The sequence below is a fragment of the Dermacentor variabilis genome, chromosome 8 (assembly GCF_050947875.1).
Source record: "Dermacentor variabilis isolate Ectoservices chromosome 8, ASM5094787v1, whole genome shotgun sequence".
Classification (NCBI taxonomy): domain Eukaryota; kingdom Metazoa; phylum Arthropoda; class Arachnida; order Ixodida; family Ixodidae; genus Dermacentor; species Dermacentor variabilis.
Window position 1 is genome coordinate 86,534,315 of NC_134575.1, and position 72,089 is coordinate 86,606,403.

Consider the following 72,089-nt stretch of genomic DNA (forward strand, 5'->3'; position numbering starts at 1 on the left):
CGTTTTCGGTTGTTACAGACCACCACGCACTCCGCAGGCTGTCTTCCCTCCGGGACCCCGATAGAACGGCTTGGTCGTTGGACTTAATGGCTCCAGGAATTTTTATTTATTGTCACTTACAAGACTGGGCGCCCCCACAAGGACGGTGACTGCCTCTCTCGTCACCCCGTGGATCTCCCTGATCCAGCTGCGCATGATCCGGTGATTTGCGTGATGGCTCTTACTGACGTGACCGACATGCGCGCTGAACAACCACGCGACGAATACTTGCAGTGCATCATCGCGGGAGTGCAATCTGGCTGCACTGACGGTACGTGCCGCATGTTCGTGCTGCACAACGGCATCCTCTACCGTCGTAATATGACCCCTGATGGCCCTGAGTTGCTCCTTGTCCTTCCTCGTCATCTGCGATCCGTCGCTCTCGAACAATTTCACGATCCACCGATGGCGGGACACCTTGGAGTTTTGCGCACTTACGACCGCGTACGACGCCGGTTTTTCTGGCCGGGTCTCTACCGCTCCGTGCGACGCTATGTCGCAACTTCTGAAATGTGCCAGCACCAGAAGAAACCTCCCCTGCCACTTGTCGGACGACTCCAGCCAATTGATGTTCCCTGTGAACCGTTCTTTCGCGTAGGCCTTGACCTGGTTGGCCCTTTTCCGACGACGATTAGGAGGAGTAAGTGGATCGTCAACGCTGCTGATTACGCAACACGCTACGCGATAAGAAAGGCACTGCTGACTAGTTGTGCAACCGACGTCGCCGATTTTCTCCTTCTTGATGTTATTCTCCACCATGGTGCGCCTCGACGTTACCTTTAGACCGCGGGCACTCATTCTTGTCTGAAGTTGTCGACAACCTCATCGGCTCTTGTGACACTGAGCAGGAGCGGTCCACGGCCTACCTCCCGCAAACGAACGGTCTTACGTAACGTCTCAACCGAACAATCACAGAGAAGCTGTCGATGTACGTCTCCAATGATCACCGCGACTGGGACGCCACGCAGGCCTACGTGACGTTCGCGTACAACTCGTCCCGACATGACACCACTGGATATTCACCATTTTATCTTTTCTATGGTCGCGACCACACATTGCCCTTTGACACCATCCTCTTTTCTGTGCCACATGTTACAAATGAGTACGCTAATGAAGTCATCGATCGCGCTCACATGGCGCGTCAAGTCGCCCGATCTCGTTTATTAGCCTTGCAGCATATACAAAAATAGCGTTATGAACGGTGCCATCGCGATGTTAAGTTCGCACCAGGTGCTTGGGTGCTCCTTTGGTCACCATATTGGCTTGGCTTCTCCCAGAAGCTTCTCTCTCGCTACACAGGGCCTTATAAAGTCCTACTTTAAGTTACCGACGTAAATTACGAGATTTCTCCGCTACACTTTAATGCATCCTCAAGTCCGACGCATGATGACGTCGTGTACGTTTCGTGGCTGAAGCCATACTTCGCTCGCCATTCTTCGCCTACCATGCGCCATGACGGCGCTTTACCAGCCGGGGGTCCTGTTACGGAAGGATCAAAGAAGACAGAGGATGAGGAAGATTGCTAGACGCTGGCTGCTGCGTTTTGTTCGCGGTCAGCCATCTTGTCTACGCTGAATCATCAAGTATATATATTCTAGATACAGTCTTTATATATTGCTAACATCCCCGTAAGAATATTTTTAGAGCGTGGCCAACCGTACTGCTTTAGAATTCCCTACTAATTGAAAAGAAAACCGCCTTCCCGACATTGGTTTTTCGATTTATTCAATCCAAGGAGTGTTAAAACCATCAGCTCTTTTCAATAATAAAGACAACATGTTCTTAACAGTTTTGCTCATCCTGATGTGAGGGCTAGCCATGGCTGCTTTTTGACTTTCTTTCTGTTGCCACATGTGACCACGTGCGACAAGGCCAATGCTAATTGAGGTAGGTAACCTGGGTTCTATGGCCATAAACATGTTGCATATTCACGGTAAGTATCGGAACCATCCACCGTAGTTCCGATGTTCTGAATATATTCTGATGTTGTTGATGGAATATATTCTGGTGGTCAAGTTATTAGTGCAAGGGGCAACCACTGTAATTGTATAATCTAGAGATACCTCTGATGGAAGGCGGAGCCTTGATGTGGTCACCTGTTATCGAACAACAAACGTCGCTGGATCAAGCGCTTTCACGAACGAACTTCAGATTGAACCCAGCTTCTCAGAACGGACATTAAAGCGACACCCCTTGTTCTGTGTCTCTTATCTCGGGGCGATGCGGATGTTGGGAGAGACGAAGCCGGGAGACGCAGGCGAGCACAGCAAAAAGATATTAATTTACCGAAACTCGAAATAGAAAAGTCAAAACTCAATTGCCAAGAAATAAAACTCCACACTTGCATAGCCAAAACAATGTACTTATCCTCGCCTACACGCGTCATTAGCGCATTTGCACGAACGTCCGACAACCCTGGCCTATGGCTGCACGCTAGCAAATTGGAATGCTCTTACAAAGTTCCGTTTAGGCACGTCGGCTCTTGATCCCGGTCGATGCTCTTGCCGACTTGCAAGCTTTTTTGTCGTGGCATCGACCGGCCAGCTTCTCCGTCTCGGATGTCGGCGCCCCGAACTATGTTGGCGACCTCGCACTCCGGCCTTCCTGGTTAAACCTACCGCCCGGCTCCGCCGCTACTTCACCAAGTGCCGACGAGAAGCCTCGGGGACTACCGTTCGTGCTGGTCTACCGAAAAAGGGGGATTCAATCCCTGGAGTGCCCGGCAGTGCCGTGGAAGGCTGCAGCAGGTCTAGGGAGCCTTGCTCGAACGTCGCCGAGGTCGACGACCAGATCCTGGATAGCCAGCGTCACGGGCCAGTCCGAACCTCCATGGCTCCCATCGCCACTGCGAAGTCGGCGTTCCAACCTTCTTGGCCCAGAGCCACGTCGATAATCCCAGCTTCGCGCCGCTTATCCCCCGATCACACCTCGGGTCACGCGCCTCGAGGGCTCGTGCCGTTCGGACTTATCGGCGCACATCGTCCTCTTCTTTTCTTTTTGTGCCACATGCCTCTTACACATGACATTCTACCATAGTTCATTCCTAGAATTAATATTTTTACGTGAAGTGCTCCAATCGTCACACCACCCTGTCAGTGCCTAACAAGCGGATAGGCTACAATGAAAATGTGGTCCTCACTTGACCCTTTAGCAATACCGGTAGCGAATTTGGCACATTGGCTTACATTCGCCTGTTCTACGCAGATTCTTCGATGGACCTTGTGTCTACGGCGATAGTCTGTGTGCAGCTACCTACCCTTTTTGTCTTTGGTGCTGCATCGTTCCCGTGTTATCTACACGTGCGGATTGTTCAGCCTGGCTGCTATCTGCGGCTGATAGCGTCGACGATTTCTACCACTGGGTGCCACTGCCGCCCCAATTCCTCGCTATAAAAGCCAACGACGTCGAAGGCAACGACACCTTGGCTGCAGCGGTAGCGAACCTGGCACATTGGCTTACATTTCCCTGTTCTACGCAGGTTAGTCCACGCCTTGTAACAATCGCTCTTTAGTTCATTTCATGTTGTCTACTATACCACTGCTGCCACTCGAATCTTTTTTCCTGGGTTTCCATATCCTGTTGCCATTGCGACTGTAGGCACCTGTTGCTCATGCAATGAAGCTGTTAGCTCAGATGAAATGTCTGTGTCATTTGGCGAATGTCAGGAGTTCTTCCACATTGGGACATGTGCTGGCTTATCGGATAAGCAATATAAGAAAAAATCTGAATCGGCTAAACAAAAGTGGACTTGCTCTGCATATAGAGTTGCAGGAAAGGATAGTGAAGGCTCAAGCGGGAAGTCGTCAGCTGATGAGCTTACTGATATAAGGTCACTTTTAGCGAACATAAGTCAAAAGTTGGATGAGTTGTTGCCGCTCAAAGAGACTCTGCCAAGCATTCAGCGGACGGTACAACTAATGTCTGATAAGTATGACGAGATGTTGGCACGATTGGCCGCGCAAGAAAACGACACGAAAGAAATCCGGTACAGGCTTGAACACCTTGAACAGAGCTCTCACGCTAGTGGCGATGCGACAAAGAAGTTAGAGGCGGATCTATGTGAGCTGGAATGGAGAAACCGCAGGTTAAACCTAGAAATTCACAGTGTTAGTGCTGCTGACAATGAAAATTTGCTTGAGAAAGTGAATTCTCTTGCCACATTGAATGAGGTTCCTGTACTTACTATAACAGATTTCACTGCCATTCACCGCCTTCTATGCAAAGGCGGCCACATTCCTGGTATAATTGTGAGGTATCTCAGGCAACCTGTTCGAGACCAGTGGCTGGACAGCCGCTCAAAGCTGGGGGAAAGAAATCCAAGGTGTTCTTTCAGAAAAACATGACCAGTTACAACCGGCAACTGCTTCGAGAGGCCAAAGACTGGAAGAAAGTGAACGGGTACAAACTCGCGCGGCACAGGAGTGGAAATATCTTGCTGCGAAAGACCGCGGGCGACTCTGTGATCGTAGTGCGTCACAGATCAGACTTTCCTTCCTGAGCCCGCTCTCTCGAGAGCATACTGAAGTTCATCTTTCCCACTTAAATATGGCTACTGATAGTCCCTTCTTTCTGCACGAGGTAGATAATCTTGTCTCAAATCAACATGCTGGTTCATTGAAGTATCTCCACCTTAATGTTCGTTCGCGGTATAACATAGAAACAGATATAGATGACTTTATCAATGGTTATAATTTTTGGTTGATGCTGTAATGCTCAGTGAAACTTGGTGCAGAGATGGTCGTGACGTGCCTAAGTTTAGACATTATCATTAGTTTTGTGTGAACCGAACACACCGCCGCGGCGGCGGTGTTTTTCTGTTGTTGAAAGAGCGTGTAAGTTGTGAATTGCTTCCCGACTTTTGTGTTTGTTGCGAAGATTTTGAAATGGTAACAGTTCGTGCGAATGGCACTACATATGTTCTGTTTGCCACAGGCCTCCCAATGGAAATATTCTTCAGTTCCTTTCTTTTTATGAACAGCTGCTTTCTTTTCCTTCAGAAAATAGCAATTACTTGGTGTAGGCTGGTGATTTTAATATCCACATGCTGACCACTTCTGCACCAGAAAAGACTGCGTGAAATATTTTAGCTTCAAATGGTTATGAAAATTTGATCCGTACGCCAACAAGGATTACATCCGAAAGTGAAACATTGTTGGACTTGCTCATTACAAATGCTGACACTGAAAATGCTACTGCCGGGGTGATGTCACACGATCTTAGTGATCACCTTGAAGAATTTCTTTTTTTAAGAAAACGCAACTTTAGAAAGAACAGGAAGCATGAGTATATACTTTGTCAAAGTATTACTCAAACACGTCTAGATAGCTTCACAGACGAACTTCTACGGTGCAACCTTAAAGAAATCTTAGAAATAGATAACGTTTAAATCGCGTATGGCCTGCTTATTGATGAAGTCTCGAATATATAAGAACCATTTTCCCGAAAAAAGCTCAGGCTCGTTAAAAAATTACGGAAGCCGTGGATAACCCCCGCATTGCTAAAACGAATTCATTATAAAAATGTGCTCTATCATAAGTTTGTCAAGACTAAGGATGCAAGTACATTAAAGGAATACATGTAGTATAGAAACAAGCTAAATAAGGAACTAAAATTGCATAGGAAGTCCTATTTTCATGCCGAATTCGAGGGTTGTTTGAACAAACCTTATATCTTATGGAAAAAGTTAAATGATGTCTTAAATGGTCGAAAATCATCTCCGCGAATACAAACTCTATTACTTGGTGGAAACGAAGTATCGGGAAGTGCCCTTGCAAATGTTTTTAATGATTACCTTGTAAACTTTTCCGGTGGTAATGCGTCGTCTGATATTAGTGAACATATTTCACACAGGTATTTATCTTCACTCTTTCTTCACCTCTTTACTGAGCACGAGGTGACATCAGTTTTCCTTTCACTAAAGAATAGCTCAAGTTGCGATGCAGAAGGCATGCAGGTTCGCCCTATCAAGTATGTGCTTGATATCATTTCCCCGTACATTACCTATATTTTCAATTTGTCTTTGTCAAGCGCTATGTTTCCTAAACGGATGCATATAGCCAGAGTGTCGGTATTGTTCAAGAAAGGCGACGTTAATGATACTAAAAATTACAGACCCATTTCTACATTACCTGTTTTTTCGAAGGGTCTAGAAAAACTAATACTAATGCATGTTTCGAAGTTTTTTGACTAGCACAGCCGAATTTCTCCATCCCAGTTTGGATTTAGAAAACCACGGTATACATAATTAGCACAACTCCATCAAAAAGAATTTATTTTATCGCAATTTGAAATTAAGAGCATGGTCCTGGGTATATATATTGATTTTACTAAAGCATTCGATTGTATACTTCACTCGCTCCTACTTGATAAGCTTGAAACCTACGGTATTCGAGGAAGCCTTATAAAATCCTAGCTTGATAATCACTATCAATATGTTGAAATAAACAATAGCTGCTCAAGTTTGAAACATATCACCAGAGGCGTTCCTCAGGGTAGTATTCTTGGCCCGTTCCAGTTTATTGTATATATAAATGGCTTAGTAAATATCTATGAAGATGCGAAATACGTAATGTACGCAGACGACGCCAGCATATTTTTTCATCACCTGACTCTAGTAGCCATGAGAATAAAGCTAACACTGCTCTGAAAATTCTTCATGTATGGTCAAAACAAAACTGTCTACAAATCAATATAAATAAAACAAAAGCAATAATCTTTAAGCCCAAATCTAAGTAAGTAATCAGTTCCATCAACCTTGTTTATGACGATGTAAACATAGAAATTGTAGATAGTTTTAAAATGCTTGGATTTATTTCCACACAAAATATGCTTTGGCACATGCACATAGAACCGATATTATCTCGTGTAGTTGCCATGATGGTGCGGCTGAGACCTCTTTTACCTTACAGAATAAAGGTCCTCGTTTATAACACCCTATTTTTTTTCTACACTTTATTACTGTCGGCTCGTGCGGGGTACCACAGCACGTACGAAGCTAGAAAAGATACATACAATTCAAAAAAATTTTTTGTGAGTACCATTTAACTTGCCTTACAATACCCACCACATCAGGCTTATTTCCGAAAGCAAATATAATGCCCGTGTTTAACCCTTATAATTACAAGTTAACTCATGCTTTCAAACGGGAGGTAAAAGAGAATTTAAAGTTTCTTCATGAGTTATCTACTCTCACCAGGAACACACATTCTTACATCACAAGGTGTACGGCACAGTGGAAGGTAGTCACTCCGCGAACCACATATTCTACACAAAAGATATCATACACACTACCAACAATTTTAAATTTGTTTCTGAAATCAAGTCTTGCTATTTATATAACTTATGTACGAGCTCTACGTGAACATTTCGTAACGCAATCTTTCTTAAATAATTGAAGAGCGTTTTTCAGGAAATTTGTGTTTTTGCGTTTATTTTTTTGCGAATGTTTCGCATGTAGTCAATCGCTATGTATACACATATATCTCCTGTTCAATCGCTGTTTGCCTTGTAAAGGACGCTGCGGCCTCTAGTCAAGTCGCTTGCCTCAGAACCGACTTTTACCCGCAGTCTCCTCCGTCTCTGTTAGAAATAAAGAAGTTATTATTATTAGAATATAATATCCTGGGTAATAAAAATGCGTCTGTGTTTGATTACAAGTGGCGACCACTGGCGTGAGTTTTCTTTTCTTCACTACGCGGTTGAGGTTTTGCTGATGTTGATCACGTAGCATGGCCACGACTAAGATGCCGCAGGACCATGAGAATGATGCGGTATTTTCTATCCTCCAACGACAACTAGAAGCGGGACAGAACGAACCCAGTGTCCATCTGTTAACTGCTTGATAGCGCAGTAAATTGAAATAAATTAAGAATAGGCGTAGCAGCAGTACTCAATTTCGGTACTCACCGAGAAAACGCTGAAGCGTGATCAGTATTACAGAAAGGAGTCCGCCGATTACCAGTAAACCAAACGCTAGCAGGAATAGCGAGTGCCGGTAATCATGGTCGCGTTCATTGTGAATACGAGGAGAACGCGATATTGGGTGAGGGGGGGGTGAACAGCTGTGCTCCTGTTCACCGAGATCGAGTCAATGCTTGATGTAGATGGTGATCAAGACAGGCACGCGACGAAGGCGCCGCTAGTTTCATCTTGAACCTTTTTTACTAATTGCGCTAGTTAGTCATTCTTTCGGTATTTCCATGGCAAAATTAAAGCACCCGTTATCTTTGAGAATGTTCAACTTGCGTGTTGATTGCAGTCAATTACATCTGAGTGTCCTTTTTAAATATTTATCTGGTTTAGGGAATGTGGTTGTAAAATTTGCAAACGTCCCTTGGTTTCTCATACGGCTCAGCGCGAATGGACGAGGCCAGGCAAGAATGTGACCGCCGCAATTTCTTTTACCACTAGTACGAAATATTTACACACTCAGGCGATCGAAAACAGAAACAAAACTGTCAACATCACAAAAAATAAAATATATACAGATAAGCTATGGCAAGACCAAATTATATATGACCCCGAATAAGAAAAGGAAGTTAATTTAAAATGACGCAGAAATAAGAAAAGCTATTTCTCTATTTGGAGACCGCACATAATTTTCGAGCGCTTTGCCACGCTGATGATAGGTGAAACTTTAATTAATCGAATGAAAAAAATTATTATGTGGCACCTATGTGGGCCACTGAATGTACACAAGGGGCCATCTCTCAGCGGCCACAAACCTAGTGTTATGTGCGCGAGAAAACAAGGTAATTGATTAGGAACGTGGTGGCTGCTTTTTTTTAAAGTTTCGAATAGAGCGCTCGTGCCCACTATCACGCACTTCTGCTCTACCTGGTAGCATGAATATATGTAATATATTTTTATGTGACTCTAAGCTTCCATTTATACTCATACAACATTATTAATGATAAATTTGGAAGGTGAGTCAACCTTCAGTTGAAATCGCCGAGATACAAAGTCTTCCTTAACAAGATCGTAGACTCACGTAATGTGCACGTGAACGTTGCCATTTGAATAATTTCAAGCTACTTTGCAACGGGTAGTCATTCTAAGTGTCGTTTCCAGCTTCGGTGTGTTACTACTTTCACAGCTTGGATCGGAGGATAATATGTTTGGCTGCATCATCTACGGAATGGGCCCACTGTTTTGGACTGCATCATCATCCGAATCGGCTTCTATGTTTACATTACGCAGTTGAGCAAAAGCCCACGCCGCACACGCGGCAGCACAAGGTTGCGGCTACTGCACCAACCTAGTGTTCTTGTCGCGTATCCGGGCCCGCCTTGCTTCTGTGCGTTTGGCGTTTGGATGGAGATCCTCGGCTGCTGTTCTCACAACATGCGGGTTTATGTTTCCGCGATGGGAGGAATGCGCTGCAGGAACTGCCCTACGGCAGGTAGATTTCTAGGCAATCTTCCTCGGCTACTACGTGGGCGAAAACACCGACACCAATTGGGTCTGCAGAGTCGGCACAGGCTGTTACAATTTGTTCCAGCAGAGCTGCCTCCCTTGAGGACCATATATGGTTGGATTAGTCGCATTGGCATTGCATTGCTAAGCACGCGGTCACGGATCAAATGCCGGCCGCGGCAGCGCAATATAATAGGGGCAAAATGCAAAACGCTCTTGAACTATGTAGCGGGTGCCTGTTTAAGAAAGTCTCAGTTAAACAGCTATACGGAGGATAGTAGTTTTATGGGCAGTATAAACTTGAAAGCATTCTCTTCCTTACTAAATCAACAAATTGCGCATAGGCAAATAGGAACGTATCGACGTCGATGAACGCGGACACTGGCTGTTGAAATGCTGGCGTGAGGAAGTGTGGCAGCTGCTGCGAGCGTAGTGACCTTAATGCTGTCTATTAATTAAGCGCCAACTAGGCAGCGAGAACACAGCACGTACAACCGTATGAGCTCTCTGCAGATCACTATCAAGATACGGCGCGCGCGAGTGCGTGCGGCCACACAATGTTACTGGCAGAGTACGGTCCTCAGCCTTACCTCCCGCGCTGCCTCCCGTTTTGCTCCCTTTCGCCCGCGAGAAAAATCCGCGATCGTCCGTTCCCCTTGGGACTGGGCGCAAAATACGCATATGCTGCCGGTGCACAACGTGGCTTGCTCCCTTGCTCCCTCCCTCGCTCCAATCCGCTCATTGCCTTTCGCGCAAAGCAAGACGGCGTGTTTGTTGTGCCAATTCGCCTGTGCTTGTCTTCTTTGAAGGCCATTGGGGCCAATTTCGGTCCCTCTTATGAACCAGTAATGTATCAGTAGGTGTTGGCCACACTACGTGACAAATAACGACCCTGAAATCTATCTGAGGCTGCGCGGTGTCTACTCGCTTGGTTCACTGGATATTGTTCCGAAAAAACAGGCGCTTATGAGACATGGCGCAAAGGAAGACGAAGACGTGCATCTGGGCTTGGCGTGAGCTGGATAGCATCTTAGTACCAATACTTCTGCAGAATTTTTGGCAGTAGTACTGGCCCTTCGTCAATTGAGTCCAGCAATAGAATATGCAGTCATTCTTGCTGATTCTTTGTCCTTGTGTACTTCACTCACATCACCTAATGAATCTCGGGTTCTGCAAGTGTTTAACTGTCTAGTACTTCAACGCCTAATAAATATCCATTTAGTCTGGGTACCTGGGCATAGAGGCCTAGTTCTGAATGAAACGGCTGGTTCATTGGCGAAAGTGTGGCTCGGTGCCCCTGCCATTGAAATTCATCAGCCTTTATCATAGCCACAAGATTTTCTAGGGAAATTATGCGAGAATGCTCTGAGCCACTTAAACAAATTCCTTGAATTTTAAACACATATAGCACCACTGGAAAGCCACTCCTTGCCATGTAGAAAAATTGAACTAACTATTAGTAGGCTTCGTTGTCACATACCTTCCTTAAACATTTATTTATACGCGGTTGGTCTGGCACCCTCACCTTTTTCTCTCCGTAGGCAAGGTGAAACCATAGAAAATTTTTACTTTCTTGACGACGATTTATTAGCTGAACAAAATGAACCCAAGAGTCACCATCCGACTTCTTAGATTAGATTTGACTGTTCCAAATGTCCTTTCTCTGGATGCCTCTACACTTGGGCATAGCGACGGGCAGGTTAGCGCTGCCATGATGTTTTTTTTTTCAGGATCAATGAGATTTAAACTTGTCGCCCAAACACTCGCGCATGCCCACTATAGCGGATTATAAATAAAAAAAATGTCTAGCCTCCTTTTCTTTCACCAATATTGAACTTAAATTATTTTTACTTTATGCTGATGGTGTAATTTTTTGTTTGATAAAACAATTGAGGCTCCACAATTTCCATCTTTCAATTAGAATAACCAATTATAATATTTTAACCTATTTTATACTTGACTATAGCTTAACCGATTCTTGGCCCATCCCCCAGAGTGCCTACGTTACGATACATCACCAGAATCTACATTTACAGTAGCCTGATCTCCGGCAGCGCTGCTCTTGTTAGTACAGTTTAAATAGCCTCCCTTGTCTGTGTCTTTCCGCGCGTAACATTAGGGAGGATGTCTGCGACAATCTTGCCCCATTTTTCTTTTTGCGGTACACGCTTTCAGCGACTGCTACAACAACCTGTTTCAGACAACCTTAGTGCCTTATATTACGATTTTCGAGTCACTCCCATTTAATTGCATCTTTTTTTCCCTGAATCTCGGACATAATTCGAGGTACTTTCGACTTAATTTCAACGGTGCAATGTTGTAGCCGACCGACATGGCAGCACAAAAAACGCGGGCGCGCCATGAGATCGGACGGAAAAGTCCCGTGACGAAAAGCATGGAGTCGCTCGAAAATTGAATCTGTTTAGTTAGACGCGGAAGAAAGTGACACTGCGAGCTTTTCTTCACAAGCATGAGTGGCTTGTGCAGTGGGACGATTTACCGCGACATGAAATCATTCAAGCTTCGTCTTACACATCGTGATAGAGCGTTTACGTTTGATGTAGCAGAGGGACGAGCTCGCCTATGTTCTAGTCGTGTGGTTGTTACAGTCAAGGACGCAGTAGCAAAACTGTGAGGGGTGGAACTGCCTCTTCATAGGGGAACCTTTGCCCACAAAAGTAAGTGACACTTTAAACAGATTGATAGCGGCCAACACAGTCGGCGATTGTCGAGGATCTGATCTGCCATTTAAGTGTGCGGACTTCTATACATGAGTCATCGCTGGTGCCAGCTTGTCTTCCGGAAAGTGCAGCACAGTTCGCGTCGTGCATACAATGAGATTACACACGATTCGGTGACAACAGACAACGCATAGAACCCTCTATAACATTCCAGTAAGTTCCAATTATGCAGGTGCGTCTTGCGCGCAGCGACTACTTTCAGCTGTTAGTGGGTGAAATGCACTGCCCCAGAAAACGATAAACGAGTACACGCGTCAATATTGCCTTGAGTGAGCTTTTTTAATTTTGATAACTTTGTCGAAATAAGAGCGATTTTACAAAAAGTTCAGAAATACGAGTACCAAAAGATGGAACGGTCCCCAAATTTGCCATGTCGCCAACTGTCCACAAAGCAAAAAAAAATATAAGCACTGAATTTTTGATAATTACTCATTCGAAGCTGACGTTATTAGTAGAAAAGTATGTCCGCCTTGCCCGATCTACATTTGCTAAAATGCCACGTTCACTTATTTTATATATTTTAAAAATATATGTATGCTTTAAAAGAACTATCCATTGAGAAAGACAAAGAACCTAAATCATATTACCCTTGCAATATCTAACATACCAAATGATTTACTTTGTAGAGTCACATCAGCACCGTTATTGTATATCACCATACTTTTGAGCACAGGTTTCAGGAAAGGGTGCAGTTTTCGCCGTTATGCGAAGCTGCAAACCGATAGCTGGTGAACCAGAATGCGCCTTAAGCACTTGACTATTCCGTGCTGTATACCATGTTTCAATATTTGAAGATGACCTCGAGAAACACTTTTTATCGCCATTTAAGAGACATGCTCCTTGAGGAACTGTAAAGTAGATGGCCAAGAATATTATGATGGCCACGTAATCCAGCAATATTTGGGGGTTGTTGACAAGACCGCACTATCTGAGTCAGTATCACTTTCACCTACACACGTTTTACAGCGCTGGGACATGTGCGTTGGCGTTATAGAAATCTTCACCTTTACGCCACTTGGTACACTTCTGACACATCAGCTTCTTAGCAGACGGTACGTTCAGTCAACGCAGAAAAGCGTTCTTTATGGTCTCTGTTAGTTGTGTGTTAGTTGTTACCTTGTCCGTGACGCGTTAGTCTCGAACGAACCCGCAGTCAGGGTAACCGTGTATCCGGGTAGTAAATATTTACCAAAGAATCGAAACTCAGCCGAGATTATAGTTTGAGCTTGCAATTGAATGTACAGCTTACTTTTCATTACGTTCTCTTAAACGTAGATAAGCCAACTCGTAGAAAGTCTGTTACGGGGATGTTGGGAGTATAGAAAGACTGTATTTACAATATATAAACAAGCAAAGTAAGTGTAGTTAAAGTTCTCTGATCAGCAACAACACGCAGCCGCCAGCGTCTCGCTATCTTCTTCTTCTTTTCACTTCTTTCATCCTTCCGTAACAATACTATCGAATCTGTAATGAGAATGTTGATACTCGAAAAACTTGATGATTGTATAGGTTTACTGGGCTATAAATGCATGTTTCTGTCTCGTCTGTCTTCCTTGCCCCTATCCGACATGGTGGCTTAGTAGCTGTGTTGTTGCGCTGCTAATAACGGGGTCGCGCAATCAAATGCCGGCCGGCCTTGGCGGCCTCATTTCGACGGGGGCGAAATGCAAGAACGCCCGTGTCCCCGTGCAATGGAGGTGCGTTCAAGATCCCATGGTGGAAATAATTAGTCCGTAGGCCCCACTACTGTGGGCTTCATGCGCAAATGGAGATTTTTGCACGTAACTCCCCAGAATGAAATTTAAATCAATTCCCTGCCACTGCAAATGTCCAAATTTGGTCTTTGGAACATGGATTATAATGATAACCTCTTCAAAAGCCTGACCGGGGAAGACACCTAAATATACTGGAATAGTTCCGACTTCCTAGCCATATCTTGGTTATTGTCGTATATTTTTAGACAAGGAACCTGCTTCCAATAAAGAAAGATCCTAGAAGTAACCTATATTTTGTGTGAAAAGTGTGTTGGTGCACTGTGCCTAATTTAAAAATTACAGGGTCTCTTAAGATCTCTCTTAAGAGATGAACGGCGAAAGCCTACTCTTCCTCCTCTCATCATTCGTGTCTTTCTCTTCTTTCTTTTAGTCATTAGTGCTCGCTGCTAAGCATTTTTGGACCTTTGTATTCAATTGTGGCCATTACAAGCCGTCGTTAGACATGTTGCTCTTATCATGGTCATTAGTATTCATTACAAGTAATTTCCGTCATTACTAGTCATTACTGGTCATTACTAAACATTTTTAGTTATTTGTAATGAGTTGTAATTGTTCCAAGTTGTCGTTAGACATTTTGGCCCTTTCGTCGTCATTATTAGTCATTACAAATAATTTCAGTCATTATTAGTCCTTACTGCTCACTACAATGTATGTGAGTCATTTGTAATTAATTGAGGTAATTAAAAGCCGTCGTTAGACATGTTGGCCATATCATAATCATCAGTAGTCGTTACAACTCATTTCAGTCATTATTAGTAATTACTGCTCATTAATAAGCATTTTCTGTCATTTCTAATGAATTGTTGTAGCTACAATTCGTTCGTATACTTATTGGTCCTTTCGTAATCATTACTACTGATTACATGTCATTTCAGTCATCATTAGTCATTACTGTTCATTACTAAGCATTCTCAGTTTTTGTAATTAATTGTAGTTGTTAGAAGTTGCCAGAAGACATATTGGTTATTTCATAGTCATTACTAGTCATCACAAGTCATTTCAGACATCACTTCATCGTGATGTCTGACATCACGACATCAGACATTACTTCATCATTTCAGACATTTCTAGTCATTTCTCGTTAATTGCGGTCATTACAAGCCGTCATTAGACGCATTGGTCATCTCTGAGTCAGTAGCCATTACAAGTCATTTGTAATCATTATTAGTCATTATAATGTAGTTATTATTAACCTCTACCAATCTCTACTATAACGTAATATGCCATGCCACGTGACGAACCATCAAACACCACCAAGGTTTTCCTTGTCACCGCTCTTTACCGTCATCTCTCCGATCTAGCCCGGAATGTGCAATAAATCAACCTAACGCTTGTTTGCCAGCCGTGGCGGGATAGTGGCATCAGACTTCTCTTGCTGACGTGATTGTAGGTACGATTCCTGGCTGGGGTGTCCGGATTGAGGTTGGTCGAAACGCGGTTGTGCCGTAGTGTGACTGCCGTATGAAGCATCAGCAAGCGGAATAAAAATTTCGTAGCCCTGTCTCACGGTGCCTTTTATCGCCCGCATGGTACTTTTAGAGGTTCTACCCATGACCGCCATATCGATTCCGGGAGAACTTATAACCAATGCGTTCGGTAAATATGCGAATATTTCTTTTGTAGACGTATTGTGGTTTTTCTAATCAATATTTAAGCTTATTCCGACATCCTTACAATTATTCAGCATGTAGATAAGTCTTAAGACGTAATCTTTCCCTAAGTTAGCCCAATCGGCCATAGCAAGTCATGAGAACCCACCAAACGTCGAGATCAGCTGCCGAGCGCTACAGCAGCTCGGGCATGTCCACAGTAAAACTGCATCAAATATATTCCTAAATTCTTGTTCTCGTTCATTCCAATTTCGTTTCGCGAACTATCAAGGACATAGCGGGACAGATGTAATAACCATGTTAAGCTTATCCTGATTCCTTAAGTTTGTGGCTCTTTTGGTGATGTGATAAATAAAAGAGCATCCTAATATAACCACGGGAAATCTATTTCGCTGTCGGTGCGGTAGTTGCCGCAAGTGTATTTGACCGCCTGCGCCGAATCGAAGCTACATGGGACGTGGTCTGCGTCGCAATCTGCTTCGAAGACTGTCCTGGTGTTTTCTCGCACCCTAGTTGCCTCGAGATATGTCCATGTTAGCAAGACGTTGCGAGAAACGCAATTTGCATGGTGTTGCACTTCGAGATGGCAATGTACCTTCAAGGAGGAAGCCGTGACGTCGGCGCCTTTGTCGATGCCATGGCAGGACCAGCCGAAGTGACTGATAGCACGAGAGGAAAGCAAGGAGCTCGCTTCCGAGCCTCGCATTTGGCTTTGTTTTGTTCGCAACAAAGCTTTTGGCATTGGACGCAACCTAGTTCTTGATGTTTTTTTTTATTTTGCCTTTTTTCTTACTACATGATGCGAAAAAGCTCAGATCAAGGGGCACATCTTGTGAAAAGTGTGTGAACGCCTTTCACCAATTTTTTAGAAGGCCAGACAGAAGATCTACAGCACTGACGCACAATGAAAAAAATACAATGATACTTATAATATTGTCTTGGTACAGTGCTTCAATATATAATACGGTGGACACAATAGTGCAGATCCGCCGTTAAACGAAAACTGCAAGGACCAGGGCACAGGACCCCTTTGACCATATTCGACGTACAGCCCCACATCCTACTTTTATTTTTTGGCCTGGCGGGACTAAGCCTAAGCAAGAAATAATTTTTGGGTGGCAGGCTGACACATGATTTAGACATCACCAGGCTGCTAACGCGAGAGCACATGTGTGCTCTTTGCTGCGCACTGATGGCCGCATCGCTTAATGGTGAAAATGATTTCAGCAACTATTTTTCAATAAAACCAAGTTCCGGGAAAAAAACCTAAACCATTAATTTTCAATTTCTTTTTGTTGTAAACAGAAAACGCGAAAGCAAAACTAATTTATGCACGTTTACAACTGGGCCGGATATGGCTTGTCTAATGCCTTATGGAGCACTCCTCTCATGTCAGACTCGGTGGAAATGAAACCACAGCGTTCAGTACGCAAGGAGCGTCGAGCTAAATACAAGGAAAAACGAAGAAGTGAAGTGAGGACATTTTAGTAGACAACAAAAAAAGAGAGAGATTCAATTATCGCTGGTCCTCACACATGCGTGATATGCACCGCTTTGCTTTGCCTTCAGTGGTAATGATGACACAAAAGATACGTTACCGGGCACAGCTTTTTAAGAAAGAGTTCCAAGATGTCGATACTAGCGCTGAGCTAACTTTGTGACGTGCCTGGATATTGATATATTGTACATGGTAACTCTTGCAACAATGTCCGTGAAAAAGCGCGTCTGCTTGTGGTCGCGGTAGTGACAAACTCGACCGACTACTTGAATGTAAGGAGCGTTTTGATTGGAACCAACATAAAGTACTTACTCATTGAGTCAAACACGATATGATCAAGTTTATTTTATTAGCTAGTTTTCTTTTGAACTTGTCACGAATCTCTTTTGTTATTTTTACGTCAATTTCTATTTTTCCCCTTTTTATCTGGGGAAAATGAGGGCCACCAATTGGGACTTAGCACTTGCGGGCGAAACAAGGTCACAGGCCCAATAATAATTCCCGCTTTCCTTTGAAACCAGCCACAGACACCTGAGTTGCAGTAATTATGTTGTATGAATTATCCATATATTTTATGCAAGTCACTTCGCATAGCATTGCCAAACAAGCGCATAATAGATTGCTTTCGACTAGGATGTTGGCTACATGTTAAAGCGCCAGAAAGAGGATCCTTACAAATAGGCCACCCCATGTATTCTATAGACACAGCACTTACTAATAACCTGTTTTATTGCATATTCAACTGCAAGATATTAAGAAATAACCAGGCCGTAAAACATAAAAGCACGAACTTGACGCATGCCGTTGCGGTCGGCAGTCTACCACACATTCGATAACTAGCGCGTTTCACTGCAGTGCACAAATACAGAACGCACGCTAACACATGAATCAGATTTTCGCATATACCAACATGATGACATGACGAATTGGTGCTTTTAAATTTTCTGCGGAAACTGAGTCTCTCATAGATATTGCAGTTGATATGCAGTAAAACTCCTTCTTACTACTACTCTCTCTCTATCGCTCTTTGTCGTCTGCACGACAAAGTCTTTCAATCTGTTCAATTTTCTTCGAAAAAGGTTCATGCGTGTGCCTTGACTGTGAAACAAAAGACAATAAGCGAGCATAGGAATAAATGCTGTAATTCAGTCATCACGAAAAGCGTATGGCGGCAGTGTGCTAGCGCACTTTCGGGCAGCCGGTTGGAGGAACATATTCGGTTACTATCAACTTTCCCGCCCGATGGCATGCAACGTTTATGCATCAACCTGCTGGTAGTCTGTGTACTCCGCAGGTAGCGGTGTGAATGGCACAAAACGGCGACCATCAACGATGATATGGCCCTTTACTCCAGAGCTGTGGTGACCATCCGTGTCGTATCTTCGACGATACCGCCTACCGTGCCAACGAGCGGTCGTCTTCGTTCTGTCACTGTGGGCTTTACTGATCGTACCAGCTCTGTGAGTGTACACTACCACCGTAGGCGCTACGCTCGTATTCATGAACTCTTCCTCCCTAGGCGCCAGCGTAGGTTCGCTCGCGGTCGTAGTAGGCGGCAAGTAGCGGGCCTCCTCGACTGTGATGCGCACTTCTCCCGTTGATAGCTGTAGCTTTTGAGCACTGGCGTCGTCGGCGAAGATGAATGCCAGCATGGACACCGTGAAAGCGACCATGACAAGGGCGCTAACGGTGTATGCGGCGATGTTCCGTGAGCTTGAACTGTATGGCATGGATGCCGGCAAGGGTAGTGGCTCAAGGAACGACGGTGACTCTGCGTGGGAACCGGGAGACACCACCTCGGAGCCGAAGCGTTCTTTCCCCTTACCTCCAACCGTGACTGGCAAAGCGGTCTCCGGTGATGCGGTCTCGGGCGAAGGTACCTCAGCCACGTCCGTAGAACCAGCCGTTGACGATGGGGCGATGTCTTCGTCGGCTCCTGGTGGGCCGCGCTGTTCGTCGGCCGGCTCGTGCAGCTCGCTGGGTTGGATCAGTGGATCTGACCAGGAAACACGACGCTCCATTTCAGACCGTACCTTGCTTCTTCTTCTTCATTGTTACTGGGTGATGATAATGACATCAAAGACAGCGGCGAGCCCAGAAAGAAGGGAGCGGCGCAAGCAATATTATTAGGTTCCTGACAAACCTCAATCATCATCACCATCATCATCATCATCATAATCAGCCTGGTTACGCCCACTGCAGGGCAGAGGCCTCTCCCACACTTCTCCAACAACCCCGGTCATGTACTAATTGTGGCCATGCCTTGCCTGCAAACTTCTTAATCTCATCCGCCCACCTAACTTTCTGCCGCCCCTGCTACGCTTCCCTTCCCTTGGGATCCAGTCCGTAACCCTTAATGACCATCCATCTTCCCTCCTCATTACATCTCCTGCCCAGGCAAATTTCTTTTTCTTGATTTCAACTAAGATGTCATTACCTTGCGTTTGTTCCCTCACCCAATCTGCTCTTTTCTTATCCCTTAACGTTACACCTGTCATTCTTCTTTCCATAGCTCGTTGCCTCGTCCTGAATTTGAGTAGACCCCTTTTCGTAAGCCTCCAGGTTTCTGCCCCGTATGTGAGTACTGGTAAGACACAGCTATTATATACTTTTCTCTTGAGGGATAATGGCAACCTGCTGTTCATGATCTGAGAATGCCTGCCAAACGCACCCCAGCTCATTCTTATTGTTCTGATTATTTCCGTCTCATGATCCGGATCCGCCGTCACTACCTGCCCTAAGTAGATGTATTCCCTTACGACTTCCAGTGCCTCGCAGCCCATTGTAAATTGCTGTTCTCTTAAGAGACTGTTAAGCATTACTTTAGTTTTCTGCAGATTAATATTTAGACCCACTCTTCTGCTTTGCCTCTCCAGGTCAGTGAGCATGCATTGCAATTGGTCCCCTGAGTTACTAAGCAAGGCAATATCATCAGCGAATCGCAAGTTACTAAGGTATTCTCCATTAATATTTATCCCCAATTCTTCCCAATCCAGGTCTCTGAATACCTCCTGTAAACATGCTGTGAATAGCATTGGATATATCGTATCTCCCTGCCTGACGCTTTTCTTTATTGGGATTTTGTTGCTTTCTTTATGGAGGACTGCGGTGGCTGTGGAGCCGCTATAGGCATCTTTCAGTATTTTTACATACGGCTCGTCTACACCCTGATTCCGTAATGCCTCCATGACTGCTGGGGTTTCGACAGAATCAAACGCTTTCTCGTAATCAATGAAAGCTATATATAAGGGTGGGTTATATTCCGCACATTTCTCTATCACCTGATTGATAGTGTGAATATGATCTATTGTTGAGTAGCCTTTACGCAATCCTGCCTCGTTCTTTGCTTGACAGAAGTCTAAGGTGTTGCTGATTCTGTTTGCGATTACCTTAGTAAATAGTTTGTAGGCAACTGACAGTAAGCTAATCGGTCTAAAAATATAAAGTCATTGGCATCCCGTTTGTTATGGATTAGGATTATGTTAGCGTTCTTCCAAGATTCCGGTACGCTCGAGGTCATGAAGCATTGCGTATACAGGGTGGCCAGTTTCTCTAGAACAATCTGTCCCCCATCCTTCAACAAATCTGCTGTTAGCTGATCGTCCCCAGCTGCCTTCCCCCTTTGCATTGCTCCCAAGGCTTTCTTTACTTCTTCCGGCGTTACCTTTTGGATTTCGAATTCCTCTAGACTATTTTCCTTTCCATTATCGTCGTGGGTGCCACTGGTACTGTACAAATCTCTATAGAATTCCTCAGCCACTTGAACTATCTCATGCATATTAGTAATGATATTGCCGGCTTTGTCTCTTAACCCCCACATCTGATTCTTGCCAATTTCTGTTTTTTTCTTTACTGTTTTTAGGCTTCCTCCGTTCCTTAGAGCATGTTAAATTCTATCCATATTATACTTCCTTATGTCAGCTGTCTTACGCTTGTTGATTAACTTCGAAAGTTCAGCCAGTTCTATTCTAGCTGCAGGGTTAGATGCTTTCATACATTGGCGCTTCTTGATCAGATCGTTCGTCTCCTGCGATAGTTTGCTGGTATCCTGCCTAACGGAGTTACCACCGGCATCCATTGCACACTCCTTAATTATGCCCACAAGATTGTCGTTCATTGCTTGAACACTAAGGCCCTCTTCCTGAGTTAAAGCCGAATACCTATTCTGTAGCTTGATCTGGAATTCGTCTATTTTCCCTCTTACCGCTAACTAATTAATCGGCTCCTTATGTACCAGTTTCTTCCGTTCCCTCCCCAGGTCTAGGCTAATTCGAGTTCTTACCATCCTGTGGCCACTGCAGCGCAACTTGCCGAGCACGTCCACATCTTGTATGATGCCAGTGTTAGCGCAGAGTATGAAGTCTATTTCATTTCTAGTCTCGCCGTTCGGGCTCCTCCACGTCCACTTTCGTCTATCCCGCTTGCGGAAGAAGGTATTCAATATCCTCATATTATTCGGTTCCGCAAACTCTACTAATAACTCTCCCCTGTTATTCCTAGTGCCTATGCCATATTCCCCCACTGCCTTGTCTCCAGCCTGCTTGTTGCCTACCTTGGCATTAAAGTCGCCCATTAGTATAGTGTATTTAGTTTTCACTCTACCCATCGCCGATTCCACGTCTTCATAGAAGCTTTCGACTTCCTGGTCATCATGACTGGATGTAGGGGCGTAGACCTGTACAATCTTCATTTTTTTTGTACCTCTTATTAAGTTTCACAACAAGACCTGCCACCCTCTCGTTAATGCTATAGGATTCCTGTATGTTACCAGCTATATTCTTATTAATCAGGAATCCGACTCCTACTTCTCACCGCTAAGCCCCGGCAGCACAGGACGTGCCCGCTTTTTAGCACTGTATAGGCTCCTTTTGGCCTCCTAACTTCACTGAGCCCTATTATATCCCATTTACTGCCCTCTAATTCCTCCAAAAGCACTGCTAGACTCGGCTCACTAGATAACGTTCTAGCGTTAAACGTTCCCAGGTTAATATTCTAATGGCGGCCTGTCCGGAGCCAGTGATTCTTAGCACCCTCTGCTGCGTCGCAGGTCTGACCGCCGCCGTGGTCAGTTTCTTTGCAGCTGCTGGGAACTGAGGGCCGGTGTTTGATTGTTGTGTTCATATAGGAGGTTGTGGCCATGTACTGCACCAGGGTGGCCAATCCTGCTCTGGTGAGGGAATGCGTTACCGGTTCTGGTCACCGGGATCAGGCCACAGTCCAGGCCTGTTTGTGCAATTTTATCAACAAGCGGATTTTTTTTGATCCGGTTGCAAATTGTCGGCACCGGGATTCGAACCATGGACCTCTTGCACGCGAGGCGGGTGTTCTACCTATACGCCTCAATAGTGCAGCGTCAACGACATGACTCTCCAGGCGGGCGAGATGAATATGCAATATGGCTCACACTAAGAGAGAATTTCTAATATGGCAGTGGAATTTCGGGGCGCACAATAACAAACGTGGCGCCATCCAGCAATACCTTAGGTCACTTCAGTCTAAACCGGATATTATCGCACTTCAAGAGACAGTATATGGACATGTCACACTAGATACAGGGCCATAGCCTGTCAAACGTTTGGTAGGCGCCTGTACGTGCTTATAGATAAACAGCTTACACACATGCGACATGACTTAGACATCACGGGCAAAAACCTAGAGTGCCTCATGGTTGAAGTTGTAGTACCAACTTCTCACAAAAATCAAAGGAACAATACATACAGGAATCCGAAACACCAGAAACAACACTTCAAGAGAATATTCGAAAAGGCTACTAATGTAGCTGTACGTAGACCCCCGATTAAATTAGGATACTTCACTGCAGCCAACGAGCTATGGGGCTACGTTAAGACGAATATCAAGGGCAGGAATATGTGGAACCACGCGGATGAGCTAGACCTGGTCTTAACACACGAATAAGACACATCCTACAAGGGTCGGCAATTCTGTATGCGGAGACACCACACCTGACCTTATGTTCATTAAGAACACAGAGCATGTTTCATGGACTAACACAAACATGAATTTTGGCAAGCGGATTGGGGCTCCCAATTCGAACTATCACTGAAAAATTGCACAAGTTAGGAATACACAACAAGACCCTGAAGATCGCGGAGGCTCAATAAATATCACAAATAGCGAGACTATCCACAACCAGCACGGGAAGATCAATCCTGGACTAGCTCACGATCAACCCAATTACAGATCCAGCACAGTACACTAAAGTTCATCAAGAATTCGCAGACTACAGAATTGTTGCACCGCTACGCAGGAATATGCACCCAAAACACAACATCAACAGGAGAGTTGCACGAGCCAGGGCGTTAATCAAGAAAATCGATAAAGGGATCAGAGGACCTTGCTTTGTTGATTCGCCTGCCTAGAAGGAACTAACTTAGTTCACGGTGGTGGTAGTGGATCATCAGGGCAAATGCACCAACTGCGCCACGGTCTACACTAGCAAACTTTAAGTCGCTGACCAAGTTGCCATTGCATTGGCACTGACAGGCGATAGATTCAAAGAAATATATAGTGACTCGAAAATACCTATTAGAGTTTTCATTAGAGGAAGAGTGCCGCACAGGCTGCGAAAATAATTAATATAAGGCAAACAAATATTACACGTTACATTTATTGGTTCCCGGGGCACCTTGGTTCACTTGATGACATTCCTGTCAATACAAATGAATCAGCCAACAGCATCGCCGCAAACTTACAGACCAGCCGCATTTACATTTGGTTTTGATTCTGCTGGATTAGAGAACCTACAGAGACAGAGAGATACGCTCATTACATACAATGAAATTACAAAACATTACTACATGGGAAGGAGGGAGTTTCCACCCCGTCACTATAGGCTAAAAGGAGCACAAGAAGTCACACTTAGGCAGTTACAAACATGGTCTTATTATTCACCTGCACAAATAAACGAATGGTGTGACATTGAAGACATCAATATTATATGAAGAGCATGCGAAAAGGAGATATACACGCTCTAACATATATGCTCTGGGAGTGTGGGTCGCTCGGCCCTGGCATTTCCCGGAATAGGTTTTTAGGAATGATCAGATCCCCCGATCATATCCTTCAAGTCGTGGCTGTCCAGTTTGCCCGTGATAGGGCTAGGAGGCTTGACCTCCCGGTTCCAACATGGGACTAGCCAGGCAGGTGGCAACACCTTGTACAGGACCAGAATAAAGTTTTTTTTCCTCCTCCTCCTCCTCCTCCAACGACCCAACCTTTCATTTGAATTGGCTTTCTTAGAAGTTTACTTGTTCGGATCATTACATCGCACAAAACGTCACCAGTGAAGTGAAGGCGAGTCATATATTCGGACAAGCAAGATTCGAAAGCGAAATGAAGATATTAGGAAAATTTATCTTTCAGTTTCTTCTTCTGTCCTGCTTTAGGGCGTTTCCCCGCCTTCTTCCGTTCCTTACAGACTAGCATGGATGGATGGATGGACGGACGGACAGACGGACGGATGGACGGACAGATAGATAGATAGATAGATAGATAGATAGATAGATAGATAGATAGATAGATAGATAGATAGATAGATAGATAGATAGATAGATAGATAGATAGATAGATAGATAGATAGATAGATAGATAGATAGATAGATACGGACAGACAGACAGACAAAGTCACAGCACAACTCGTCCCACGGTGACTATGGATGGTAATGAGAATATCCTACGAGTAATGTAGCGCGAGACCATATTCTTGAAGTCATAATTATTTAACATGTGCAGCTGTATTCCTGAGACTTTTGTTGCTTCGTCTATTCCCCACCTACTCCGATACCGTCCTACATTTTTAGGCAATTCGCTTACCAAGGCCGCCCATGAGCATGGAGGCATGAAAACGATTTTATGACTCCGACACCGTGAGATGCAATGATGAAGAAATTATATCGATGTAACAAAGACCACACGACAACAATGAGATATCGATTCCTAAATTATGACGATGGTATAACGATAACAACATGACGAGGACGACCTGAGAACAATGAGATGCCGACGACAGCTACCACGATGATGGCGTGATGACGATGGTGTGACGATAACCCAATGATGTAGCGAGAATGACGACGACCAAGGCAGCATGACAACGACGGTATGACAACGGATGCACGATAGCGTCCGTGCGACGATGAAGCAATAATTACCATGGTATGAAAACGCAGCCACAATTACAGTTAAATGATGGCAGCCTGATTTAGATAAAATGACCAACAAGGAATGATGTCGATGTATCAACTAATGTGGTGTGGCGACAACGGCATCACGCTAATAAGCAGACAATATTGAAGTGATCATGTTGCTGAGTTGACAGCATGACGGCGATGGAATGACGACAATTGTATGACGACGACGGCATGGAGAGAGTGGGATGCCTAACTTTTAATGACGACGACGGCACAAGCATTCTGTCATCCTGACGATGTTATGACGACGAATGCATGACAACGACTGTATGACGACGATGACATGACAGCAGCATGGGGGCAATCGGATGACGACAAGTCCAGGATGACAATAGATTGACGCTGAGTATATCACGAAATTTGTATGACGACGATGGCATGATGACGACGGCATGACGAGGACGCATTACGATGATGGTAGGACAATGAAGGCATGATAGCGACTGTATGACGACGACCGCATGACAAGATAGGCACAATCAGTTATGAATGACGATAACATGATTACAACACAATAAAGAAAGGTTTACGTTAACGGAATGGCCAAAGTGGTATGACGACGATACAATGACGTCAATGGAATGGCGATTTGAATGACACTAATAAAATGACAGCCTATAGAAGATCTGAAGTAGTTTGGCAAGGCGCGGAAGACCAGGACTCGAGATGAAGAACACAAACGACAGGACCGGCGCCTAGACGAAACGACCTTAACCATGTGATGAAGACGACACGACATTAGCCATGTGATGACGACGGCGTGATGATGACGTCGCGACGAGAGTCGGATGACAAAGCTGGATAGACGACGACGAAATTGTCCAGCGACGCTCGTCCGTGCGCCAATAACGTCAAACTATATACGCGCCTTTAGAGACGCACGAGGCAAAGCAATCCTACGGCATCGAGACGATACCGAGCTTAGGGAGTGGGAGGCCGAATAAAACCAACGCCGCTACCTGTGGGTCACAACCGTGACGAAGACCAGATGCACGAATGACAAGCTTCACTTACCCCCCTCCCAATTTCGATAGGGGAAGGGTTGGTATCTTTATTCAATTACCTTTATTATTTACACAAACAAATGAAACCAAGTTGTGCTGCTGTAGAAAAACTACTGGAGTACATGTTCCTCACAGTGAACTTTAGTGTAATTCTCGAGCCATATGTGCGACTATGTGTACACGTGTATTTGTATACATATTCTTCACTGCGTTCGGCTCAAGAGATTTGTCACCTCAGTGCGCACATATGGGAGACATTGGCAAGTGATCACCGTAAGCAAAGTGGTACGATTCCAGTGTATGTCGCGTACAGCCAAAACAATGGAAGCGTTAGATAACCTCTACAAACATTTGATAAGATTATATTTCAGAAATGCGGAGCGTCGCTACATAGCTCGAATGTGAATCGCATTACCATAGTCCGTTATAGTTGGATAAGTTCTGCCTTATATTTTTTAATCTTATATCTCTACGTTTGATATTAACAAATGGAAATAACCCGAGAAGTGATAAAAAACAGCTATTTCAGCATACGCTTTTCGCAGTGAACTGTAGTATAACTTTCGAGCCATATAGAAGGATGGTCTACGTAAAAGATTATCTGCGATGTCTGTTTGTTAGAGCCCTATTTCAGTGCTCCTTCAACAGAAGTGGACCTATGATTATTATTATTATTCTTTGTTTCTCATTCAGTGTTGTTATTTGCTCTACATTTATGTGCACATCCTCTTTACGAGACCATTAACATCATTTCAATGCTGGCTTTATTGCGATGGTGATGCACATATTTGTCCACGACCGTACTCTGTATGCAACGTATGGCATGAATATAGTCATTAGATCGTTTCACTTTCCTTTTAAGACTATAAAGCTGGCATCTATTCGAATCTGGCAAAGCACGCAGGACACAAGTGCTTCGGGAGAACTGGCCGAATCATGTGCCTGTATTTTTGAAAGACACACCCCAAATATCTCATGCGTCTGTTCAAACATTTCGGTCTACTTTGTTTTGGCTTTCTGTTGAATGCGTGGATGCAATAAACGCACTAACCCATTAAATAAAATAAATGCCACTAGCACATGTCTTCCTGCGCTCAAGTCAAGGCAGTAGTGAACGTTTGGTCTGACTGCTAGACCTATAATAGAAATGCAAATCTGACAGAAGTTTAGTCTCTATTTTCATCTCGTACTGAGGCACGATTCACAATAAATAGGGGAACGGGAAGTATTGTTCTGCGTGATTGGTAGATGCACTTTTCTATAAATACGTTTATTTGCCCATTAAAGTGTACAGTGCTATAGAACTTTCAAAGGTCAGTCACTCTTAGAGGATCTGACAAATACCACATGCAACCATACCGTGAGCCAGTCAGCTGATATACGGTAAAAACATTATGTAGCACTCATCCGCACGAAACTTTGGCAGACAATGATTTATCAACTCGTATAATCTCGGCATCAGTAGAACTGAGATAGCAGCTTCGAGTTGTTCGTTAATGTGGAAAAGGCATGAATGGCCGAATACCTTATTTCTCTCAGCCCCAAATAATTATGATGCCGATGGTGACCTCGAAAACTGTGGCACATACCCGCGATGTTGGTTCGTCTATAGATCGGGCAGGCCTAGGTAGAATTCGAGGGGTCTTCGATAAATGTAGATGTATGGATTTTAAAGGATGAAATAGTGAGCAGTTAGAACAGGACCAGCAGTGTGAGAAGAGATTCCGTAAAAGGGGATCAATTACGAGAACGGCTACACATGACATTCCAGTATCGACATTATCGCAGGTTTTTACGGGTGCTGCCATTTTGTTTATAGTAGGGGAGGGCGGGGAGAGAGATGTGTGTTGTATGTAAAGAGCAGGAGCATTTTTTTTTCAGCCTTGCAAAAGCACATTTCAAACGGTACCTATCCGTGCAAACTTTAGCAGCTCTTTGTCGTAAGCGTTGGGAAGATCAAGGTATTGTTAGTGGCACGTGCATTCAAATGGTCTTACTTCTGGATATCAAAATGCTGTTCCTTAGCATGCTTTTAATTTGTTTGGTCTACTGATAATACCTGCGAATTCAGGCACCCTATTCCTGGCCCATCCCCCATTGTGGGTACGTGTCAGGTTATGAAGGCATATCATCATCTTCATCCAACACGTGCTCACGCTCCGTGGAAGAAGAGAAAGACGCCAGTGCCAGCTGACCGACGTTCCAAAGGTGCCGGTAAGTATATTGCTTCTATGTTTCTCCAAATGTTCAGTCACTTATGCAGCACGCCAGCAATTTATAGTTAGTTCACACTCTTCCGTTTCTATGAAACTCGATCGCTGACGCCAGCTATCTTTATTGCGGAATACCGACGACACCGCCTTTTCCGACTTAGGGTTGGAAAAGACCATAAATCCAACTTTCCTGTGCCTAACAGCGATCTGTAAACACGATATGCTACCCTAATGCAGGCAAGTCTTGGAGACAGCGTATTGACACGAGTACTTAATCTTTTTCGGGTGACCGCTTTTCACCGGCTAACAAATGTTGTCGCTCAGAGCGGGACGTGCCCGCATGTATCGCAAGTTTCTCAAATATTATCGATGCAGATGTCACGTACCAGTGACGGTAACTAATGCAGCTGTGTAACTATGAAGGAGAAAATTGACTTTCATTGGGCGAACTTGTGTCCAAAAAGCAAGTAAACTGAAAGCACGGTTGTGGTGGCGAACATGGTCGGTGATCGTCGAAATCTTATATACCAGTCGAGCGCGTCTGCTTCTATAACTCAGTCATCGAAGGTTGCAGAGAAATCGCTGGCGCTGGCGTATCCTCCAGAAAGTGGTACCCAAGTCGCGTCGCACATGCAATCAGATTACACAAGCTTCGGTGAAAGCACACAGCAGAAAGAACCATCGCCAACGTTCGAGAAACTTCCGATACGTGTGGGCGCGTCCCGCACTTAGCAATAACATTTGTTACACGGAGAATAGCGGTTACCCGAAAAAGATAAACAGGTACACGTGTCAATAATAATAAACATGGCCAATCCAGAAGAATATGCAATCAAATTTAGGCTGATCCCGTACAGTGCCCGATCCACCATCGCGTATGGGTCAAGTTGGTCTTGTCATGGAGGTATCCTCGTCCTCCGGTGCAGGGACGTATTAGCTCTCTTACAACATACTTTGCAGAACAGTAACGTTGGCCCTCATGTGAGCCCAAGTGAGACAAAACTTCTGCTATGGGGCTAGAACATGAACAGTTAGTTGCCTGCAATTCCAGGTAAAAGAAATAACAGTCCTGCCCAAACCCGAAACATTTAACGCGATAGGGCGATTTACCCCGCATCCAGCCACGTTCCTCCACTAAGCCTTCCACCTCGACTCGAGAAAGCCGGTGGCAGTTTCGTGATTTGACAGTAGTTGTCCTCACTCTTCATTGACGATCCAGGGTAATCCTTGAGGAGAGTGGAGTGTTTTGCACTCGAGAGGCAGCAAGGCTCTCAACTCGATTGAGCGGACGACGCGCGTTAAGTGAAGGAACGTTTGATAATACGCAGGTTAGCGTGACGCTGTAGCTCTTAGCACATTTCTTCTAACACCTGGATGCAAGGCACCGTTCCTCTTCTGAAGCAAGAACAGTGTCCCGCAAGTTGCCAGGTTTTTCGTAATGCTGTCACGATGACCTTCGGTAGCCTTGCGAAAACCGATTGAAAGGCTCAGATGCAGCAAAGAATTGCAACTGGACCTTAGGAAGTGTGTACAAAGTCTTCGATATAGCGAACGTTTTGCAGTAGTTCCACAAAAACACGAGAATTTCGTTATACGGCTTCGCTGCATTTGATGCTAGAGTTGCTCATATTTTACTCTGCAAAGTTGCCTTTTTCGCATAGTATAAATTTTATCGCTTTGCGAGGAACCGCGAAGTGAAGTCGAACAGCGTGATGGCGAGTCCACTTAGCTTTGTCGATTTTTCGTTCAAGCGCACTGCACGTAACTCGCGCCTCTGCAGACCTCATGACGGTCAGCGCGCAGGCAGCGCATGCGCAGCCGATGTACGACGGACGTATAGTTGCGGTGCGGACAACGCGACAGCGCCTCGAGAATTGGTCAATTCGCTATCGAAAATAACATAGCACACATTAGTTGTTTCTCTGCGTAGCAATTAATTTACCTAGTTGAAGAAGAGCTTCGTTAAACTACGATTCCAACAAGTGCGTTGATCTACCGTAAACTTATAGAAATCTTCTTTCTTTTGCGACTGAGTGCGAAGCGAGAACCTCTCCAGCACGGAACTTATGCGTTCCTAAAAAGCCATCACTTTCCCCCGAAGGTTGGGACATTGAAAGCGATGCATATCTTTGCGCTGGAGCTCCCAGCACGCAGTGCTATCAAATTACGTGGTGGTCACATAGCGGCTCGAGACCTGTACTGCTGGGCAGCAAGCAGAAACTGCGCCAAGGGCAGATAAAAGGCGTAACATAGCGCTAGCTCGAGGAGAGGCGCCGACAGCGGCGTTACTCGCCTTGTGCTACAACAGATAACTAGATGGGACCGACGGGAAACCTCGGATTTTGTGGTCACCGGATTTAAAGATTAGGTGTATTCATCTTCGCACTTATTATCAGTTCCATTAAGACAACTGAATGGAAAACCACGGTGTGGCATACGCACAGATAATAAGCAGGAGAGCTACACCCGAAGAAAAACTTTCTGGGCTAGGACAGCCAAAGCTGCGCGCACGTGCTCGCACGTGCGGAGATTCTGCTATTTTGTTTCTATATACACCGAGTAATGTCGACATTTTTTGGCGCTTTCGGTTTCGGCGCAGTAACAGCAAAGAGGGCAACCGACCCAATGATTCATGCACTTGTCCAGTCCTCCCTCTGCAGTCTTATCAGAGGAACAAATAATGCGCTGAAGCTGCTTAGTTGAAGCCCGCTCGCTGCTGAATTGGGATAAATTTAATTTCGCCATACAAGTCGCTCCTTGGCATTTTCTTTGAAAGCTGGACTCACAGAAGAGCTGACCCAGCCATTTTACCGGCAATCGACAGTAATTGAGAGAGTAACTTCTTGATAGTGTCGGCGATAGAGATCTACGCCTATTCGATGAACGCTTCGCATCCGACAGAGATTTGGAAGCTCCAGGCCAGCGGCGAGGAACCGTAGCAAGTAATTGCATTTTCTCCTTGGAATCGCCACTAACACGCATGCACCATTGTCTCCTCTAGTTTGTAGCGTAGCCAGCAAAAGGTCGACTTAGAAAGCTGACAGTGACCCTACAAATAATTTTCCGTCATCTCTTTGTGCGTGTATCCGACGCCCAACCGTCGCCGAAACATAGAGAGCAACATCAAGCAGACGACAAGGGCAAGTCATAGCCTCCGAAGCAGCCATCGCACACGTGGGCGATGGCGGTGGGTCTCTGGGGCAGCGTAGCAAGTACGCGCGGCCAGCGTAGCAAGTAAAAAGCCAAGCCATAGCAACCGAACCCAAAGCGCTGGTTACGCTTTTAGCCAACGACAGGTTAGCTTCGAAAATGTTTGACAGATGCATGAAGCGTTCATCTTTTGAAGTGCCACCCTGCTGTTTGCGGCAGCAGGCGACGCAAGCACAACAGTGACCTATCGCCTGAGGCCAAATGGACCTTCCTAATCTTTATGAGACTCGGTCCCAGGGCACCGTTTCTAGCAGTGGGCTTCATAACGCAACTATCGCGATGGCGATAGCTTGCCATCATTTCTTTTGTGTTTTGAATACAGAAATATAAATAAATGAAATAAAAGTCTATATTTACGTGTAGTGTTATTTACGTGTAATGTTAAACAAGAAACGTTTCGTACAGCCTGGTGAAATTATGCTAGTACTTCGTAATGTTGCATCTCCCGTTAAAATGAAATATTCGTGCGTCGTGAAAACACGCGCCCCATATATATTCGCATAAAAAAAAGAAACTTAACGACGGCAGCGCGATCCTCATAAGGGCAATATAATTCAACGTGGCTCAGTTTATGAAAAATGGTCCAGGCAAATATTGTTATGCAAAAGATGATATAAAAAGCAGACGCGCACGGCCTCACCAAATAAACATATAAAAAGACGTTAACTTCGCGTATGCAAGGCAAAGTGAGCAACTCTAATATCAAAGGCGGCGAAGCAGTATAACGGAACTCTCACACATTCAGGAATTTCTAGAGTAATTGTTGGTCACTGCCCAAAACCTTCTGAGGACTTGATAGGCTTCACTATAGCGAATTCTTTTGGAACGCTTCTTTATATCCAGCGCCACTCCTATGCGTTATCTGAGCCTTCTCAATTGCTTCGCTACAACCTGTGCAAATAATATCCGATAGCCTGGCCTTTAAACTCCTCAAAGAATACAAGCTCGGCATTTCTATACTCTTCGATATGACCAGCGAATGTTGCTACATTGCACGCCGGCTTTACCAACGCCGGTGTACGGGTTTGGGTTGGGACAGCTTGTTAGTATGGTCATCGCAGTGTTGCTATGCAGGACGCTTCGATGCCAGGCTTCAGTTCATTGGGGGCCCGTTCATCCGTCCGGCCGCATGTTTTCATTAATATCCTAGCTATACGTTACCGCTTAGAAGCTCCACGCAGCCTGCGTTCCTGGCTGTTTTCTGGCTGGCGTTTCTTGTCGGCCACGCCGTCACATCTGGTCTTTGCCGCCACAGCTTCCGGAGAACTGCTGTGGAACTCGGCGAACCTGATTCGCGTTAAAAGGAATTCGTGATCATCAGCTTATACATTGAAATCCCCTCCCCCTTTTATTTAAAGCCAAAGGCTCATCCTAATATGACGCTTTCTCTGCGTCAACACCTTCAGCATTACTGCAAACGCCCGCATCAAGCAAGTTTCGCGTCTAGCGAAGAATGTAATATTCGCAATTTATTTGCCGCTTGGAGAATTTACGTTGTTGCACCCATATTGTTGCTTCATATCAAATATGAACCGAGCACCAAAGAAAAAGAAAATGCACATACACAACCGAGCGCGTTGTAGTTTCTACGAAACAATAGCCACACGCTTACGTCAGGAATTCATATGTTGTTTTCATGCAAGCAATTCACATTGTCGCTCATAACCACAGAGATGGAACATGGGATACCATTCTTGTTGTACAGAAGTTTGTGCAAGAAACTTATATGAAAATCTGAGGGTGTTATTCTCGGTATCAACGTATAACGACATGCGAAGCCGACCTTTCTCAGCGCAGTGAGGCATATTTGAGTACTAATATTCTCTAAGTACTTTTCGTGCTTCTGTCGTTGACGGTATTCGCAGTCTACGTCGAATTCTCCGACAACTTGGACATCGTGAAGTATGGCGGCCATCCCAAAGCCGAGAGAAGCAACACAAGATACCGCGCCAACCTCAATGCCGGGATCAGCAGCAACGCCCCCTTTTACGCCATCCTCGAAGCCGGAGGTAGTCCCTCAGATAAGAGAAGCACCGTCTGCACCAGCGGTGCCCACAAAACCGATGCCGTCGAAATCACCGCGCGATTCACCATCACCGCAGTCTGCCGTTCAAGTGTCGATGCCTACCTCACCACACGAGACGTCCAAAAAATCAAAGTCGGGAACATCATTTCAAGCTGCTCGGAAATCCCGCGATGTGGGGCGCACTCTGGGGAAAAGCCCATCGTTCGGACCGTCGGCTAGGGAACTAACGCGAAATCGAGGTAAGCTGGGCTATGGAGACGTGCCAACGTTTGGCTTCAAACAACGGAGAACGGTCACCTGAAATTCACAAGTTCCCGCATATACTTTTAATCGAAAGATAAAGGGATAAAAACAGTTGCGCAGTCTCCGCAATAGGGAGTGCTCATATTAGCACATTATCTTCCTCCACAAAATTATTTCCTAGGCGTTACACGGGTACTTACACGGCTAACATGCCACTCGCAACGCTATCTTATCAAAATATCATTTAGGTCTTATCATAAGATTGCGCTTGCATCTGGCTAGGTGCGCGCGCAGATCCTCAAATAAGCAATTTGTATATAAGTTTGCGAAAGAACATCGCTGTAGAAAACATGCAAACACGAGACACTGTAAAGAAGTTAATTTTTGGCGAGGACGCACCTTAAGAGTCGTTTACCCTGACTACTGCTGAAATCCTGCGCATAAGCTAAGGTATAGAAGCCCAAGTTGCGGGACTATGAAAGGAGCGCGTATGAAAAAAAATAACTGCGGCCCTAGTGCGAGGACACTGCAAAATACTAAAAGAAAAATTAGGGTTAATATTGGCTTAATGTAATGATGTATCGCATGAGTTGTGCATTATCACAGGAACATTTTCTAAGTCCACGAAATCTCAGGTTCATCATCGTGAAAGTACTGTAGCACACCCGGCGACGTAACGGATATTTTATACAAATGGGAATATGTAGTTTGCCAATTGTTACAAATAAAGCACGAAAAAATAGCGTTCCCCCTTGATGAACATTCGGATTAGTCTATTTTACTAGACTTTGCTGCAGCAAGAACCAAACCTCTATGCTTCACAACAGTCCGTTGGCGCATCCTTAAATGATAGGTGCCCACTCTATACAGGAGTGTAAACTATAGGAAACAGTTTCGATTACTATAGCCCGAACTCCAAGATCTCCGACGCACCCTCGTATCATGAAATTCGTTTGTTGACCTGCTAATGCTACAATGTATTGCTTGGTGATTTGCTTTGTCAGATACAGGCGTGCTCTTTTTAGTGGATAAATTGGCTTAGCTAGCCAAATATTGTATTATTGTATACTGTGAGCCAAGTAGAAATCTAATAGCACTGCCTTGTCTTTCGGTTCAACACATGCAACGCATAGATAACTCGCTGGAAATGAGCCTTGTAATCCCCTACTTTTAAAGAAATAGCCCAAAATACAGGCGATTGCCAAGCATACACAGATGTGTGCATGATTGCCCTCACTTTGATTGTATTCTATCGCACTTTTTCTTTTAATGCGCCCACGCCAACTATTGCTCGAATTCAGACTTCCCTCTCCCCGTGAGTGACATGAACTTATATACCTTAGCCTACAGAGGGTATCAACACAATCAACAAATTATACTGCAGATTTTACAACTGTGAAACACATTCTGACGTATTTGTGCTTTTTTGCGCCGAAGGCCAGTGGGGCCAAAATGAACCCTAAAACTTACACGTGCTGCAAGCTTGCCACGGTTCATATGCCAAGAAGGAACTGCATAGCTTTTGGCATTTTGGGGGCTGGGGTGGGCTTGAGGTGGCATCTGCCTAAAGCTTATTCAAGTGTTTGCCGCTGTAGTGCTCCTTGGCTATCTTTGTATAAGGCTTGTTTTTTTTTGTCCGTCAGAGTAATTGAACACTTAGTGGACTATTGGGCGCAAGAGAATGCCACGGTGATTACGAATAGGCGAGCGTTGCCAACGCTAGCAAGGCCGGCTAACTAAAGCAAATTCCGTAGATTCTCTGATAGTACCCTCTCTGATTTTATCCATAGAGGAAATCTTCTCCCACACATTTTGAAACGAAACCTTTATTGCCTCTCTCTCCCAAGTTGCCGGTCTTTCCTGACCCCTAGTGGCTGCTATTTCGCATGAGTGACCGGTGCCAAGTATAGCGGAAACTTCTACCGGTAGTGACGATTACAGATGCGGCTCGAGTCTGCGGCGATTTAAGTAAACGCTGACGTGAGCTCAACCAGAAACGCATCTTCGTTGTGACGTAATCGTCGACATTCCTTCATCATTTTCTTGCCTTCGAATTTCATTGTCATCATTCCTTTACCATCATTACGTCTTTGCCATATCGCCGTCTCATATTGTGTAATATCCCTGTGTTATGAACCTGCAGTCATCGTCACACCGACGGCCTGAATTAGTCTTCGTAACCGTTCTGTCGTGATACCTTTGTTGCCATACCATCATCCCCACGCCATCTTTATCACTTTAGCGTTGGCATTCCATCGTTGTCATGCCTCCACCATTATTTCACTGTAGCCATTGCGTTGTCGTGCAATCATCGTCAATCCATCGTCTTCATTCCATTGTCGCTATGCTTTCGTCATCATGACGTCACGTTTGTTTGTTGGGTTCCCACGGTCGTTGTTCCATCGTCGTCCCTAAGACTTTATCATGCTTTCTTTGTCATGCAGTGGAAGCCATTCCGTCGCCATCATTTCGTCGTCGTCAAGTCATCGCCAGCGTTCACGTCACGGCAGCGCACTGATGCTGCCGCTGTCATGCAGTCGCCATTATGCGGCCGTTGTCGCGCAGTCGCCATCATTTTGTCGTCGTCAAGCCAGCGTCGTTCATGCTGCGTCACCATAGCAGCGTCTTTATAGACTCGTTGTACCATAGCTATCATGCTGTCATGGTCGTTTTAACGTGGTCATCTGTCGTTTTTATCCTGTCATTTTCTCATTGTCGGGCTCACGTCGACGACAAACTGTCGTCATTTCGCTGTGATCACGCGTGGTATCAGGATGTTGGAGGGCCAAATGTTCAAGTAGATTGAGATGTTTTACGGTGAATATTTGTCCAACTTGGTCATGTGCTTTGTGCTTGCAAATGTGGGTGTAAGAAAACATCGTTGATCGCAATCTCCACCAGAAGCTTCACCGATACTGGTACTGACGCGCAACGCGATCACCTTATTTTTAGCATCCTTCTCTATCTAATCCGGTGTCGTCCAGTTGTCACCATTTCACCGTCGTGGCGTGTCACCTTCTTCAACGCGTAAAGCTAAAGAGCCTCTCAAAGCAAGCGCTCGGTGCTATAACCTTTGTATAGCTAGCCCTACCGAATAGGCTCCAAGACGTTCATTGTAAGATGGACACATTTCATGTGCTATTATCGCAAGAAAATCAACCTATCTTTTCGCTCACTGCCGGACGAAGGCCGCTCGCAGTGATCTCCGATTACCCCATCCCTAATATTCTTGGTTCGATCCATCTTGGCGCGGTTGTGAACTTTTTCCCGGGCTTTGTTATCCTCCGAGTTTGGGCCCCAGACGCTAGCACCGGTAAATGCAATGTTTATACACTTTAAACAATAGTGGTCAGCTTCCCGTCAGGATTTGGTAAAGCCTGCCGCATTCATTCCAACCCATCTTTATTCATCTGTAAATTTCCTTCTCATGATCAGGTTCCCATGTGTGGAATTCTCCTAGGTGAGTGTACTTCTGGACAGACTTTACAGCCTGACTGGCTATCATGAATTCGTGTTACCTTACCAGGTTATTCAACCTTATAACTCCCCCCCCCCCCGATTCTGCGTATTAATCTTCAACCACACTCTTACACTTTCTCGGTTAACCCATTAGCGCTCAGCGTACTTTAATATATACAGTACCATTTTCATTTGCAAATAATTAAAGACAAAACGCAGTGTTCCTTGATGCGTCATTTTGAAAAGAAGGGTGCTGCAAGGACGCCCGCATTGCAGTTTTTTGTCAGCTGCATGATGTGTTTGATCTATTTGAATTATTGCAATGCAAGACGCTCTGCCTGCAAGGTCACCCACCATGCCCGTAATTTCGGTTAATTATCCAAAGCGCAACACACAATGCCACCTCTAGAAGTGCGTCGCGTTGAACGAAAAATCGCAGTTTCCCCCGAAAGGGGAGCCATTGATTGCGAAAGCAAATTAGTAGAGAGCTGTATGAACTAAAGATAGTAGTTTTATCGGCCCTATAGATTGGGAAACGTTCGCTCAGTAAGTGAATTAAGAAGCACGGTGTCAGCGCGCAGAGGCAAACATAAACAGCTTACGCTGCATGAGCGCGGAAACTCGCTGTCAAAACGTTGTTGCGAGCAAGCGCGGCAGCAGCGGTGAGCAAACTGACCTTTTGCAGTCCATCGCTTTAACACAAGAGCGGCAGAGCGCAGCGCGCACAAAAGTACGAGCCGTCTGCAAATTCGTTTCCAGATACATCGCGCGTAACAACGTGCTGTCATGCAAAGTACGTTATGTTTGGTGAACAAGCTGCTTTCAGTATTCTCATATTATATGGCACGTTCGTGAATAAAGCTTCGGTTAGAAAGCGTTTGTATTGTCGCCTTCCTGTTCTTCTCTTTCGCGTCTAGCGTTTTCTTGTTTAAAATGAAACTGCCGCTGTAAAAGTCGATTTATGACAGCAAGCTCCCGCCTCACATGTACGCGACGCATCCGACACAAGTGCTTTTCCTGATCAGTCACAGCTTGTGATGGACTTCCACGATGTCGCAATAGGACGGAGCGGGCAGTCCGCGTCAATATGGAGACTTTGCTTACTACGCCGTGGTATTGTTCCGCCTGCTGTACAGCACTCGATGAGTGCGAGCTTTAGCCAGAGAAGTCGTTGCACGGAAATTGCTTTCTGGGGACTTCACTGCTTATTTTCTTTTTGCATGAATAGACATATGACGCACAACCAGCTTCACATACGAAGTTTTGTGAGATCCTGAAAAGAGTAAGCACTAAGCATACCTTTAAGTAATAGTATCCATTTTGATGTGCTAATAATGTATGGCGCTTTGCATACACATTAAACACCGCATCCCTCTGGTCACAGGTCACGCATTGCTTCTCCGAACATTTGTGCATGTGCTGGTCAATAATATTCGGTAAAATAGTGAATCCCACATTATCTTTTTAATCTTTTCTGAGATCAGCGAAGGGAAAAATACCCATGTTGAATGTCTATGTTGTCATGGTTAATGAAGGGACAACGTAGCAAGGAAATGCGACCCTCGTATTACACTCCCCTTCGCAGGCTGGCAAAAAGTTTTAAGCAGAACGAGCGTTGAGTACTAAAGGCATAACGACATCGCATTGAACATAAAATTTCTTTAGAAAATACTTGCAAATCAGGAAGCGCAACTACTGGCACATGGATGCATTGCGGAAGCGGAGGAATAAAAAGGAGAAATTACGCGACAGGCACTGAGATGAACCAAAGGAACACAGCCGATCATTACAAACGTTAGTTGCATTCGGTTTTAAACGCAGTAACTTCCGGAACGGCGCGTATCTTCATAGATTTAGGGTATAAACGCATCTTGTAGGTTTTGTAAGTTGTGTTAAGCGAAAAACATGCTTGCATGTTTCCGTCATTTAAATTACATTTTATGTTGCAATGCCCACAATAATTGAATGCCAGATGGCGTATAATATAGGGTGTCCTCAGCTAGCATTAGCGAAGCTGTCCTTCAAAGACATAAAAAATAAAATAAAAGGACAATGCTCGATACGACTCTAAGACCTGCGGTCTTCAGCCCTCCGAAGGCTGACGATGGAAATCCTAGGTCTTAGAATTGTTGTTACCACCGTGTTTTCTTAATGCGTTTCTCCTTTCGCTGAACAGATTGACTAACGTTAGTTCGCACATAAGTAATACATGCTTTAATGGGGCATGTGGCGACACTGTTGCCTGCAGCATGCTTCTGTGCATTTTACTCCAACATATGTCAAGTTTAGAACTGGCAAACGAGGTTAGAGATAACGTAAAAAAAAAATTACCGGCTACCTATAAATGCGAAATGCTGTCCTTCAACAAAATTTTCTGTCACCGTACTGCAACCCAACGGGGTAAATAAAATAGCTCAGACCCAATGTCATTTTGCTTGGTGAACGTATAATCGTTTCCAGCAAGTACGGACGCGAGCACAAGTAGAAACGGACAGGATAACGCTGGACTTACAACTGAAGTTTATTGTGAATACATTGCACAAATCTCCGTCACGCATGCGTATAAACCCAAGAACAAAACCAACGTATGTATTCAAATACCAAGAAAAGATGTACACGTACACCAAAGCCAAGTCACACCCCTTCCAAAGAAAGGGAACAACACATGGATTAACACGATAAATTTAGAAATTGAAGTTCTTTATTATTGATATGAACCGAAGGTTCGCTCACACATGTATGCGCACCCAACTTCTTCATGTGGAACGCTTCGCTATTTTTTCTCTCCAGTTTACTGCGCTCTCTCCCCACTATCGATACACTATCAAAAACTGGTCGGCAATCGTGCTTTTTGCAATGCAAAGGCAAGTTCCCTCCTGTTCCCGCAGGTAGCGAATAGCGATGCTCACGCATGTGGTCATTAATGCAACGACCTGTCTAGCCAATATAGGACAGTCCGCATGAGAGCGGCATGGGACACACTACCATGGGTGAGCATCGCTATTTGATACCTATAGGTACAGGAGGGAACTTGCCTTTGCATTTCAAAAAGCACGATTGCCGACTAGTTTTTGATAGTGTATCGATAGTGGGGAGAGAGCGCAGTAAACTGGAAAGGAAAAATAGCGAAGCGTTCCACATGAAAAAGTTGGGCGCGCATACATTCGTGAGTGAACCTTCGGTTCATATCAATCATAAAGAACTTCACTTTCCAAATTTATCATGTTAATCCAAGTGTTGTTGCCTTTGTCGGGAAGGGGTTTGATTTGGCTTTTCTGTACGTGTATATCTTTTGTTGATATTTGACTACAAACCTTGTTTTTGTCCTTGGCTGCATACACATGCGTGGCGGAGATTTGTGGAATGTATTCACAACAAACTTCATTTGTATGTCCATCGTTGTCCTGTCCGTTTCTACTTCTTGTGCTCGCGTCCGTATCTGCTGGAAACCGTTATACGTTCACCAAGCACCAACTGGCGCATCAAACTATTCCACTAAAATCATTTTGCTTCTTCTGTGTGGCATGTGGCGCATATTTCTTCTGTTATGGTACGTTATCGCCTAACTTTCTTTTATCGTTAGCATCAATATTTCTCAAGGCATGTGGGGCCTGCGAGAAAGCTGGGCCTGATTTACCTATCTCTTGTTTTGACAGGACTAATCAGGAAGGCATCGTTAGCCACCAGGTCCCACCCTGGCAGCGGCAGCGGCACGCCAGTACTTTCGTTTTCTGGCCTAATTCCTAATCATCTATGGAGCCGGGTGATGAACCAGGTATGTTGTGTTTAGGAAACGTTAGACCCGGGCAAACGCTGGAGCTCGTTTGTTGAAACCTATAAAGCCTACCAATCCTCCTAGACTGGTTTAACACGTCCTCCTCATTATATTCGCCGACTATGAATTGCCACTGCTTGGACCATACTCATAGAATGGGACGACAGGGAAGCCTCAGGGCGGAACGCAGTGTATGTGCTATTTGCTTGAGAGCGCGCAAAGCCGAGGCAGCACAGATCTCGTCACTATATGATCAGTCTTGTCACGCGATACGTTCTCGGATCCAAACGCACTGGCCAAAATGGCGACGATGTGAGGCAAAGACGAAAGCTAAAGTAGGGGCATTAGCCTTTTTTTTTTAATTGTCGCTTCATACTTCGGTAGTATAGGACATGACTTTTCTTAAGATGCGCCTTATTGCAGCGGTCATGTTGTTCTACTGGCTAGTCGCCCCGCAGTTGATCACAGATTTCATTTATGTTTACAGCCCGTTATTGAAGTGTACAGCATGTTACGTTTTTACTTCGAACGCTTTTTCTTGAAAACTTCCCGCAAACGTCACACGAATTACGTCAGTAAAAATGAAGCATCTTCCGAGGCGGGCGCTATTTCCAAGAGAAGCAAAGCACTTTTTTTTACTATTTAAAGTGATTGAATCGTTAACCTTCTGGTCACTAACTTTACCGCAATTGTTAATATGGGATAAGTTGAAGTGAATCATTAAGTTTATTTGTACGTTTTTATTTTCAAAATGGTCATGTAATTTGAAATAATTGGAGACAATATATTTGCTCAGTTTTCGTCATGGCGCGCGCAATGCCTTGTAACACGGCTCTTTGTCGCGTGACGTAAAGCGTGACGTCATATGAAGCTACTGTCGCACTTCACGGTTAAAATGTCCATTGACCGTGTGCAGAACTGACGATTAAGGTCCCCAGATGAAACAAGCTTCCTAGGTATCGGCACTCTCTGTTCTTTGCGCCATCCTCCTCACTCCCGTGGTTACTCTCCGTTCTCCTTCATTCGCGTAGTTATAGCTAAAACGAAGGACAGTGTTTTAAAGTCAAACACAGCAGCAGAGGCATAAGAAGGCAGAAAGTGATGTAACGTTTTGCATTAGACGCTCCGTGAAGCTCTATGGAAGCTACCGACGCCTTGGCGAAAGAGGAAGGCGAAAACATCAAGATGTTGTCCACGTTTTGTCGGAAGCTCCCGACGTCCATCGCATCAGAAGGGTTCACAATGCGTCCTTCCTTGCGCGGTGGTAGAATAAATCACAGAAACAAATGTTTCGGCGCTGTAATCTATAGGCCACTTTTACTTGAATGCTGGGGCTTAGTTTGATTTGCAGTAAACTTTTTCTCAGCGAATGCTTGAGGTTTGCTTACCCTACAAGAGGGACGAATGCCCCTCTGAATATGCTCACCCACGCCGCGTCGGCGGCTCGGCGTATAGTTGGCGTCTGCTCGTCAACGTCATCGCATATTAATAAAAACTTAGAGCGCTAAAAACCCGAGAGCGTGGGGATTGTGTTCTTTTCTCCACGTCTTTCGTGTTTTTAACGCTATAGGTTTTTATTATTATGCGTTACTAACTAGCCCAATTATCCATCATATTGCAACGTCATCGCGTAGCGTACAAGAGGGGAATAATAAAATTGTGATGCAATGAACCATTAGGCTTCTAAAGCGTTTTGCATCGTCAATGCAACACCAGCTGCAAAGATGTGACGTCATCTGCTAAGTTCAAACCAAACAACTTTTACACCTCGGCCTCGTGCATATAGGCCTAGAAGCATCGAAACAAGGAGGTGATTTCTATTACGATGACAAAAGATAGACAATGTCCTGCCCTGAGCATGAGACGAGACTAAACGATGGGAGATCTCACCATTTATTTCTTGCCGTGGGGGTATGGAGCAGACAACCACAGCAAATTTGCATCGAGGAAGCACGCACGCGAGGGAGCATGCAAGACGCCATGGCTTGGGGTGTAAAATAAAGCCTGCAGAGTGTTGGCAGTTAGAAAGCGCAAATTGTGCATCTTTATATATTGGACCTTGTACTAGACACTAAACGAATAATTGCTATGCGTGTGAAGTAATACTTTTATGATAAAGACGTATTTATAACCGATGTGAAGGTAAACAAGAAATATTTATATTTTTCGGTATGCCCAGGTTATAATTTTCAGCATTCTTGGGGGCACTTACATAGAGCGACAGGAAGGCGATGGAAGAGAAAACGAGCAGGAAATGTGGAGTGGCGCTACCTTGGAATTTTGCTTTCTCTTGGGACCTTACTCCAGATTTGAGGCATGGTTGCTTCAGCAGCAGGCGCGAGACGGAGCACTCTGTCGCAAGGATTTATTTTAGGCCACCCACTACGTCACAGGGGAGTTCCACTACGAGCCACATGTCACACTGCTGTATAACGTATTCTCGGACTGTCACTTTCGGTGATATCACTGCCCAAGTGTGCGGACTGGCTGGATCGGCAAACACACTCAAAATTTCACAACGCGCCGCGTAGTATCGCCAAAAGGTAAAACAAAAATTGAATTGAGTTTTTCCGACGCGAACCGACAATATGATCAGGACGCTTGCTGTAGCGATGGACTCCAAATAAATTTTGACCGCCAGGGGTACTTCACGTGTACTTAATGCATGGTGCGCCAGCGTTCTTTGTGTTTTTTTTTTTCCTGCCACAAGAACCCACCCGCCACAGTAGGGTTTTCCTCCCGCGCCTTCTGACTTAGCAGTGTGACGCCAAACCCGCTAAGCCAACATTGCGGGTCACGTCGCCGAATGTGATCCTCATAGAATGCGTCCGAAGACGCCGCCAGAGAGAAAGGACTGGCCGCCGTCTACGGAAGGGAGATAGGGGGTCAGTCTCATAACCCCCGCCCCCACAGGGCCCCATCAAGGAGACAATAAAGTTTTATCTCTCTCCGAGAATGCGTCCTGCAAGAGTCAATCACGTAAACTGAAGGAATAATTTTACGAGAGTTACTTAGGTTAACGTGATCGTTTTGAAATGTGGAAACGTGTAGGTAGACTTTTATGATCGCTCTCTTTAACTTTCCAATGTAAACATGTACGGTAATGTTTGTAACTAAGAAGATAATCATTATAAGTAGTTAACTTAGTGGATGGATCCTTTTGGTTTTTAGCCCGGGGATATTATTCATCTCTTGTTATGTCATTTCAAAACCTCTCCGATAAAAGTGTGTGAAGTAAAAAATAAGAAATTGTATTGTGGTTTTGCCAATCATAGCTGGAAGCCTCTGTACAAGCCCCATTTTCTTCCCCATTTCCGTCGGTATATGTAAATGTTAAGAATATCGTCAATACCATCACGGGTAGCATATTCGCTTACACGTGACCACTAGCTTTCATCTTGTACCTCTATTTGTATTACAAGACTGGAAAATTATACGTACACCATAGTGTACTAACGTTCACCATTCCTTATGTTAAACTGTGGCTGCCTTTCAGAGATACAAAAAAAAATTGGTTATGATCAAGATCAACCATGTTTTCGTTCAGTCTGGGTCATGTTGCCTTAAGTTGCATTTAGCAATTCGCTTATTCTCTTACATTTCGTTACTCGTACACACATGTTAGGCTCCCTGAAGTTTGAATATCATGCCCTTAACGAGAGCGATCCTTCATGTTTTCTACTACCTGAGATAAAAAATACTCTTACGCGAAGAGACATTCAATGAGTAAGGCGAATAAATACATTCTTAGTTTATTACTTAATGTCAGTGTAGCATTTCAGAACACTAAGTGGATGGGTCATATGGTAAACATCGAATTGTTCGCAAGGATAGAAATTCGAATGTGGAATACCTTTCGCAACCTAGACAGTGACTCATGAAATGGTAAACGCCACATCTCAGTAGAAGTGACCATTTTGTGGCTGATTATTCACGAGGACAAAAATGTTATGGTTAATTATTTTTTTCTAAGACATTGTACAGAGGTCTCACGGAAGGATCATCATTCTGCTATCGGCCTCACAACAAAGTGATTTTTGGGAAGAGTGAGTGATCACGCAGCGGTTATGCAAGCTAAATTTACTAAACAGAGTAACTGAAAATACTTTATTAGGACATCTATTCCCTGACAAATCATCATCGCAAACTGAAAAAAAAAATGCCCTTCTTTCAGGGTTTGGCCCCTATATGTGCGTGAACGATCGCCAACTGTAGAAAGTTCAACCTGGCTAGTTGTTAACGGCAATGCAGGCACTGTACCATACTTTCGCCACAGCGCTACAGAGCTATTTCTCTTGTGCAGGAATCCAGTGGACTCGATGTACTCACTCGTGTAAATCAAGGTATAATATGCCGTAGTCTTTCTAGTAAAACTAAAGTTTCTGTACATGGAAAAGCGAGCGGGCGCTGCGGTAGGTGTCATAGAGCATATTCAAAATGTCCCAACACGTCAAGTAAAATGGCGCGTATTTCACTGGCCATTGTGAAGACTACAGCGTGAGATAAATCAGCTGAATTCTGTATATTAGGGAGACCTGGCGGGCCAATAAGTGATCATTCCAAAGCGACGGCGTCCACTTCATGTCCCTAGACGCTTTGTGAAAACTTGCAATAACTAATTTTGAACGATTTTTGTGCTCAGTTATCAAGAAAAAATTAACGTCCTCTTTTTTATGAATTGTGTTTTGTTATACATCTACGAAAAGTGCAAATACTACTGTGCATTTTATTGAAGTGAAATTATTATGTGTGTGTTGGCTGAAGTACAAAATTTGGTTACCTGCTAAACATAGACCCACGCTTTCTTCGCAGATGACTTCACGAGGTTCGCGAGCGGGGTCATTTGACACCGCTACAACTACGCTGCTTTTGGCCGCTCGCCCAACGGCAGGTCTTCCGGCCAGCGGCGTAACTGCGGGTCATTTGGAAGCCGGCCAAACTGCGGGGACTCTGGCCACCGCGACAGGGGCAATGACCCCTGGCGAAACTGCAGGATCTCTGGCCGCTGGGACCATTGCGGCACCTCCGTCTTCTCTGCCCACGATAGGAACGCGTGAGGAGGCGGAGCAGGTGCTCCAAGCGATACAGGCTCTGCGTATCGCGAAGGATCTGCAGAAACGCAAGAGGAAGAAGCAGAGGCGTGAGATCGGCGAGCAAACGGCGGGAGACATCTCGTCAGATACCACCAATGCATCTGGGTAAATTATGCGACGAGTAAATTTCACAGCAGCATGTGCAAACGGCGATTTTTCTTGTCGACATTGCTTACCTTATTTTATGAATCGGTTCTCGAGGGCAGTGGCTCTATGACGCAAAGCTATTCTAATTTGTTTTTATTCCATTCTCCTGACGTCAAATTTGCGCAACCGGCGACGTAAGCATCGGGCGGTGACCCGCAGGCTTGTCTGAACGGACCAATCAAACGCTCTCCTCATTTTGAAGAAGTTTTGCTCTGAAATTATTGAAATATGTCAAAGCGGAGTATGACATCTCAAAATTATCACTTTAGGTGTATTATTAGGAGCAGTTTACTCAATTACGATATCGTTATTGCAGAGCTATGGAATTGGCAACATGATAGCCGATATATGTTTATTTTGGAATTTTAAAGGAAGCAAAAACAACTGGCACCTTGAATGAAAACATTCCTTGCTACTCCCACTATTGACACGTGTACTTATCTTTTTCGGCGGACCGGTTTTCACCGTATAACAAACGTTATGGCACACCGCGGGGCACGCTCGCTTGTATCGGAAGTTTCCCGATTGTTCTCGATGTTTCTACCCGGTGTCTGTTGTCACAGGAGCTTATGTATCTTAGTGCATGTGCGACGTGAAATGCGTAGAATTTTGTGGAAGACACGCGGGCACCAGCGATTACTCAGAAATGTTTGATGGCTCGTGCATAAAAGCCGACGCGCTTGACCGGCAGATCAGCTTTTCCACAATCGCTGACTGTGTTCGCCGCTACCGTTGTGGTTTGAGTCTAAATTGCTTGTCTAGGCACACGCTCGCCCAATAAAGAGTTAGTGTCGTCATTCACAGTATTGCTAATGTGTTCTTTGCCGTCGCTACTACGTGGCACTATGCATTAACTTTTCCTTCAAAGTGAACCAAACCTTATCAAAATCTGTGCAGTAGTAGCTGGTCGGTGATAAAAGATAGAAGTGATCCGATGGGCTCGTCACCGATTCTCTGCTTTCCCCTACCACGCCAAACAAATCGTGTCGTACGATTCAACAGGTTCAATTCCTGAATAAATGTTACGGATTCACCATGGTGGCTGAGCGAGGCGCTCTTCGCTGAAATTTACGGAGCGTCTGTTGTCGTGGCGGGTAATTCTACCTTGTTCGCCCACGAAAGCGTTGTTCCAGGGTTTGACACAGCGTGTGAGATCTTTAATTTTTTTTTCGCTCATCCTACATGTTCCAAAGTCGGGGCGCTTGGGTAATTGACAGCATACTACCGTCTTCCCACAATCTCAAAAAACAAAGCATGAATAAAGTTTGGCGTGTCTTGCGGCCTGCACAAACACCCATTTGTAAAGTTGGTCGTGGCCACTAATGAAATTTGAGCCTACTATTATCAGCGTGCAGAGGGGCGCCATTCCTGTTTTCTTGCGTCGCATATGGCGCAAAACTACTCGGAAAGTCGCTGAATATTATTCCGAATATAATTGTGGTTGCAGCATCATGCAATCGTAAGCTTGCATCTTTACTTGCATTGTTAATGGTTTAATTAAAAATTATTTTCTGGTGAAATTTCTTTTCTCACTTTTTTTTCAGAGAGGAGCTGGAAGTACGCTTCGTGAACCTAGAGCAGTGAGTATTAGCGTTATGCAATAGCCTTACGCGCTATTCTACTTAATATTGTTAACGGTATTATTGTTAACACGATATTAGAGTACCTCCACACTACTTTCATGGTCGGGGGTCTCCGCTTATCGCTGGCCGAAACCAAGTAAATCCGAATAAATACTAATTACAGTGACCTTTGTCAAGTTGCGCTACACAAACTTTCACATGGCAAATTATTCAAACAAATCTTTGTGGCCTGTTTCAGTACAGTTGCTGTTGGAACTTGCGCGTGTGCATTAACAAGTCTTGCAAAATTAAAGTCACGCAATTATTAATCGCTTCATGCATTTGGTCATAACTGACGTCACCTACGGGAGCTACCTGTGCGTTTTGTGATCTCCCCAGAGAACAAGGAGCCTGCATTGAATTTCGTCGTATATTAGCAAATGCTAGCCGCCTCTGTAAATGAACAACATTGAATAAACGACGTCGGCGGACCATTGATTATGAGGTTCTATTTGCTGCTATTGTGAAACCGTAAATAAGTGACTACAGCGAGGGGACCCTTCTGTAGAGTGTAGCCGCAACACTATTCTGACAGGGCAGCAGCCGACGATACAGAGCCTTTTAGTAGTGCCTCTTCCCATTTGTGATTCCTGACGCTGGAAAGATAGCAGTGCGTTAGCGGCTGCGATGTCCTCGGACAGAGCCTGCTGCACGCTTGTAGCCATTTTTCGGTTTTTCTTGAATTATGGCGTTTTTCTTTAATGCGCTAGCATCAGGAATGTGAAAGTGAAAATGTGTATGCGAGCATGCGAAGAATATTAATCCGGTCATGTGGTTGATATATATATATATATATGTATATATATATATATATATATATATATATATATATATATATATATATATATATATATATATATGTGTGTGTGTGTGTGTGTGTGTGTGTGTGTGTGTGTGTGTGTGTGTGATTCGTTCATGTGATTAGTTGTTGGTTTCTTACAGTTTTACTAATAAAAATGGGTTCCTTCGGGTTATTTCCACTCACTTGCCCCGCCCCCCACCACACACACATATATATAGTGAAATAATTAGAAAATAAAAGATTCATTATTCATAGTTTGACTAATAAATGTCGGATCCCTCGGTTTGCTATCTTCTAATTCATAAGAGAGCCTGCATATTCATTCTGGGCACTTTTTCTTGAAAAAACCGCTATAAGTAGGGAACTGAAGCTAGTGAAAAAGTATTGGTCCATTAGCTTAATACCGGTATTGTATAAAATAATCGCCAAGATAATTTCCGATAGAAGGAAGGCAACACTTCCGTCAAGCAAGAGAACCGGCTGGCTTCAGGAAGGAATACACCACAATCGATCGCATTCATATCAGTCAGCCTCTCCATATGGCTTTCATTTAAAACGAAAAGGCAATTGTTTCACTAGAGATACTAGTAGTCATAGAGACAATGGGTAATTAAGAAGTATAGGAAGCTTACGTAAACATCTTCTAAAATATCTCGAAAAATTCCACAGCTACCTTAATTATACACAAGTAGAAAGATACCTGTAAAGAAAGGGGCCGGCAAGGGCACACAGTCTTTAAAATGATATTCACTCGCGTTTGGACGAAGTATTTAAGCTATTACACTGGGAAGGCTTAGTAGTGAGGATCAACGGCGAATTTTTCAGCAACGTTCTGTTTGCAAGTGACATTTTACTGTTCAGCAATTCTGCCGACGAATTACAACAAAGGATTTAAGACGTTAGCAGAGAAAGTGTAACAGTGGGGTTGAAGATTAATATGCAGAAGACAAAGGTAATGGTCAACAGCCTGGATAGGGAACAAGAGTTGAGGATCGCCAGTCAGCCTGTAGTGTCCGTGATGAAGTAGGTTTATGAAACTGAATAACTCCCAGGGGACCCTGATCACGAGAAGAAAACTTATGGAAGAATAAAGATAGCTTGGAGCACATGCGGCAAGCATTGCCAGATCCTAACTGGGACTTTATGACTATCATTGAGAAGAAACATATACAGTCACTGAATTCTACCAGTATTAAGGTACGGGGCAGAAACTGGGAGACAAAGCAGCTCTATAATGAGTTCAGGACCACGCATAGAGCGGTATAACGAAAATTGTTAGGGGTAATGTAAAGAGAGAGGAAGAGAGCGGTGGGGATCAAAGAGCATGCAGGGACAGCAAATATAATTGACATTGAACGAAAAAAATGGAGCTGGGCAGGCCTCCTAATGTGTAGGATGGGTAACTGGTGGACCATTAGAGTTATAGAACGGGTGCCAAGGGAAGAAGGGTAGCGCAGTCGAGAACGGCAGGAAAATAGGTGTGGCGATGAAATTAAGAAATTCGCAAGCGCAAGTTTGAATCTGTTGGTGCAGGTCAAAGGTAATTGAAAATAGCAGGGAGAGGCCTTCGTCCTGCAGTGCAAATAAAGATGTGCTGATGACGGTGAAGAGGGGGAACGAAACATTCATTGGTGAGCGCTCAGAGAAATATCAGTCATTTCCCAACAGTATATGGAATGAAATTGGGTGTAGAAACTCTTAACAGGCTACCACTGGGCACGTTCTCTGCCCAATATTGTGATCTAACTCTTCGGTCATTCCGTGCCAACTGTCGGATCCACGGCATTCGAATAACTACGATTTCGTTCTCAAAAATTTAAGACCTTCGGCATCACACAAAATATAATTCTTTACAATATTTTTCGAGAAATAAGTTTCATGGACCCGAGCGGCTACCTCATATTTGTCTTAAATCACGAAGCTAAGCATTAAAAAATGTATTGACAAAATAGAAGTTGCTTCATTATGAGAGGAAAATATTTTTATCGGCCTAGGGAAGCCAAACCACTCAATAAAAATGGCGTACAATCAATATTGGATTACTAGCTATCACTTTGTTTTCACAGGCTGGAAAACATTTATAATTATTCGTTTTCAGATCTTTTTTTGTGTCATCTCATGAAGCTCAAATTCTACGTCGCAGAAGCACTTAGTGTCCATAATCTGGGCAAAGAATAGTCTTAGCCTGACATTTTGAGCAGCAGTGAACAGAATAGACAGAAACGTTCCTGTGCCGACATAGGGAAACGTACACAATTGATTCCTTTACCGCTGCAGGGGCTACGAGCAGCTTCAGTCAAGCAGAAGTGCTGAATTTTTGTCACCTTCATGTTGCTGACAGGTTTCAACTTGCTCGGCCATGAAACGTATATTACAGCGATACCGGTGTGGTCACTACATAACTCCGTGCCCTAAAATCGTTTAGGATACCGTAAAAATTTGTATACAAATCCAGTTTTTATTTTTTTCTCGTCAGTAAAAAGTGCTCCTTCGTCTTAAATGGGTATTTTTCTTAGTCGCACGAAATTTTTAAACATTGCCTATGGCAGATTGCACAAGTCTAACCCTTGATCTAAATTACTCGATAAGGCGACCACTACATCTACGAGAAAGCAAAGTGTTCAGTTGAATAATTAATGTGATTACGCTAATTAAGTTTTTATTATTTATCTTACGCCCCATATTTCAGTGTATAAATTATAGCCGCAGAGTTCCCACGGCATACCCACTTGAAACTAATGCTGTGGGCAGCACCAGTTCCGAAACATTAATTTGCAAATTGTCAGTCGGCATGAATTGTGTTCCAATTACTTCTTTGCTTCAATGCATAAAGCAGCGGTTTTATAAAAAAGCAACAATTACAATGAAGCTGGATATGTCTACCTTCTCATAGATATTTCGATGTCCGCGCCTCAAAGCTCCCGCGTACTCTATAAGGGGGCAAATCAAACCTGTCAGGCTTGTGCTTACACCTGGCATAGCAAGAGAAGAGCCAAGCAACCACCGAGTACATGGTTTCTTACCATAATTGCTATAGGGAACTCTGGCGCAAGTGCCTATGGGTGCGGCAATGGGAGCGGTCGATCTAGCATGGGAATTATGAGAGGTACATGGGTTTGTTTAAACTTCTTCCTTCTGGCTTCAAACGACTTCCTGACTTTGTAGACTGGGCAATTTCAACGAAGAACTGCGAGCTAAATAATGAAATAAACAGTATTAGTACTGTGCAATGGCAGGATTCCAACAAAGGACCTCTAGCACAGAAGCCCAATTTTGAAATAATCATGCCACGGACGCATGCATCCACAGGCGGCATAGAACGCCCCAATGAATTTCTCGCGGGTAATGCAGCGCGTTGATACACTTGGCGCGTTTCAATTTGGCCACCTCGACAGGCCGAACCGCTGCAATTACCAGTTGTGTTTATCCGCAGGGAATGTGTCTGCAGTTGTGGCCGGCCATACCGATCAGTGTATACCACAGCGAGCAAAAAGTCTTTGTGACCGTCGGTACTCAGAGACAATGGGTGATGCAATAAAAGTCTTTGCCACAAGTTTCCTTTCCACTAATTTTAGAGGTCCGCTGGTCATCCACCTAATTATCTACTTTAGTAATTACCTGCTTTAAATTATATTCAATTGTTGTTTTGCCACTTCTCACGATATTTAGGAGAACAATGTCATTGTAAGTTGCCGCTGCTTATAGTATCAAGCATGTTTATAGACTCTTTCGTAGGTCCCTCCCGGATATTGTCCACTCATTAGTGTTATTTGATTCCGAAGACAGATCTGGTACCGGCGGTACCGGGGCTCTCGGTACCACCGTTGCGGCGCACTTGGCAAATGGCCTGTGGCCTTCGACAAGTTCAGACATGCCTTGCAGAGCCGCGGGTGCTTGAGCGCAACTTAAAATTCGTGCAGTGTTGTCAACGTACAACATGGAAAGTTGCCCAAGAAACGTCGCCAAAAGAAGGCCGAGCCGATGTGTAGGTGACGACAGGCCGAATCATAGGAAGCCCGTAAGACTAGTTCGACTGCAGCAGCTGAAGAAAAGCGCTGAAAGCGGGCTGCCGAATCCTAGAAGGAACGCCAACGTCGGTTAGCAGAGCAGGCTGAAGCTAAGCAGGCTTAGTATTAGCTGGACACTGATATGCTTCAGGCTGAAGGCGAGGCGAAAAGGGCTATGCGTCACGCAGGAGGATAATTACGACGAGTTGAAGCTGAGGTAATGCGGCGCACACGGCAAGAGTAAGCGACGACACCTCGACCCAGAATGGTCGGCGACAAGGATTGCCAACGTTCTCTGCACATTGAGGCAATATATTCTTTGAAACAAGGTTTACGAAGAGATTGTGCCGGCGCATTTCCTTCAGATCAAGAATAATTTTACGGCGAAGCTCTATGTGATAGCTGATTCGTCTGTCCGTCTGTAGGTCACCTGTTCGCTGAAAACTCCTCCTGCGCAACTCCATGCACATGTGCGAAAAGAAAGGCGGAGAAAGAGAGAGGCGCCATTAGCCAACGCCACCTAGATACCATAAGGCCTGTTTACACCGATCAATGTCTTCATGCTGCCTGGCCCGCAATTTCCATTTACAAGGCTGGTGTGATGAAAGCAATTACGTCAATCTCACTGTTGCCTACTCGGAAACATCGCCATTAGATTCCATGGCAGTCGGGCCAGGTAGCCTGACGTCATGGATCCGAGTGGATGGGCCTTTTGCTATCTAGGTGCTGTTGGATTATCTACAACAGCAGTGGTGTCGTTGCTCTCTGTCGCAGCCAAGCGTCCGCGCAGCAATTTCTCTCCGACTCTGAAATGAGTATGCCGCGTATCATACGTATTCCTTAGCAGTAGGCTGCTTTCGATAAGGAACGCCTCGAACAGAACCGGGAACGAGCTCGTCTAGGCCGTGCCGGTGCTGCAGTCCGGGCACGAGAACAGGCTCGTGCAGCAGAGTGCAAGCAGCAATTGCGTACCGAGGATCCGCCAGCCTACCAAGCCGTCGTTTAATGAACCGTCCGGATTAATCCAGTCATAAACAGCAGGGCCGCACGTTTCAGCTTCACTGGTTAACCATCTGTACAGATTGCTTGGGCGGCGATTTTTTTTGGTGTAGCAGTTCTTTATAGTGTAACACAAGTGCCCACAAAGATTCTCAAGAAAAGGTGAGGAGGTAGTTTTTTTTTTAAATGCGCTTATGTGCTTGGATAAACTGTTAACTGCTCTAGCTTATGCATTGATTCGCTACAGATCATGTGATTATTCTTCGCTGCTCCCTATGTAATGCCCAGTAGGGCCATCAGACTACACAAATTAATAAAATAAATAGGTACTTCAGGTCCTCCCAGCAGGCCAACCTTCAAATTTGTAAGCTCAAAAACTAGTAACTGAAATGTGCGAAGTCCTTTTTTCGAAATGTTATGAGATCGCGCATGATTAGTTTCTAAGCTATAAAGTTCACCGTGATATTCCGTCCCATTCACTCGATCTGCTTCGCTTATTCTCCCGCAGTCAACTCCCAGACACGAGTGATATGCGTGCGGTCACCTGTCTGAGCATCATCTTGCTGCTGATATCCATTGCTCTCCTGGTTATCTTGGCGTTTCTCTTCGCGGAAAGCAGTGAGTGAAGTGAAATCATTTGCCTTTTTTTATGACAAAGAACAACAGCGTCAACGCTGCATGTCACAAGCAAAAAAAAATTTTAGTACCGTGTGATAAAGCCTTGCCGCAACAAACATTGTGCATCATGTAGAGATTGGGTTAAGAGTGCAATCGGGTTCAAATACATGGCACTGCGGAACACCGCACTTCCTTGTTCAGTAAAATGCTCACGAGACCAACAGTACAGGGAGACATTGAGTCAACATAAATCGGTAGGTGCGTTTTCGGGAATACCGGATATTTGACTTTTACCTGAAGCCAGAACCAAGAAAGGAAGAAAAAGTACATAAGGAAAAATAGGGTGCCGTGACCGATTTGCCATGTCGACACGATACCGCCATAAACGTATTACAGTAACTTCGTAGGACAACGAAATTATTTATCCATTAAGGATGGTCAAATTTCTTTCGAAGGCGAGTAAATGTACTCAACTGGGAATTATTGGATACATCTAGCGAAGTGTCTCGAAAACACTGATTTAGCGCGACATTCAGGACGTCGGAGAGCCATCATGGGCGAAGTTCTTCAAGAACAAAAAGAAACAAGAACATTACTCGGCCTTAAATATTTGCATCTAAATAGGCACATCACGTCAACATGGTTTATATACTAGTGAAAAGTTCCTGGATCATAAAATGGTGCGGGCAAGTACGTCTGCATTCTCTAATTTTCAGCTTGCTGTGCTGTCGAGTGCTGTCTTTATATAGAAAAAAAATTCTCAAACTTCCTGATCAACATAGTGGTATTCAGCCTGCCGGTTTCGCATAATGAAGAGGCGGACGTTGTGCTACAAAACGCAATGCAAGAGTGCTGCCTGAAAAATAAAGCAGGTATATGCAGCCTTGCCGAATCACAGTCCAATTTCCATTGACGCTGCTTCTTTCCTACAAAGAAACAGAATTAGTTATCCCGCAAAAGACTCCATATTTTCAAACGTTCTTCGCGTTTGACTCAGCCTATAGGGCTTTCGAGGACTTGTTTAAAGAACTTTTATCAAAAGATGTACATCACCCACGTGCATTTAACTGTGTGTAAGGGTTTATAATTTCTGCTCCATTTTCACAAAATTTCATTGTGTTGGGTGTTGCGATTTTTTTTAGTACAGGTATGTAAACTGTGAGATTTACCTAAAACTCCAATAAAACGCCATTGCGTGCTTGCACGTGTTTTTACCGCTAAGGTCGTAATTATTCCTCACGCGTTGAGGTTTTTCTTCACATTGCCTAAAACCAAACAAAGTTTTGCGTCTGTTATAAATAAAGTGACTTGTTCACATCACCAAATAAACCACGGGTGTCGCATATAAAACATATAGAAATAGAACAGTTCGCTGGAGCCCATGTCACGATGTCTGTATACGGTAATGCGCTTAGTACTGAAACAACAGAGCGTATTGGCACCGCCCTAACGCTTTACGTATGACTCGTACACTGCAGCACGTGACACTCTTTTGGACTTCACTATGGACAGTGCGCCATCTAGTGGTACCGTCGCGAAGCCTGCGCATGGTGTACGAAATGCTTGGCGCGCTGGTACGTTGGCTGAGAAACGCATCATGCAGCATGTGGGCGCCTTTCTCGCGCTTTCTTTCAGGACACGCTACGATATATATAGCGGCGCTGTCGAATAGTCCATGCGTGACCTACTAGATGCGTTACGCGTCAGTGCCTGCGGCGGCTGAGAATTGTTTTCTCTGTAGCTGCACAACCAATGGCACATATTCTGTGACTTAAGTTGGCGAGCGGTTCTCTGAAGAGCGAGACATACCCATTGTCTTTATCCATTGCACAGCTCACTAAACCGTTGACGTGAAAGACGTTCATTGACAAGCGGCACCCAGTGCACTTGTGACACACCTTGCTAAAGCGTCGGGCTGCTCTTGTCGAGGAATTCTTGTCACCTGGATTCCTGGTCACATTGGAGTGCTGTTGCTGCACGATGCCTCAAACTGCGCCGCTGTAAAGTCCGCGGGCGGCAAGGCTTCGATACCGCAGAGCATTGGAGATTATTAAAAAAAAGATATCGTTTGTCAATACAGAGCGGCAGATTCCAAGTGGCAATTACATAGTTGAAGAAGTTGGTGTCACAGACGTTCATTGAAGATGAGGCCACACCAAATGGCACGCGCCCAGCCGCCCATGTTTGGTGTCGCAGAGGTTCATCGATGAGCAGCACATTCCAAGTGGCACAAGCACAGTGTCCTATACAGCGTAAACGAGATTCAGCGGTACACAGGTTTGCCACATATCCAACATTGCATCTTGCAGTGACTCATGTCCGTGTCAGAGAGGTTCATTGAAGAGTGCCACATAGGTACCCACTGACTCAAGCTGGTCGTACAGTTGGTTTCGTACCCTGTTACCACGGCACAGCCGCCCGACGCGCCACCCATTCGACCAAGATGTACCCAGAGAGTCCGTCTTGCGGGAAAGAGGTTTCAGATATAGATAGATAGATAAACAGATAGATAGATAGATAGATAGATAGATAGATAGATAGATAGATAGATAGATATATAGATAGATAGATAGATAGATAGATAGATAGATAGATAGATAGATAGCCACTGAAAAGTGCGTGAAGTACCCTAAAAATGCTAATTGCATAAAAATATTATTTGCCTAGCAGAAAAAACATTCCTTGGCATCAGTGATCAACGTGGCCATTGTTGTCGAGCCCTTGAAGCACGGTTTCACTTTGTCGGCCACCATTTGATGCGCCTCCTCCCGGTACCCTGCATTGGGTTAGTCATTTAGCCTTAAAACTACTGATTGTAATACACGCCATCAAATGTTGATGTTCGTTAACAAGGCGGCCAAATCCATAATGTAATTTAACGTAAAGCTGAATTATTTAGCAATAGAAATGCTGTTCGTGTGTTACAATCACAGAAATAGGTATAGATGAGTCATGTATTTATCAAACAGATAGAAACCTACGCGCGTAACGACCAAGAACTATATTATCAGCAAGAAGTCATCGACTCAATTAAGCGAATAAATTTAGCTTCACCTACCACGTGTGAAGGCAGCCTGAAAGTGTATGCAGGGGAAAGGAAGTTTATTATAGGGGAACAGCTCAAAGGTGAGACGTTTAGGACAGGTGTGCAAACCTCCAAGCCTTTCATGTTGGGCTGAACGAGACGCAGCTGAAGGGCACTGATTCCAGAAAACAGATCACCCAGATACAAATTTAATTCTTGTCTACACTGTAGTTACCTCCAAATATATGTGTATAAAGCTGTGCTGCCTGTTATAGCTTGTTTCGTCAAAACTATAACTCTCTACTTGTAATTGGTTATTGAATAAATGTAATTGCACTTCAGTGCGCGCTATACGGACCCAACACAGTAATCGTTTAATTACTATATAACCGAAAAATGTAATTGATTACGGTTAAACAATAACATGTAATCCTGTACGTACAAGTCTGCCAGTAACGACGGAATAGCACATGCATCACGGGTGCTTTTTAAGCAGTCTATTGAAAGTAAAAACAGAAACAAAACAAAGATGATATACCCCGAGTAATTTGATAGTCATATAATAGCTATCTAACTTTAGGGACCTAGCCTGCAAATTAGAGCGTTCATATACAAATACTGCAATGATGGGATCCTGTGGAGGGGTAAAGTGAGAAAACCAACGAGAGAGACGACAAACAACGCCGAAGGCAAACTAAACGAAAGAAGTGCAAACACGTAGAAAACGTGCTCTACGCCTGTGAATGCACCGTTTCTTTTTCTGCGCTCATTCATTGTTCGCAGTAACCCTCTTGGAGGCCGCTTAAATCCGTATCCTCGATTGAAAGAGAGCATTCAAAGCCCCCTTAGCATAATTTTTAGATAGGTTACTAGATTGAAAGTTTTGAATGCAGAATGCATGCATGCACAAATTTTCGTTAGTTTCTCCTGTATTTAAGCTCAAGTTCTCAAGCGACCCTTGCTGACTGGGCCATCTGTCGCTCTTCTGAATGCCGTAATCAGAGCAGTCCATAAGTGAATTACCGGTGATATTTATTAGAGCTGCTTCACCTAAGCCGCACAACACTTGGTCCTCTTTAGCAAACGAAGGCTGAAATGAAGCAACACTAGAACATACCTGCATGCGAAATAGTCGACACGTGGCTCTTTCAATGAAACCGCTACACGTACGGGGACGACGTCGCGTGTGGAACGTCGACAACGCATTTTAAGGAAGACGCTGTCGTTCTCGTGTGCCGTATACAGGCTACCTGGAAGGTTACTGTGCCCCGAGGCCCATTATGTGGTCTCGACCTCAATCGATTGAAGATAGTAATGATGAACATGCTATACTTTTGTAAAGAGCGGGCACAATGCAACGTCCCAGTAAAAAAATATGAAGAACAAGATGAAACAAACGAAAAAAAGACTGAAATAAATAAATGAAGGAAGAGATGAACATAAACCGAAATACTAGATAACGACTAACACGAGAGCACAAAGCGAGCTCCTGGCGTCCCTGGAGTGTTAGTTTTCTCGGGGTGAACTCGAGCCATCATCTAGTGTTTAAATACGCAACAGGGCGGAAGACGCGTATAATTTCACAGCACGACACCCAGACAGAGGTAGCCGTTAACCTCCTAATGAAGAATGCAAATTAGAAAATAGGGGTGCAGTGATTTATTATTTTTTTAAATCTCAATGTCTTAGTAATGTATAGACACATGCGCGCGCGCACACGCACACACACACAATCACAGGCACACACACACGCACACACACACACACACACACACACACACACACACACACACATTACTACGGTAATGAAATCCTTCTTTGGCTAAACTGGCTAGAAATAGGTCGTTTATACTGTCGAAACAATCTTGGCAAAACTGCCAGGCAGGTGATCATCAAATTTTTCGATTATATTAGCCTTAAATGGAATGTTAGAAGACAACGCGTGTATATGGTAGTTAGCGGATGTGACGCCGAAGCCAACACGTGGTCTCTCAAGTTTTGAAGCGCACCGTCACCGCTTCTAATCGCGGAGCTCATGCCGAGGACGCAGCTCGGAATGTGTTTTCGTCATGGCGTCCTTCGTCATGCGTTATATTCAGCCCACGGCTATGTCTATGGCTTAAAATAACCGAAATTTCTAGATGCTTTTCATGAAGCACGCTGTCGTATTTCCGTCGTTAGTGTGCGTACGGTACTGTTCCATTTCTACAATATCCGAAACTGCTCCCTTTAGGTGGTTAAAAATTTCGTCGCACTTGACTTCTCTGTACGTCTTCTTTGTATTATCATATGAGACACATTTTCATTACTTTTAACGCGATAGCGTTAAGGAGCTCGTGTCGCAGAAAAGCCGGTGTCGTCGGCGTCGGTGTCGGTGTCGGCGTCGGCGTCCGCGGCGTTGGCCGTGAGCGATAAATCACGGCAGGCACTTCATAAATAAAAAGCAACTTCCAAGATGGGCTGGGTGGGAATCGAACCAGGGTCTCCGGAGTATGAGACGGAGACGTTACCACTGAGCCACGAGTTCGATGCTTCAAAGCGGTACAAAAGCGCCTCTAGTGAACGCGGTGTTGCCTTAGAAACGAGCTGTTTCTAAGGCTCAGGCGTGCGTCGCTTGCTCAGGCGCACATTTCGTTGTCGCGCCGAACGCTGCGTTGCTCGACGCTCACCGCGTCCGATGCGGGGTGCGTAGTCGCTGCGCCGTAGTCCATTGTCTTACACCCCTTGGCGGGTCGACGGGAACGCTGTCGCGTTCCACTCTTGAAGGCGAAGCTTAAGCGTCCTCCAATTTTTTTGGTTCATTCATTTAATATAGCAAATGCATTAACCAAGCAAGTGCTTATTACTGACACGTAGCTTCAAGGCAACCGTTCACGCCAGGGGCCCTATAACGTAAAACTATTCCAATATGTTTCTGTTCCGATCTCCTGATGTCAAATTTGCGTAACCACCGACGCAAGCACCGGGCGGTCACCCGCGGGGTTGTCTGAACAGACCAATCAAACGCTCTCCTCGCTCATAGGAGGTCACTTTTGTTTGCTTGGAAAACGAATAACGTTGCCTAAACTGAGCGGCTTGTCGTATCTAATTGGCTGACAAGAGGCGAGGAGAACGCTCAAGTGGAGAGGGATTCAATGGGGCAGAGCCAGAGCACTGAAAATCGTTAACCGGATGAAGAGGGTGGTGCCGGCGTGTGCGATTGGTCGGCTTTCCCTTACTTAGCCTGTCGTGGCTGGTCGAAAATCACGGCGGCGTGCAACGGAAGCTTAAGAATGACGCTAAAAATGACGCTCAGCAAAGAAGAGTTGGCAGAATGAGGTGGTAAACGTGCCGAAAGGACTCAAAAACGTTACACGGCCACGCAAGAAGTTTTATTATACGCAAATACACCCATGCTCTCCGGCAGGTGCGAGTAGCCAGCGTCTCAGTATGCGGCGGCAGCCATCTTTTATTCCTTTCGGAACGGGGCAGCCTGCAGCTATTCCGAAGAAAATTCAGTTTTGTTCGGCATATTAATGCATCTTTATCGCGTACACGTCACTTTGACGCCGTGAGTTTTTGCGGTTTTGTGATGTCGCGTGACAGGCAGGTGAAGTGGGTGCAGCCCAAAAATTTTTTACCAATAGCCGAGGGCTAATGGCAAAAAGGGGTCGATTCAGAAATAACTGTTTTTCATTTTTCTGTCAAATCATGCATAATCAATGTGTACAGATCATATCAGATGGGGAGGTATCGCGGTTTTCGTGACGTCGCGTGACAGACAGGTGAAGTGGGCGTCGTCGAAAAAAGTTTTTGACCAATCGTGGAGGGCTGATGGAAGAATTGGAATAGAAAAGTTTGGAATAGTTTTACGTTATAGCGCCCCAGCACTTGCCGTCGGTAAACCTCACGTATGCGACATCGGTGACCCTGCACTATTGATTTTGCGCAAAACCTTTTCATTAAATATGTCCCTACATTGTTTCCCCACTTTCAGTGACGCAGAAACACTTCTGTAAGTACAAGGTTTAATATCACTAGTTCTTACCTGAAGTACATTCTTGCTCGTTAAAATATTTGCGCTGGGGTGTTGTCTAGTTAACTACCATAAAGCCGTGGATATTTGTTTGTATGTGTGTGTAACATGACCAACATACATACAGACATATTATATATATATATATATATATATATATATATATATATATATATATATATATATATATACTAGTTCCGAATGCGAAAAAGCCCGGCCTTTGATTTTTAAGAAGGGGACTGAATTCCAGGAACTCAAAGTGATCACAGTCTGGTTCGTCACTACGGCATGTATCATAATTATGTCGTGGTTTTCATACGTAATCCGCGAAAAGTTAATTCTCTAATGCCACCGAGCTACGACGGTTGGTTTCCAAGTAAATGCAAAGGCAGAAAGATTGCAAAAGCAAGTGGGTCATTATAAAAGCAGTTTCCGGCGGCATGATAAAATTGGCTCAGGTAGCGATGACCCACTTGTCTGCGCCTGTCCAGCAGTTCACCGCGCCACCAGCTAGACGGTGCACTTCCTCCAAGTACCACTTTCTTTTTCACGCGACCAAAGGCGGAGCACGTTGTTTGAACAGAAAGCGGGAGACTTGTGCAGTCAGCGGCGTTGGCAGAGTGCGGGGAGTGCGGGATCTGACAGGTATATCGCAGGACAACTTCTCGCTGGTGTTTTGATGGGAAAGCATCCAATGGCCCAATGAAAGAAAAAGACGGCGTCTGTTGCAGCATAACGGCTCCAAATGTGCTATTGGCTGCCACGTCATGTTGCGTGCGCGCCTCGACAGAGTATAACGAACGAAAGGAAATACCTGCGGCCGCGATGGCGGGCCAGGTGTTGCGTGAGGGGAGAAGGCATCGGCCAGACGCCACATAAACCTTACTCTCGCTCTCGCAAGCCTGTGTTAGCCGCGTATTCCTTGTCCGGGTAAGCTCTCGCCTGCGTTACTTTGCCCCGGTAATTGTTATAAAGAAACTAATGTATAAAAAGAAAAGAAATTCTAAATGAAGACGTCGGTGGTACTAAGTTTTAAAACTGCGACCCCCGGCTCAGAAGCCGAGTGTCTTACCCTCTTGGCTAAACGAGCGCCTCCTTGATTGAGGCCTGTGCACTTTGCATTAAGCCATCGCGCTACTTGGACAGAAATGTCCATTGCCAAGCCCGGCGTGGTGAAAGCGGTGACGTGAAAATCACCGCGGCCTACTCGGAAGGCAGTCGGGCAAGGTCTCATGACGTCACGCATCGAAGTGCACAGGTCTTGTACTTTCTAGGCGGCTTTGGGCAAGCGACTCAGTACACTGGCATGCCCGAGTGGAGTGCCTAACTTGGAGAACCTCTCAGCGACGTAAAACAGGACATTATTGGCTTCCCATTGAAATATCATAAGCGTTTAGGTGTTCTCGGACTTTTTTAACTGATCAATAGGCCATGTAATAGTCATACTATTGGCCAGATTGTAGCATAATGTGTTGTAAATGATGGGTAAATGTTAATTATGTAGTAAAGGTTTTTGCTATACATTTATAGAAAAATTAGGCTTAAATATAACGTAAATTGAAATTCATGTTCTTCCACAAAAAATATCAAAGAGGAATTACGATTACTCAGCACATTTCTTAATTTGTTATGACACGATTTGTTATAACGAGGACTTACAGTAAATGCATACCCTTACATGTGCCGAAAAATATGACAGCTTTTTATTTGCTGACGTAAAGGTACACAATGGGAATATCGTGTCCCAAGTTGCGTTTCGGAGTACTTTTTCTCACTTGAGAGTGAGGCAGCTTCATAGAGCCGCCAATGCTATGGGAAACCGAAAAGGCATAAGACCAGCTATTCAGATGTCTCTTGGCATCCAGCGTTACCGATCGCTTACGCATCAAACCTAGCGGCTCGAATTCTTCAGTTGCGTATGGGTGGCTCCATTCAACACGATGTTACACGTTATCTATGCATTAATATTTGTGTTGAACTCGCTCGCACTTCCACGGTCGTTTGGCATGGGCGTTTTTGTGTTTATCATTCTAAGCGTCTCTCCGCAGCCGAGCCTGCATGCCGCGATGCATGAAGGCCTGTCAGAATAAGAACTACACCGCGAGACAATTGCGTGCTTTTACGTTGTTGAATGCAAGTAGTCTGCTGATTAGCAGTTATGCCACATATCTACGCGGCTCTTTCTGCTTCTTGTAGCGCATCTTCACTTTAATGCTCGAGCATTAGAACGCTCATGCGAAAAAATAATCGGAGGACGCTTAAGAGGAAGCTTTAGCTCGGGTGCTCCTATGTAAATACCCGCAAAAGGAGGATTCATTTTTTGGGCAACCACTAAACCAAATTTGACGAGGTTTTGTTGCATTTGAAAGAAAAACTCAAAATCTAGTGGCTGCTTGTTTGGTATTTTTTATTTAGTTCGCCAATGTTTCATTAAAATGTGCAAAATTTCAAAATTTTCAGATAACGAAACTGTCAAGTTTGCAAATCTGTAACTCAGCAACGAAGAATGATATCATAGTTATGGGAATTGAATTTATTAGCACATGTAAGGCGAATAAAATCGACAAGTTACACATGAATCTAAAAGAATATAGTAATATTGAAGTAAGCTTTTGCAGAACCATTGTAAAGAAAGTAACAAATTCACGCAAGATATAAAATAACATACCAAATTTGGCCGCTTTCAGTGGTCTAGGCGATGCCGTTTGTAGAACCACTTAGCAATAAACACATGGTTGCTAGTAAGCACTGTCCTTGTTTGCTGCTCTGTCGTCTTTGTCATTTCTTCCTCTAAAAACCTGCTTGCATGTCAAATTGATATTTTCACAGCGAAGTTCTTAATCCTAGTTCTGCGACAGTTCTGCGGCGGTGCGAAGAAAGCAGACAAAGGCCTACGTAGCGAATGGCGCCATGAGGTTCCACCCTCAGTATTAAATGTCAAAGACAGCAACGCAGCCTACCTTGAAGTCTCGAAGTGGCCCCATGACCAGACCGTCGATGAGAAAGCGCAGCTGGTTATGACTTACGAGTTACCGCTAACAAAAGCCAGCATCACGGTCCTACGAGGCTGTTGGAATGGACAGGCAGACGCTTATGCCGACACCAGCGACGGTACAGCCACGGCGCCGCATGCGGGCACATGCTTAGAATAGAATGGTTATTATAGAAATATGAAGCTAAAATATAGTTACGCGCTTGAAAAGCTCTCGTATTTAGCGAAGGAATTTCACCAGAAATAGTTGTGGGAGTTTGGCGAAGTTCTGGGTAGGTAGGAGGCATTTGCAAAACAGGCCCCTGTAGAGTTACGGTGGGTGTGATAACTGCCATGCATGGCCTCGCCCATTTTTTTTTTTGTTGCTGTGCCAGCTTGCTCAAATCGGAATAAAGCTTAGTAGATCTTTTTTGTTTTGTTTTGGCGGGCTGAGACAGGGGCTTGTTTGTCTATGTTCAGCGAACGGTACTTGGCTCAATGTGCACAAGTGAGATTGATTGTTTGGAATGTTGGTAAATATATTTAGGGTAGCAAGCGTCTGTCCTGCATCCGTCCTCGCACCGGTCAATTTAGGGCACCTCCATTCTCTCAAGTAATTTCCTCTTCTCTGGGAGCAGAACCTAAAAATGGGAAGATTCTGGCACGCTATTCTGATTAAACGAATAACAGATTACAGGCATCAGCAATAATATTGGTCAGCGTAATTGCGCCAAAACGTGGCAAGAATGAACTCTATATTCCCGGAACCACGATTTGGGAGCGCTAAATATAGACACGCAAGGGTGAAACACATAGAAACACAGAGCACCATGTGTACATTTGTGATTGAGTCGTGCAGTATAATTTCTCACCGGTGGCCTTGAAAGACTGATTTCCATTCTGCTTTATTGAAGTCATCAAGCCTACAAGAAAACCAAGCCCTGCGAGTAAGTAAATGCGGATAATTGCCAATCTCTTAGACTTCGATGACATAGTTCCCGTTCCTGTGTTTTGCTATTAAGCTGGTATGGGTCGTACAAAATGAACAAAAGGTATCTCGGTTTACAACTGCTGTCAAGAGTACGGGAAGTGTAGAGGTTGACCTTCCTGTATAGAATTGTGACAGTGATCGCACCTTCCAGCACAACAATGGCATTTAGCTCTCATATTCGGTGTGCGTTTTGCGACAGTGTGGCCGGAGTGCTTGGTGTGCACGCTTTCTCATTTCAGCACAGAACACATGGCTAATGTTACAGTTTCAACATCCACGCTGCCTAGCGCTGAATCAGTTCATTTCAGATACGTGGAGGAAGCACCTATTGTGTCAAGATTCATTTCTACTTGCATTTCACTGTTCTACTTGGAAATATTGGAGCCCTTCTATTGGCGGTATCGACATCCAACGCAAGCGTGCATATTCCTTGTCGGCATAATGAGTTGAGGTAAGAACACGCGCCTCTCTTTTTTGTGCACGAGTAGCTTCTGCGCAGACAAGTGAATGGACTGTTATCGTAAGCCTATAATAGACTCGTAAACGTTTAATTATAGTGACCTCTATAAGGTTCTGCAGGGTGTAAGGAGGAAAGCGCAATACGCATGTGACGTTGTCCTGTAGCCAGATGAGCGCAATATGTTTTGTTTAAGGTGTTTCGCACTGCGGCGAAGCTGACCATTGTCTCATTCCCGAAATCTTTGTAATTTTGCGAATATTTCAAGCCACTGTTAAAATGGTGCTGGCTCAGGGCCGCTACAATCACAGGAGGCGTATTGATCTTTCTAGGCGCTCGTTCGTCTTCGTTAAAAAATTATGCTGCAAGAGTTTTTTTCCTTTCCTTTTTTTTTCTTTTTCATTCCACGGTAGCTGTTGTAGGATAGCAAACTACCAGAACCATTATTCTTGTTATAACGGCTTCTCTCTTTCTCTCATTGCTGAAGAGCCCGTAAACATTTGGTCGGTTTTACTATACCGTATACTTTTACATTATTGCATATAGTGTGTGGGTTCTATGCTGTAGTTAGTACAACGAATTGGAATAAGCGTCAAATTTTTATCTTTCCTTGTGCATGAGAGTTAGAATACTTATAAACGTAACACTTGGTACTACAATTGTGGGTGCTAGTGATGTTCATCGAAACAGTGTTGCATACATACTAAATGATCACGCAGGTTCATTGATCAGCTAGAAGATGGAAGCCCATCATGAGTATTAACACCAGCTTGTAAAGATAAGGCAAAAAACAATGATGTCAAATGCGAAGAACATATTCCAAGCTACCCATAATACCTGTAATAATAGTAAATGTAGGCGGGCAAGTTCTGTGTGTTTTTTGTCAGATGACATTATGTGAAGCGCCGCCTTAACTTTTTACTGCATCACCAGTCTCCATATTCAAAGAGTTATTCGTAGTTGCTAGCTTGAAAAATTGTTGGAGAAGCTGTAAGGGTTGCGTCTTTTTCCTTTGGTATCTTGTCTTCCAGATGTCTTGGAACGTAACCACTGACGAATTGTAAGGAATTATAACTATGGAACCCATTACTCAAGAGCAGGGATATAAAAGTGTTGAAAGGAAGGTAGTAGGTTCCACTCTCACACTCGTTCTCTTTGAAACAGAGTTTTGCATAGCTAGCCCAAAGCGGTTTTACATCGGTTGGTGGCCAGCTTGTACCTCGCCTGGTAGTAACGAAGAAGAAAAATTATGTAGCAATGAAATAACTGAAGAAATGGCCACAAGATGAACTCAGTCAGGCTCTCTGTACTCTGCTTTAGTATTATAATCAAGTAATAAAATATTTAGTTTAATATCAGCTCACGCTAAGCATTCAATCAAACAGATGTCTGTATCGAAGAGCGAAGAGTATTCAACGGCTTCTTTGATTTAAATTTTCCTATATAAAGCTTACGACATTCTTTGGCTGCTGAACATACGTCTCCAGGATTACACTTAGAGGATAGCAAATATCCATGGCTGTAGGAAGAGTGCCAGTGACAGGAGCCCCGCTCTGTTCAAGAAAACATTGAATTAAGACATAAAGCCCGTAAAAATATGTTGCTGTAACTTCAAATGTTTGTGAAATTGACGCCACATATCTCTTATATTGGAATACCGCATGATAGTGAGTGGTTCATTTGATTTTGTTATTTTTCTGTGTTTCTGCTGCCCCATTATTGGCCCATTGGGTATGTGTGAATGGGTTTGTGCAATGTTGCCCAAACCTCGAGGATGGATGCGCTTTGATGCTATATCGCAGTATCAAATGTGTTTACTTAGGTGGCATATACTTTGTCCATTTGCCTTACATTATACCATGATTTCAACGGCAAGGACCATGCAGCGTCTTCGTTCTGATGACACTGCTGCGTCGACGTCCGATGGTGTGCAAGCGCCTTATTTAGTGCGTTCATTTCGCCATAACTTGTGAACGGTGGGGCACATTGTGTGGAGATATTGGATTGGACAAAGTTGCAACGTTCGAAAGTTGCAAACATCAACATGGCATGAGGTGCATCATCATCCAGCATCCTCCACTGCATGACAAAGACCTCTCCCAGCGATCTGTGATTACTCGTGTCTTGCGTAGGCTGATTCCAAATTGCTCCCGCAAATTTCCTACTTTCATCACTTAACCTCGGACGCTATAACGTAAAACTTTTCCAAACTTTTCTATTCCAATTCTGCAATCAGGCCTTCATGATTGGTAAAAGATACGTCGGCCACAAAAACGGCGATTACTCCCCATCTGATAGAACGCCTGAACAATGATTATGTAGGAAAAGACGAAGAAAAAGAAAAAATAATTATTTCTCATTCGATGCATATTTCCTGTTAGCTTTCTGCTATTGGTTAAAAGGTTTCTGGCTGCGCCCACTTTAGCTGTCTGTAACGCGTCGTCACAAAACCGCAAAAATTCACCGCGTCAATGTGACCTGTAAGCGCTAAAGATGCATTAATATGCGGAACAAAGCTCACTTTTTTTCTGCATAGTCGGCTACTGCCCAATTCCGAAAGGAATAGAAGATGGCTGCTCGCGGATCGCTCAGGCACTGGATACTCCCATGTGCCGGAGAGCACACATTTAGTTGCGTATAATAAAGATTTTGGCATGGCCCTGTAACATTATCTAGCCCTGCCGGCACGTATACGACGTCGCTATGCGAACTCTTCGTTGCTGAGGATTCGTTTTAACGCCATTCTTATCCTCCCGTTGCGCGACACCGCGATTTTCGAAGAGCCATCGCAAGCTAAGTAAGTGGAAGCGGACCAATCGCAGACACCGACACCACCCTCATCATCCTCTTGTTTATTTTCACTGCGCTGGTTCGGCTCATCGAAACCCTCTCCCCTTGAGTGCGGTCCTCTCTTTTTTCACACAATTAGGGAAGAAAAAGCCGCTCAGTGTAGGAAACAAAAGTGATCTATAAACTAGAAGAGCGTTTGATTGGGCTCTTCAGACGAGGCTGCCGGTCGGCGCGCGATGATTGGGTAGGCAGATGCGTAAACTTGACCTCAAGACACTAAAACAGACTGGAATAGCTTTACGCTATAGTGCCCATAATATTCTGCCGCCCTAGACTGCGTTTCCTTTCTCTTGGCACCTATTCTGTATGTCTGATGGTCCGCCGGTCATCTGCCCTGGCGCATTACATGGCCTGCCCAGCTGCGCCTTTTTTCTCCTACGGTTACATATGATATCGGTTATCCCCCTTTGTTCTCTCATCCACAGTTCTCTCTTCCTGTCCCTTAACGCTAAGCCTAACATATATTATTCCACCGCTCTTTGCGCGATCCTTAACTTGTTCTCGAGCTTCTTTGTTAAGCTCCAATTTCTGCTCCATAGTTAGCGCCAGTAGAATACAATGATTGTGCACTTTTCTTTTCATCGGCACTCGTCAGCTCCAAGTCAGGATTTTGGAATGGCTGCCGTATGCACTCCAACCCATTTTTATTGTCCTCTAAATGTCCTTCTCATGTTCAGGGTCACCTTTGAGTAATTGACCTGGACCCTCGTACTACTGTACGGAATGTAAAGTGTGACTGGCGATCACAAATTCTTGCTTTCAAGCCACGCTGTTGAATATTACCTTTCTGTTCTGCATATTAATCTTCAACCTGAGGTTACACATTGCATAAAAATTACGATAAACTTAATGATATAAATGAGGGAAACATGAACGTTGTATACGAATTCATTACAGAGATGAGAAACTGCTAAACGTGCAGTACGGGCCCTAGAAGGAACAGTTCCAATAAGGCGTTGTTTCACATTGACTCTGAAACGTTCATTGGATGTGCACATTTTCGTGCATTATTTTTTGCAGGGCTGTGGCACCAAGATAAGAAACGTACAAGCCCCCACATAGAAGAAACGTGGATTATACAAAACAGTAGGCCTTTATGCTTAGAAACTTTAATAGCCATGTTGAAGTGGCCGCAACAAAAGCAGTGTGAAATGTACTTATATCTTAAGTGGTCAACAACTATCGGCTGCAAATGTATATATATGTATATATATATATATATATATATATATATATATATATATATATATATATATATATACCTTATACATAACACAAAATTCGCGGCATTGCGAATCATTTAATAGCATATGAAGCATTTAGAGAAGTTCTAGTTAAGGAAAAAGTGGAGATCAATTTTATTACAAAATATAGACTACGCCGACAAGGCACATAACTGCGTTTTCTAAATATCTGTAGCAATTTCAAAGCCACCAGGGTAACTGAGGGCGAAGTATGGCACGTCGCCAAATTAGCCATAGTTGTGTAACACGCCGAGGATATGATGAAACGAAATTATTTGAAGTGAAAACGATTTTCTCATCGCCAATCTAGATGAAGCCTTCATTTGTGTCCACAAACAGAAAAGTACATGTGTCGTCTTCAAAGAGTAAACAGCGCAACTTTGCTACCTTATGTTAACGAATGATTCCAGATCAAAACGGGTGGATGCATACATATGTAACAGGGAACGACAGCTATAGTTCGGGACGATAATGCATGAGCTAGGTTGCAATAGTCGCAATCTTTTCGTACGCTAATCTAGTTATCCGCTACATACGAGTTTAAGGGTTTCAGCGACGTCCGGATAGTCCTCTTTGGTAGCCTGCCTGGTAGCCTGTCCTCTTTGGTAGCTTAACCGCCAGCTTGGCATTGCTGGCGCCATCGACTCCTGTGCAAAGACTTTTACGAAACTTTGCAAATACATTGTAGGAAGGAAAAAAAATCGTTCAAAGGTTATTGGCGCCAATAGCGTTGTGGTAGATGTCGATGAAACACTCTTCATATGATGCATTTTAGTGTCTATGTAGGTTTCGTAGTAGCTTATTAAGATAGACATATCTTGTTTACTCTAACTCTGTTTTTGTGTTCCTTACAGATGAACCATTTCTGCTATGTATACGTTGCTGCTGCGTTGCCTGTTTCATTTCGGAATCGACCACATATTATCGACATTTGAAAAGACGACCGGTGTTTTGACTTGATCCTGGTGACCAGTTCCTACGACAACAAATAATAGAACACCACTCTGCACAATGTAATGGTGTCTAATGACAGACTGATGAGAAATTATTCCTTGTGTAAGTAGGGAGTGTTGAAGAAAGGGGTAGTGAAAAATGTCACGTCTTAGCAAATGTATGTTTTGCATGGTGGCATTGCAAATATAATTTATCTCGGTATCTCACAAAGTTAAAGCGTTTACCTTTAGGATTTTGCACAAAGCCTTTGATCAAGGCCCTGTCTGGCCAACCGCTCCCAAGCTATATATATAAAAAAAAGAATCGCCTTTAAAGCGTAGCCTGTAGCGTGTCTCAAAGTGCGCGAACTTGTTCAGTTAATAATAACATGGCACCTAATCACACTTCTATTGATGCAAGGTATTATTTTCGTATCCCTGATTCCATAAAGCGGCATGCTGGGGTGTATAATAAGCTGTTTACTGGTGCATTGACGGACTAGTGATGCTTGCAGTTCAAAGGAACGTGCACATCAAATGTCATGGCCTTGCGTGGCACTGGCTTACACTAGGAGATCTTCATCTAGTATGCATACACAAATACACAAAAATGTGGATGCAAGGGTGGCTCTCGCTATTGCACCATGTTACAGCATCGCGTGCTTAATGCAGAAGATGCGGCATATTCCTGCACTTTCATATTCCCTACAATATTCAACGTTGATTTTCCGTTTGCCAGAGTAGTTGCTTTTGCTTGTCACAAAACTCCCGCTTTAGTTTAAATAGATTCAGCGCCGGCCACTATAAGGTATCGCCCTCTGTAAAAGGCCATGCATCCTCAGTGACCATTTAAGGCGCGTGTCATTTCTCTCTCTCTTTCTTTTGGGGGGAAGGGAGTGCAGAAGAGGGCAGCGTTCGGGAAAGTTCGTTTTATTTTGGATTCATTTGACGAAGCGGTTAATACTCGTACATCGTTATCTGAAAGTGCCTTCTAATATTAAACTAAATCAAGGCGACAAGTTCGGCCAGTTGGTTAGAATTCATAGTAAGGCTCCTTATAGCGCAACACAAGACGAGGACAAGAGAAGGTATAAAACGC

General features: G+C 44.4%; 1 protein-coding gene across 1 annotated transcript; it reads left to right on the top strand.

Moving 5' to 3' along the window:
* Nucleotides 1–33,690: 33,690 nt before the first annotated feature.
* LOC142591466 (uncharacterized) lies at nt 33,691–54,513 on the top strand. The gene is made up of 5 exons (XM_075703793.1): nt 33,691–33,979; nt 41,099–41,217; nt 46,030–46,415; nt 48,002–48,037; nt 54,396–54,513. Exons 1-5 carry the CDS (start codon nt 33,778–33,780, stop codon nt 54,511–54,513), a joined length of 861 nt encoding a protein of 286 aa, XP_075559908.1. The 5' UTR covers nt 33,691–33,777.
* Nucleotides 54,514–72,089: the final 17,576 nt, after the last annotated feature.

Coding starts and splice junctions, on each gene's coding strand:
- LOC142591466 (XM_075703793.1), top strand. CDS start 33,778: ATGCCGTCGAAATCACCGCGCGATTCACCATCACCGCAGTCTGCCGTT. Junction 33,980..41,098: donor GGAACTAACGCGAAATCGAG/GTAAGCTGGGCT, acceptor TTGTTTTGACAG/GACTAATCAGGAAGGCATCG. Junction 48,038..54,395: donor CGCTTCGTGAACCTAGAGCA/GTGAGTATTAGC, acceptor ATTCTCCCGCAG/TCAACTCCCAGACACGAGTG.